Source organism: Phyllostomus hastatus, unplaced genomic scaffold (assembly GCF_019186645.2).
Source record: "Phyllostomus hastatus isolate PE091 unplaced genomic scaffold, TTU_PhHast_1.1 phas_scaffold_345, whole genome shotgun sequence".
NCBI classification, from domain to species: Eukaryota; Metazoa; Chordata; class Mammalia; order Chiroptera; family Phyllostomidae; genus Phyllostomus; species Phyllostomus hastatus.
Window position 1 is genome coordinate 28,892,388 of NW_025334024.1, and position 60,343 is coordinate 28,952,730.

Here is a 60,343-nt window from a genome sequence, read left to right on the forward strand (position 1 = left end):
GCTGGGATAAGCCAGCTCCTCCACCTCTCACAGCCGCTGTCTCTCCCGGCTGCGAACAGAGGTTCTCGACCCAGGGGGACGTTGCCCTGACTTCGCAGCGTGTCGTCTCATTCCTGTGAGAACCGAGCGTGTGGCTTTTCAACGGCAGCTGCACGGGAGGCTCAGCCAGGGTTTCCATCCCCGCTCACGTGGATCGCATTTCAAAAATTAGCCGTGCCAGTCGTTGTGTGGGCCTCCGAACCCCTCAGCAGTTCCGAGAGCGAGGGGGCAAGGTGCCCTCTGGGCTCTGCTGCCTGAGTAACGGGCGGTGGAGACCTGGCAGGGTGGGCAGCGCCCCCCAGTGGCTCCGGCAGCGTTTCTAGTGCTCGTGTGTGTCCGTGCTGACACGTACACCATTCTGATCCCAAGTGGATCTTGATCCACCACCAAATTAGTTTCGATTAAACAGAGATTTGGGCCGACGTCAGCGATTTTTGTATCTGTGGAAGGAACTTAATCTGATAAATGGAAATGAGAATTATCTTCCACCCCGAGGCAAGAGAGCTAAGCTCATCGCCCCGCACGCTGGCTGGCGCTGCACCGTGGGCACAGGTCATGCATAAAACTCTTACACACCCAGAGTGCACACGGACGGACCTAGACGTCTTACACACACACACACACACACACACACACACACACTTGTTTCCCCCCTGAAACACAACTTACACGTCTTGTGTTGCTTTGGGCTCCTCCCAGAAGCAGACACGGAGCCACGGTCTCCATGGGCGGAGGGGAGGTCGGATGGGGGAGGGAGGGCAGCAGCAGAGCATTTGTTTCCAAGCAGGGGCCACCGCGAGTCACTAGAAGCGACTCCTGCGGGAGAACCCTGGCGCCCCCTGGCGACCGCAGAGCTGTGGTCGCCAGGGGGCGAGGGCACCAGGCATTAGTACCCCTCCTCCCCTCCCCATCGCGGATGCAGGGATGGGGGCGGTGCTTCATCCGCTCCTCCTGCTTCTGCCCATCAGCAGGGGCGCAGCAGACGCGCAGGGTGGGCGGCTGGGAGCCAGGCTGGGGTGCACCCCCGCGGTAAGGGTGAGAGGGGAGGTACACAGGACCCAGCTCCGGCCCCATCTCTTCCTGAAACCTCGAAGTTCAACGGTCTCCTCTGCTTCCTCCAGAGTTTATCAGGCTGCCCAAGTTACTACACAGCCTCCCAGGCAAGGACGCGCAAGGCCTCTGGAAGGCGGGGAGGCGTGGTGCCTTGCTCGCCCCCCAGCGGACGGGAAAGAGGGTGGTGCGCCCGCGCTCCCTGACACCCTACCTCGCTGCCCAGCTCCTCCGGAAACCTCCTTAAGGCTCTGAAGCAGCCTCGGACACAGGAGGTTTCTCAGGGTTCTGCTGGTTATTTTTCTTTCCAAAGGTAAAGAGGAGGAATCTAGGCCAATTTACGGAATTAAAAATATAACGTTCTAAATAAGTGTACGGGTCAAAGCGTGATGGGTACTGCAGAAGAAAAATACAGCAAGGCGGGCGGAGCGTGCGTGGGGAGCGCTCCTTTGGAGTGGGGCTGCGGGAGTGCTCTCTGGTATTACACATACGTACACAGCGATCTGCAAGTGTATCTTTGTTACCCTTCAGTAATTCGGGTTCTTGGACCCATCACCACACAGATACATCCACACAAGCACAGGATGAGTCACACAGCCACTCTGCAGCAGCGGCAGCGGACTGGCCACCGTTCAGACGCCCGTCTCCGAAAGATACATTTGCACAGCGTTTGGGCGAGGTGCAGTTTGGGGTTACACAAATACTAGCTCCTTTAACCCTCAACAACAAACCTCCTAAGCGGCTGATGTCAGCATCCCCTCTTTCAGGAGGGAACACTGAGGAAGAGAGAGGAAGTCCCAAGTAACACGGAGAGGGAGAGGGGGAGTCGGGACTTGAACCCAGGCTTCCTGGCCCCGGGGTCTGGGCCCTAGACCTGGATGAAGAGCTGCCTCCCTCTCTCAGGGCAGACGGATTCAATGATGGTTCCAAGCTCCCACCGGGATGGCTGGGTTGTTTGGGCCACAAAGCAAAAGGCCGAGGGTTGGTTCTGGGTCAGGGCCCCTGCTAGGTGGAGGGCTCAGGTGAGAGGCAGCTGATGGATGTTGCTCTCTCCACTGGATGTTTCTATCCCTCTTTCTCCCTCCTTTTCCCTCCCTCTCTTAAAAAGAAATTATGGTCCCAACCCTTCAGTGGAGTTCCATGGAGCTGCTAAAAGCGTGGGACAGGTCTACATACGCTGATAGAGGAGTCTCTCTAGGGTATAAACACACAATGTCAAGGCATCAAACGGTACGAACAGCCCACCGCCATTCGTGCACCAGACAGGAGAGGAAAACAAGTGTGTGGTTTACTGCGCAAACAGCGTCTCTGGGAGGGGCACGCAGAGCTGGTAGGGGCCCTTCTGGGGAGAGGAACTGGGAGACGGAAAAACTTCCAAGGCTCAACTTCTGGCTTTCTTTTTTTTCAAAAATTTTTAAAAAGATTTTATTTATTTTTAGAGAGGGAAGGGAGAAAAAGAGAGAGAAACATCAATGTGTGGTTGCTGGGGGCCGTGACCTACAACCCAGGCATGTGTCCTGACTGGGAATCGAACCTGTGACACTTTGGTTCGCAGCCTGCGCTCAATCTACTGAGCTACGCCAGCCAGGTGGCTTTCTTTTAATTGTGTATCATACACATGTATTATCCGTTTTAGGAAACATAGTTTTATTTCATTATTTTTTTTCTGATTTTATTTATTTTTAGAGGGAAAGGGAGGAAGAAAGAGAAACATCAGTGTGTGGCTGCCCCTCGTGTGCCCCCTGCTGCGGACCTGGCCCACCCCCCAGGCCTGTGCCCTGCCTGGGAGCTGAACCGGGGACCCTCTGGTTCGCAGGCTGGCTGGCGCTCAATCCACTGAGCCACATCAGCCGGGGCTAGTAAACATAACTTTAAACAAAACACGAAGGGAACAGAACTTCTTCCAAGAGAACACTGGAAAATGTCATCTGCACTTTCCAGAACCTTACCACTTGGAGTTCAGGACCACGGTGAGCACCTCCGCCTTTCCTTTTCACCCGCCGATTACGTTATTGAATCAAATCGTGAAAGGCACTCACTCATGTGTAAATTTTAATGAAAACAACTGCAGATGTTTTTAAGACTGTAATAATCTTAAACATTTGCTGCTTTTGGGTAGGAGTCTTTGAACCAGAGCAGGAGGACAGGCAGGCGCCGTTTCGGTCGGCGCAGCGAGACCGCGCCAGCACCAGGTTCCATACGGGGTCCCGCCCCGGGCCCTCCAACCAGACCCCGTTCCTTCACGCCCACAGCAGTCGCTCGGAAACCACTCCACTTCGCCCTCGCTTACCTGAGTCAGTTCAAGTATCTCTCCTTTCAGGAAAGAACTTGTCCTTTTCACGGACGGGCAGACGTCGCTGAAAATGTGAGCATTTCAGGGCGACTGTGTTCTCACAGTTCGACTGCCTGTATGAAACTAGGGAGGCTAAAAATACATTTGAGCAAATACTGGAAACCACTCACGATTTCTCACTGTGCCTAGAAAAAAACAACTTGAGTTAATTCTGTTCATTAAAATAAGGAATTGCGCAATTAAGCAAACCAAAATAGTTTTAATTAAAGATACAAATTTCTCAAACATGGCAACATATGAAAATCTTCCAGTATATAGTTTTTGTTGTTGTTAAACAGTAAAAGCTAAAGTGCCCTTTTTTCTTTTCTTTTTTTTTAAGATTTTATTTATTTTTAGAGAAGGGAGAGAGGGAGAAAAAGAGAGAGAGAAACATCAATGTTCGGTTCCTGCAACCCAGGCATGTGCCCTGACTGGGAATCGAACCTGCGATGCTTTGGTTCGCAGCCCGTGCTCAATCCACGGAGCTACGGCAGCCAGGGCTAAAGTGCACTTTTCACTCCAAGAAGGGAAGAGACAGAAAGAACAGGGAGACCGTCAAACTGGCAGTGTGCACGTCACCCGTGTGCCTGTCACCGCAGACGGGAGGCAGGCTGGAGGCTGGGGCCGGGAGGTTGAGCCAGCTTCCTCTGAAGGAACTGACGATTCCGCAGGTCAGTGCTCCCTCAGCTCAGAGCGCAGGTGCCTTCCGTCTGCCTGGGGTGGGGCCCTGATCCCGTCTCAACGAACAGACCTCCAGCCAGTTCGTTCCGTCAGCCGGAAAGCAGGGGTCACCTTGGAGTTTCCTTCCGCTCTGTGCTCTGCGACCAGCGCATCACCCACTCACTCCTTCACTCACTCACTCTCTCCTTCACAGGAAGCGGACAACAGCGACTCCCTCCTGCAGCCACTGCCTGGTCTCCTTCCCCTCCACGATCTTCTCTGAACCCCGACCTCTCGTCACCAGCTCCGTTGCCTCACCGCTCACACCTGACTCCTCACCTGACCCCGCCACGGAAACAGCTCTTGCGGACGTCACCGGTGACGGCCCTGTCGCTGAATCACGCACGTTTCTCACCGCTCCTTGACCCTCGGACCCCCGCGCTCTCGGCCCCTCCCTGCGGCTGCTCCGATGTCACCTTCCTCTGGTTTCTCTCCTGCCCCCGCCCCGACCCCCAGTTGTGTTTTCTTCGGCTTCCTTCCAGCCTCGCCTTCCCATCAGCCCTTCCAGCACCGCGTTTCTTCAAGGCCTCGCTACGTCCTCTGTTCTCTCCACCCTTCTGAACCAGCCGCTCTCCACGCGTGCTCCGTGGGCCCTTGCACAGGGCTCCCCAAGGTAAAAGCTGTTTTGCAATTTCTTTTTTCTTTTTGCTGAAAGGTTCCTTGCCGCCCCGGCCCTCCAGGCGCATGGGCCGCGGTGGGTAAAACTGCCAGTGCTGGTGTGAGCTGAGATCGGCGCCAAACCCACTGACGGCCCCTGGGTGCGGCCCCTTCGGGTGCTCACGAGCAGCCGTCAGCTGCACCCCCGGGCGTGCTCAGTGGGTGAGCGAAAGCGTCACACGTCACGAAGCCTGGACGCTGGAATACACGGTCTTTCCGCACACAGGTGTTATTTTAGCACCACTTGTTAAAAAGACTATTACTTCTCCCCTGAATTAACCCCACACCTCGGAGGAAGATCATCAACTGACCACACGACCACAGGCGCGTTTCTGGGCTCCCAGCTGCATCCCCTGGGTCCCCTCTCGGCCCTCCCCCGGGGGCTGCCACGCTGCCCCGTGGCCGCAGCGTTCTGCTGAGTTTCTAATCAGGGCGTGGAAGTTCTCCAACTTTGTTCTTTCTGAAAGTTGTTGTAGGTATTTTAAATCCCCTGCTTTTCCACATAATCTGAGAGTCGGCTGGTCAGTTTCTACAGATCACCCCGTGGGGACTGTGCCGGGGATGCCGTGCACCCACAGCCGGGCTTGGGGAGGAACGTCACCTTCCCGTCGCCCGTGAACGTGGTCTACTTCCGTCATCTGTAGGTTCTGTTCCCTTCCCTCGGCCACGGTTTGCGGTTCTCGACGCCTGCAGGTCGCTGCTGAGAGGAACGCCGGGGGTCCCGCTGTCCATCTTGCTTCTAGGATCGCACACGTGGTCAAAGCAACGCCCATCAGCGGGCAAGCGCCCAGGACAGGGACTAGCTGACGTTTTTTTACAGAGGTTTTGTAAGACACAAAGCTTTCAATAAAATAGTTATTTATTTAAGAATATCCCCTCCCAATTCGGATTCCGCATCAAATGCAACAGGAGGGAGCTTACAAAGCAACACGCCGGAGCTGCCCACACAGAGCACGGCCGGGGCTTCGGCAGCCCGTCGTGTATCTCACTCCATAATGAAATACAAATTCATCGCTTTGTAGAAGGTAAACATAATTGACACGTGTTTAATTTTATAAAGTTGTCTTCATCTTTCAGTTAAAAATTCAGCTAATATAAAATGATATTGACCTAAAAGAATATCTAAGCAATAAATACTTTAGACTTCCTTTTTTTTGGGGGGGGGGGGCAAAATTTCAGAAAAATAGGATTGGTTAGAAGTTCCTTCACTGCTCTCGAGAACCCCTGAGATCCCGCTGTGTCTCCGCTCCTCGTGTCTCCGTGACAGGAACGTGCGGGGACCGTGAAATGAGAGAACACCCGAAAGGCACTCGGATCCCAGAGCCTAAGGAAGCATTTCCGACCGGTTCTGAAGTCCTTAGAACTTCAAATCAACACTCAGGGCAGAGACATCAGAAGATGGCTTTCCAAAGCGCACATGCTCAGAGAGAACCCCGGAGCAGCGCCCGCTCGGGGGCAAGGGCCGCGCCCTCCGGCAGCGGCTCGGGGGGCTCGGGGGGCTCGGCGGCCGGTCCCCGCTGAACGGCTTCCTGATAAGCAACGAACCTCCTCAGGTTCGTCTTCACGTTGTCCAGCACGCACAGCTGGTCGGGGCTGTACTGGCCTCTCCCTTCTTTGCGTATCTGCCAAAAGAGGAGTCTTGGGTGAGCTGGTGTGAGTGACCGATTCCCTCAAACGAAGGAAGCATTTACTTTGGGGCGTATCTCTTTCAGAACGAGACAGCTGCCAGAATCCAATGAACCCTTTTCACTGCCAAGGTCAGTGGGACACAGCAGGGGACACAGGATGTGAGCCACGGAGATAAGCTTGTGCGCCTTTTAGTTTAATTACATTTATTGGGGAGATGTGGGTTGACAGCATCAGATAAGCTTTGGGCATATAATTCGAGTATGTCACCTGTCCCCTGCACCAGGTGCTCGCCACCCAGAGCCGGGCCACCTGCCGTCACCATCCTCCGGCCCCTGCACCCTCTCCGTCTCTCCCCCTCCCCCCCCTCCTCCGGCCATCCCCGCACTGCGGCCCGTGTCTATGCACTGGGAAGCTGCTGAGAGAGCGGCTCTGAAAAGCTCCCCTCGCGAGAAAAGCATGTGTCTCCCTGCCAGGCGCCAGGGGTTAACTGCACGCACCGTGCCGATCACGTCACGGTGTGCACGTCACATCAGACCGTTACGTGGCACACCCCACACTGGTCTGACGCCACGTGTCGATTCTACCCCGGTCATCGCCCCAGTACAGTTTCCAGTCACATCCGAGTGAAAACAACCGAAACGGCCCCGGCCGGTGCGGCCCAGTGGACTGAGCGCCGGCCCACGAACTCAAAGGTGGCCGGCCCCCGCCAGGGCACGTGCCTGGGGTGGGGGTGTGCAAAGACGACCAGTCGGTGTTGCTCTCGCTCGCACTCATGGATGTTTCTCTCCCTCCCCTCCCCTCTCTTTGAAAATAAGTAAAATCGCAGAAAAAAAAAACACCCTAGTATATTAAAAAAAAAACACCCAAGAAAAAAAACTCTAGGCTTCAACACCACGCAGTGAAGAGGGAGCTGCCCCGTCTCTCCCCGTCTGGCGTTCAGTCCCCCGTGGGCGAGGCCCAGCCCGGTGGGCGCCGGCCGGCCGCCAGCCCCACGTGCGTCCGGTGCGGCCGTGCCAGCCCACGAAGGCAGTAAAGACAAAGCAGTGTTCGAGTTCCTACACTGGCACCCACTTCGGGGTAAGAATGACAGAACACGTGCCCGGCCCGTGTTTCCGTTTTCTTCTGGGAAGCACAACTGTTTTTTTATGCCTTAAAAGTTTCTCAGAAGGTTTACATTTCTAGGCACGCCAGCAGTTCACCTGAAACCCATCACCGAGTTCCTTCCGTGAGGCCCTCGTTCTGCGTCAGAAGCTTGCCAGGTCAAAGATGCGCATGTTGGAAAACAGCGAAAAGATCGCCTTCCTTCAGAACCTCTATTCCCTCCACAAAGATTAAAAAGCAAACGTTGAATTTCAAGTCTAGAAGCCAGGAAGACAGCTGTTTCATTTCAAGGGAGCTTGCCTTTCCTCCGAGCACCGAAGGGAAACGCTCAGGACAGTGACACCAGCCTGTAGGGTGGCACGTGACACACGATGGGGCTGGAGGCCGACCAGGGAGAGCACCGGGGGCCGCAGACCACCGCCCCCACTCACTCCCGAGGGGCACTGGCGGCACCCCTCAACTTACGGGAGGAGGAGGTGTCGCACCACCAGGCTCAGGTCACAGGGTCCGCCGAGCTCCAGCTCGGCCTGGCAGCACTCGCAGGCGGGGCTGAGGGGCTCCAGGAGGGGGCCCCTCCTCCCACAGGATGGCCCCCCCCACCCCCCCCCCGGGGCACTCCACACCGGGGGGCGGCATACCTTCATCCTGAAGACGGGCTGGAGCTCTCGCAGGGCGGGCAGCAGGCGGATCTGCACGGAGGCCCTCTCGGCCTCTCGGCCGTCGGCGAACACGTCGAACAGGGCGTCCAGGGCCTCTCCAGCGACCACCAGCGAAGGGTCCTTGGTGGCGACCTCCAGCAGGGAGCACCCAATGGTCTGGGGCCAACAAGACGCACGTTACCCCCAGGGTCCCCAGGGCCGTTTCCCGAGCACCGGCTTTAAACGGCAGTGATGCGCGCCTGATACTGTATGCAGAAGTGCCGGAGGAAAATTAAAGCTTTGAGAAGGGTAAAGGTTAAAGACTTAATGTGTATCTATAAATATACCAAGTATAAGGAAGATAAATAAAACACATTAGAAGTTACGTTCCGAAATAAAATGAATTAGATCCATAGATGATATATGAAAGATTGACTTAGGAAATTTAAAAAATTTCCCCTCTGCCTCCCTCAAAAAGGCTTTCCCCATGGTGTCAAAATGGAACAAAAATTATGCTTTTTGAATTATATGAAAAACACCCACAGACAATTTTAAAAATTGAATGCACTCTCATTTTGCTTCACTGTGCCGAATTTTCACAATTGGCTGGCTAACACACAGACCATCCCCACCCTGGCTGGCGTGGCTCAGTGGATTGAGGGCAGGCCTGCTAACCAAAGGGTCGCCGGTTCAGTTCCCAGTCAGGACACAGGCCTCGGTTGTGGGCCAGGTCCCCTGCAGGGGGCGTGCAAGAGGCAACCACGCACTGATGTTTCTCTCCCTTTCTCCCTTCCTTCTCCTCTTTAAAAACAAAATCTTTAAAAGCAAAAAACCAGCCGAACAAAAACCCCAGACCATTCCTAACCTGCAGAGAACAGTTCCAGAGTGAATTATTTTGTCTGGTGGCCCAGCTTCCCCCTTCACGTCTGAAAGACACACGCACAGCTGGTGTCGCACGTGGGAGAGTGGAAACGCTAAGAACCCCAAGTCCAAACCCCGGCTCCCCCGTAACAGGATGGCCGTCGGACAGTCCCTTCACCCCGCCGGGCCGCAGTTTCCTCATCTGAATCTAAGTGTCCAGATGAGAAGACCCTATGCAGTAGGAGGCGCACGGCACCTGTGAAGCAGTCATACTGGGAGTTTAGAATGGAGGTGAGTGTTCCTCTCTATGTTCATTTGCACTTTTCCAAGTGTTCCGCTGTGTGAGCGTGTCATCTTTTCAAGATAGGGGTCTGACAGATGTCACTGTCACTGTGAAGTGCCTGCCAGGGTGAGTGGTGTTCCTCCCGTCAGTGCCCACACCTGAGCAGGCTTTGGCCCCACGCAGGGTACCTGCGCCATCCCTGTCCTCCGCCGGCGGTGACACCGTATCTCTAACAGTGCCGCCGCTGAGCACCGTGCTGAGGGCAAGCCTGGGAGCAAAGTGCCGGGTGAGCTCCCGGGGCACTCGCGGCGGCAGCGGCAGCGGGAGGAACGTGGGGGGGTGGTGCGGCGCACATGTGGCCTGGAGCGGAGCTGCCTCGGGGCAGGACGACCGCACATCTGTGCGGCGGCCGAGGCCGGGGCACCTCACAATTCTAAACTTGCCTTTCATGGGTGACAAGCTCATTTCTGGAGAAAAGAATCCCCGGAGTCAAGTTAAATGGCAAAGTGGGACTCAGCTTCCCGAGTCCCCATCTAATCCGCGCGGTGAAAGCGAGCCCCAGGGGGTATGACGGGAGTCCTTCCGCGAGCACCTTCTCAGCACGGTGTCTCCCCACGACACCCACAGCGGTGCCCCGAAACCCACAGCGACAGCCACGAGCCACGGGACATTTCAGGAGGAAGCAGACGGTTTTACCTTGAGAGTTTCCAGGGTGCCGTCTCCTTTGGCGAGGACGCTGCCCGTGATTCCCAGGATGCTGACCACGTTCACTCTGACGCCCACGCTGGCGCTCTGGAGGCCGGCCCTGCACAGCGCCATCAGCTGGTCCGGGGTCATGCACTGTCGGCGGAGGGGGAGAGGGGCGCCTGTGGCGTGAAGCTCCGCCGGCCGGGGCCAACCAGGCCAACCGCACGGGGCGCACAGCCGGCGGCGGCCTCTCCCGCGGCTGCCCGGCTCCGAGAACCACGCGAGTCCTCGGCAGAGGGGCCACTACATGTTTCTACTCGGCCCCCAGCATGGCGGGCCGTCCCGAAACGAGACGAGGCCCGTCGGTGTCGCTGCCATCGCTGGACACCCCCTCCGTGCCCCCACAGCTGGGAGCCCAGAAAAGGGGGGTCGGCTCCCATCGGTTTCACTTAAAGACTCCGTCCAAATGCACTCAGACCGGAGAGATTCTAGTTTCTTTCCGGCATCGATCATGAACGTGTTTTCAAAATGTAATAGGATCATGTAGCTTTAATAAAAATTGGCTGAATCTACACAAGACCAGAACTCACTCTGAGATGTGCTGTGGTCAATTACTGAAGACTGTAAAAACCACTGAGTTATGTAGCACTCCGCTAGGCAGCGATACTTTCCATTTCAAGCTCGTCTGCACGCATGTGCAGACACGGTATCATGGAGTTCGAGTGTCCTGCTGCATGGGCTTAAGGGCTCAGGACCTGGACTCTGACGTCCTGGGTTCAAATCCCAGCCCCTCCGCTTGCCACCTGGCAACACAGCACAAGCCCCTGAGCCCCAGTGAACCCTCCCCTTCCCCTCACAGGGGGGCTGGGAGGGCTGAGTGTACACATCGAGCACTCACTCCACGTTGGCTGTCGTTTTACAGAAGAGTCCCGAGCAGTTCCAAATCATCTCACTCACTGCTGACTCACCCGCACCACGCTGCCAAATCTAAAGGTAACAGCAAGTATGCCCCAGTTTCTCAGAAAACAGTCTGCTGAAAAAAATCCCACAAACGACAGAGCTGTCGCTCGCCGGGACAGGCTGGGGGAGGGCAGGGAAGGCGTGTGCCGTTACTACCGGGATGACTCACAGCGGGGGCCGCCCAACACGCGAGCGCCGCGGGCACAGCGGCGGCCGGGATGGCGGGACAGCTGTGTCCGGGCCGGCGCGCTCCCTCGGCACGGTGGGCCCTCGGCCTCCTGTCCTCACACAGCATCGGAGAGCCAGGCTCCTCCGAGTCCTAAGACCCACGGCCCGCGCCCGGGGCCCAGCCAGCCCGAGGACGTATGACCCGACTACGTGTGACCAGCCAATTACCAACGGAGCCTGAGCTGCAAATCGGGCTGGCGCAGCCCGTTCCCGCCCGGACACCATGGACACCATCAGTGACGGTGCCTGACATTCCTGCGAGCCCCGCGGTGGAAGGGCTTCTGACCCTCCCGTGGCCGCCCGGCGGGCCAGGCCTTATAATAATCCCATTTCATAGGAACTAAGAGTCACAAGTTATGTTCTTGAAAAAACACATGGAGAATTTTCTGAAGAGTCCACATTAGAGGCCATTGTGCAGCACCCACTTCACAGTGGACACCAGACCCCAACCCCCGCCAGCAGACTCTGCTCCGGGGCATGGGCGTGGCCACGGTGCCAGGGCTCGAGGCAGGCACGGCACTAGGGAGAAGGGGGTCCGAGAACTGCGAAGCCAGGTCGCCAGGAAGAGCAGCTACGTGGACAGGGGTGTCACCCAGGGTGACGCCAGGACAGCGGAGAGCAACGGAGCCCAGCAGGACACTCGGGGCACGAGGAGCACCAAGGGACCGAGCAGGGCCAGCGGACGCAGCCAGCTCGCCCCTGGTGATTGGGGAGTGTCTGCTCACTTGAGGGCGAGGGTCGAGGTGTGGTGGCTACGTTTTTCCCACGCCTACTCGCTGTCACGGACCCGAGGACGCACACAGTAAAGGTCGTAGGGGTGGAACAGCGCTGTGAGCGTCTCGCCACTGTGGAAGCAGACCCAGACGCAGAGGTGTTGGGGGCACAGGAAACTCGAACCCTCACCTGGGCGATGTTCTTGGAGGCCATTGTCTGCAAAAGGGCCCGCAAGGCGCTGCTTATGGCTTCCAGAAAGTCGACGTGCTGAGCAAAATCTGAAAAGAAGAGTGAAACGTGAATTTTGCCTTTCTCCAGACGAGCGGTTTTGTAGGAAAGGAAACAGAACCCAGCCGAAGCGCGTCAGGTGTTAACACACGCCGCCGCTGCCACCGTGCAGACAAGGAGGCCGCTTCCCACCCCGGTCCTCTGCGCCACCCGTTCACATGCAAACCAAAAAAGTGGTTTTATCTTTCAGAAGGAAAATAAAGAACAATTAGCCAAACACACTCATGAGGCCTAAATTTAAGGCACTGGTGATTCGGCCTCACTTGGCCTGAGGTGACCAGATGCAAACAATCTCAGCGAGAAAGAAAACCACACCCAGAGGCCCACCCGTCGGAGTGCCCTTCCGACTCCCCACCACCCACAGCTGCGGGGGCATGACTGGAGGCCTCAGCGAGGGCTCTGCAGGCTGCATGACCCAGCACCCAAACTCCGAGTCCCTGCCCCTTCCAGTCCCGCTCCACCTGAGAGCGGCCTTCCGCGGCAGGCTGACCCACTCACCTGGCTGGGAAAAGAGCAGCGTGGACAGGTGCTGCGCCAGCTCCTGCAGGGCCGGCGCTCCGCCCAGGTGCTCCACCTCCAGGAGGGACACCAGGCTCTGGAGGCACAGGAGGGCTCGGCACTGCACGGTGCTCATTCTGCAAGGGAGGGGGCGGATGGCACCTGTTTCTCCGGCCAGGGCCCGGGACCAGCTGTTCCGGCGGGGAGTGTCGGGGAACAGGTCAGCGGCTGCGAGCAGAGGCCGAAGCTGAACCCTCCTCCAGCCAATCAAACTGCAAGGGTCGCGGCTGGCGCCCTCCCGGCCGACCTCCGCCGCCCCTGCCGGGCCCCACCTCCCCGACCCCGAAGGTCCGGACTTGGACGGGAACGTTTCCTTGCTCTGCTCTCCAGGCTCGCACCCGTGTGCGCGCCCCTGAACGGGAGAGCGTGGTGGTGCCCGCGTCTGAGCTTCGTGAAAGCCGCGCCACTGTGTGCACACTGTGTGGTGCCTAGCTCTCCAGCTCGGCGGTGTTTGATCCGCGTGGCGAGGAGTTCTGGCTCAGACCCCGTTCATGAACGGTCCTCAGACCGTTCACGGCTGAGCGGTCTGCCGTGCGACCGTGCCGGAACGCACCCCTCTGTCCTGCCGCTGTCGGGCAGCGAGGGTGCCTCCAGGCTGGGGCGAGCGTGAGACCCCCTCCCCACGCGCACTCTCAGGCCTCAGTGCACACACACAAGCACACGCTTCTCCGGGGCGTACACGCGGAACAGAACCTCGAACCTGGGGCGTCGGCCCCTTCTATCGAGTGGTCCGCCCTGTCACGCAACGACGACGACAGATGTCTGGAAAACAGGCAGGTCCTTACTTTCTGACCAGAGGTTTCCAAGCGGGGCTCCGGGAACACAGGTCCACCGCAGCGCTGTTCGGGAAGGCCGTTTTCTCAAACACCTGGATGTTAAAGCGTCATGAAGCAGAAATGAAGGAGCAAGTTCATCGTTCGCCAGGCCCCTTCACACTGCCCGAATGCACCCCGCCCAGGGGGAGGGGACTGTCCTTCCGTTTGGCTTCCCGGTCACCCACTGTGGGGGCTTCCCGCCCCTGCGCACAGAACGCGCAGCTCTGCCCGGCCTCCCCTGAGCTGCGCGGCGAGCCCAGACCGAGGACGGCTACCTTCCGGGGCAGGAGGAAGCTGGTGAGGGCGGCGTGGACCTCGTGGGAGAGGCAGAGCGGGGAGAGCAGCTGCCCCGCGCCCTCGCAGAGGGCGTCCTCCACCAACGCCTCACTCTCGTCGCTGCTGGACAGCGCCTCCTCCCACTCGTCCTCCTCGTCCGAGGGACCTGGGGAGGACGGGGCACAGGGCAGTGAGACCACAGGTCCGGCGGGAGCCGCCCGCCCGCCTGCCCAGCCCCGGGAGGGAGGGACCCCGAGGCGGCTCGAACCTTCACTGCAGCACATGTTGACGAGGATCTCCAGCGCCGTCTGCTGGGCCGTCAGCAGCGCTGCGGCCTCCCTCCGCTCCTGGTCGCTGGGCTAGGAGGAGGAATCGAACCACCGACCCTCAACGTGCGGCCCGTGCCTCCACGGGAATCCCCCCTCAGGGGCGTCAAACCCCTCGTCACCGGGGGCCACATCGGCCTCACGGTCGCCTTCAAAGGGCCGAACATAACTTTAAGACTGTACATGTAGCTACTCCTTCACAGTTCAGCCAGAGCTCAGCGCTGCCGCCGGGTAGAAGCCACGGGGAGGGCCAGGTTGGGCCCGCGGGCCTTGTGTTTGCCACCCGTGCCTGAGTTCACGTGCGCTCAATGATTCCAAAGACACGCGGCCGCGGGGGTGGGGTGGGGACAGGAGTCATGAGAAGGAGGAAGCGCTGATTCCTCCCGGCAGTGGGGAGCCAGCAGCCGTCACCGGGGCTCCCGGCTACCTGTGCGGTTCTTACTCCCTACGCGCTGCTCCGTGAGCTGGAGGCGGGGACAGTCAGGAGCTGTGAGCCGCATCCCCCCTGGAACTTAACCTAGCGTACTGAGAAGGAGCTGAGCACACCAAGATTAAACCGAGAGCCCGTCTCAGACGCCAGGCACCGAGGCACAGCACTCCTGCCTTCAGCGGCTGGGCTGTCTCCCTGGAGAAGACCGCACGGGCCAGAACTACGGGCGAGCCCCCCATGGCCCACAGGGCTGGGCTGGGGGCGGACGGGCCCGCTTCCGGGCCTCCTTGGAAGGCTACGGTAAAGCACTTCTTCAACACTGAAGGAGGAGGAGGAGGGGGATTTTCTTCCTCTGGAAATGAATTAGCAGGAACTTATCAATCACCGTTCTTGAGAGGGGTTGTATACATTCCCATGATCTTAACTTGCAAGTCACCTGTGAAAAGTGGAAAAGCTACACTGGGCCCTGGCTGGCGTAGCTCAGTGGGTTGAGCACGGGCTGCAAACCCAAGTGTCGCAGGTTCAATTCCCAGTCAGGGCACATGCCTGGGTTGCAGGCCATGACCCCCAGCAACCGCACATTGATGTTTCTCTCTCTCTCTCTCTCTCCCTTCCCTCTCTAAGAATAAATAAATAAAATCTTAAAAAAAAAAGCTACACTGACATTCCAGAATAGTGCACAAGCCAGAAATAATGTGTGTTTTATTGTCTCAACAATGGATGTAGTGTGATTTATTAAGCATTTCACTGGCATGGGGCATTTCAGATTACTTGGATATCTCATTTCCTCAGACTGACTGGGTCAGAGTTGAAACACACAACCAGAGACCTGTGACGCAGTCCCTACTTCCTGCCCAGAGTGTTTATTCTCACTTACAATCCTCCAGCAACTTCTTGTGCAACAATTTAACTGTAATTCGAACCACGTTCTTGGAAAAAAAAAAAAAAAAAGGGGGCAAATTGCTCATTGAAGAGATGTGGCTCATTTAACGCTTGTGTTCCTTTCGCTGCTGGCGAGAACGAATGCAAAAACCGTCCCGTTCGCCGCGTGGGGGAGACGCGGCTGAACACCCGTCTGCAGGCTGCACAGGGCTCCTCCCCCTCTCAGACGCCGCTGAGGTCAGGCCCCACCTCCCCACACGCCTCCCTGCTCAGAAGCGCACCCGGCTTCCCGCTGCTGTCACCCTGCTGTCACCCTGGCGGGGAGCAGAGCGCCAGCGCAGAGCAAACGTTATGACATCCGAGAGGCACGTGAAGGCGTTCGGCAGCGGAGGGAGGGGAGAGGGGGTGGGGGCGGGGGTGGCACCGAGCAGACGACGGCTTGATAACCGCCACGGCCGTCCCGGATCGAGAATGGAGCCCTCCTGTGACAAGGGAAGAGGTGTCCCCAGGGCTCTTTGCGAGCACCCTCTGGGGAGGACCGGGCACAAGGCTGCACCGCGGTCCGTCCCACGTCACCGACTCTAACCTCCTCAGCCCCGACCCGGACGCACGGGACAGATGGGAGTACACGCAGGGCTCGCACACGCGTCACCTGCACCGGAGCGGGCGCACCAGGCCTGCCTTTTCGGACCCTGTGTGATTCGCGATCATCACCTCCGGGGCAGCATCCGCCCGGCACCTGACCCCGCTCTCCGCACCTGCCAGCCACGCACGGGGTTGGAAAAGTCGCTCTAGCTGTGCTCCTCTCTCTACGACGTCACCACGTCCCGCCTTACGAGACTCCACGGACGCGAAAAAGCAGGACACTGGTTTTCAGGCGCGCTCTCACTCAGAGAACTCTGACGGGGCGTGATAACCTGAGCAGCGTCCGCGGCGCTGACTGAAGGCCGCCCTGTTGCAGGTCACTTCACAGGAGCGAGGACCGGCCTCCGGGGGGGGGGGCTGGTGGGGCTGCAGGGGCCGTGGGCAGCCAGCTTCCCCTCTGACCGCCTCTCGCCGCCGCCCTCCGCCCTTAGGCTGCTGCAGACAAGCGGCTGCCTCAGGAGCCTGAGCCCAGGCCCGCCGCGGTCCTCAGCACAGGCGTTGCGGTAAACCACAACTACGTGTCCCTCCTCCCGAGATGAAGTGGTCCCTGGAGACAGGAAATCTGTCTCAATCACCTTTCGCCCCCCGGCACCTGGCCCTGGGCAGCGGCAGCGGCAGTGTGCACTGGGAAGGTCACGTCCTGGCCCCGCTGACCCCCGACTCCCTGCTCGCCGCCGCGGGCCGCTCTCTCTAAGCACGGCTCCCGCTCTGCGGACCGGCTTGGCCGAAAGGTTCGCTGCGCCCAGGACGAGGCACCCTCGCCCCGACGCCACACCTGGGCATGCGCACGCCCCCATCGCCCAGCCTGCAGGAACGGCCCGCCTCCGTCCCCCCCACAACTGGGCACCCTGGTCCGCGCGGCGGCGGTGGGCAGAGGGACGCCCGGCCTGCCGCTGTCGGGCTGGCACCGATGCAAGAGGGACACGGGTGTCCTGGGCCGGGCAGCCCAAGGGAAGGGACAACCGCTGTCGCCAGGGGACAGTCCGGGAGACGGATGGTGCGTGGGTGACCCGGGGGACACGGCAGCTCCCGAGACGATCGCACGCTTCTGGGGGGCTGCAGAAGTTTGGTGCGCCCCGTCTCTGAACTCTGCTGTACAGAAAAGTCTCATTTTAAAGAGACTTTTTTCCCTTTCAGTGCAGATTTCTAATGTTATAAGTGAGAGTTTATGGGAAAAACGGACCAATCGTTACTGAAATCCACCTGCTAACTGACGTTGCGTGACGCTCTTCTACGAGACCTGGGACACCGACTGGGAGGGGGGCCCCGCCACACTAACCCGCGTCTGGGAGCCCCAAGCTGACCTACCGGGAGGAAATCGGACACGGACGTCGCCCTCCTGCCCCTCCGCTCCCGCGGCGCCTCTCCCATCTCGTCCTCATTGTCGTCCGCGGCCACGCCGGCCCCACCGGCGGCCTCCTCGGCCTCCACCGTCTCCGCGGCCGTCTGCAGCCTTTGCGTTTCGGCCTCCTTCAACCGAATGACGGCCGCCCCCGCGTCCATGTCCAGCGCCTCAGACACGACCCTCAGGACAGCGTGCGTGACTTCTGCTTGGCTCTGGGACGGAATGGCGTCCTTCAGGTTCCACACGGCGCCTGGGGGGAAACGCGCGCGAAGACAAAGGAATCGCCCGTGAAACCTCGGATGAAAGACGGTTTTCACGCGATTGGCTCTTTCAGCTCGGCTGTAATTTCAAGATATCTTGGTCCTGCTGCCTTTGTTCGGTTTTAATTAAATGTCACAGGGCTGTGCACGGAGGCAGCCCCCTCTAGTGCGGCCCCTCCCAGTCCTCCCCCCGACTTGGCACACCCTCCTCCGATACGACACGGAGCCACAGGCCGGGCGCACTGCTCGAGCTTCTATGAAAACAACAAACTGAGTCGCCTCCCTTCCTGTCACCTTCCCCCGAGCGGCTCTCCGAGGCAGCTGCCTCTGTCCCGCGAGCAGGACGGGGTGCACTCAAGCCCCACGGCCTCACGGGCACACCAGGCTGCAGGTGCTTGCTTTTTTTGGATTATCCTAAGACAACGCCAGCTACCGTAACGTTGGGATAATTATGTCAGAAGTGACGGTGAAAATACAAATACTTCCCGGATAGGCACCAGAAGTGAAAGCAGGGCCCCAGACAGATACCCGGACCCCCGTGTCCACAGCGGCGACCGTCAACAGCCGGAAGGAGGGAGCCGCCCAAGTGGCCAGCCGCAGAAGCAAGGATAAACCAAGTGCGGTCCCTACAGACGGTGGCGTATTACTCAGCCTCGAAAAGGAAGGACATTCTGACACACGCTGCCACGAGGAGGAACCCTGAGGACGTTGTGTTACGTGAAACTGGTCACCCCAAACACCCAACAACAACGCAGGGTTCCGCGCACAGGAGGTGCCGCCGGGAGTGGACGGAAAGGAGGAGGTGGCTGCTGGGGCGGTTAGTGGGCGGGGAGCTGTTGCCCGTGTACAGAATTTCAGTTTTGCAAGACGAAGGAAGTTCTGGGGGTCGTTTGCACGGCAACGTGAATTTATTTAACACGACTGAACTGTACACTTAAATGTGGTTAAGACGGAAAACTTCATGTTATATGCATTTTAGCACTAAAAAAACCCCAACAAACGACAATACCTCTCAAGATCAGTTACTTCTGCAAGGCCCAAGGGCAAGAGAAGAATGTCTAGAGAAGCTGAAATATTACCAACTACTCAGCAGATCCCCAGATTACTTCTTGTTTGTATTTGGAAATTCTGGGGGCCCAAAGGCTGGGGGTAAAGATCTGGGGGAACAGGAAGTAGCCACGTCTTCCATGCTCGTGGTCCACTCCTCACCCCGCTGGCTAACAGGGGCCCCGGCTGCAGCGCCCCCACCAGACGACAGTGGGCGTTACTCTGCAAGCACATCGGTTCCAGAAGGCTCCCCGGGGTGCACAACCGCCTGCATTATGGGTCTCCGCTTCCGCGTCACAGTTTTCAGAACAGACGTAAGCACAGGAGGAAACAGAGGAAGTTCGGCCCCCGTCTCCGCCCACGACAAGTCACTAAAAGGCACTCGGTCGCACGTGGCTGGGTTTTACCTGCCACCAGTGTCTTCAGCAGGATATGCTCCATGGAGCTGGCCGGGGCCAGCATCGCCGACTCCAGCACCTGCAAGGCCGAGCCCCTGAAAGACTTCAGCAGCTCTGGGTTGTCCTCCGTGACCGTCTGCAAGCAGTAGGCTGTAAGGACAGAAACCGAATACTTAGAAACAACGAATCCTGCGAGGGTAACTCACACCAGAACAGCTCATCGGAAAACAGTGGAGTCTTTGCTTTACAACTTCTCCCCACACCGCTGGTTTTGCGGGGTGTGTGTCCTCAGGGCACCACGCCTACACGAGGGTCCCCCAACAGTCTGTGCTGTGAGAGATTATTTTCTTTTCTCTTTGCTTAACGTATCCTTCTTTACAGAAGCAGACTTTTATGAACACGATTTTAAAGGCTTTCGAATGCCATGACCATGCCCAGTTACTATAAACATCAGTGAAGGCTTATCCCGGCCACTCATGGGGCCCGGCGCCCGTCCGAGGACGACACCCTCGGAGCAGGTCTGTTGGCGGTCACACGCCCTGGGTTTCGGGCATCCTGGCTCCCTTACGCTCAGCATGACCTTAGAAGTTACAGTAATTTGCCCTGGCTGGCATAGCTCAGTGGATTGAGCGTGGGCTGCGAACCAGGCATCGCAGGTTCGATTCCCAGTCAGGGCACATGCCTGGGTTGCAGGCCACGGCCCCCAGCAACTGCACATTGATGTCTGTCTCTTTCTCTCTCCCTTCCCTTTCTAAAAATAAATGAATAAAATCTTTTAAAAAAAAGTTACAGTAATTTCTGGTGAAATGCTATTTAAGAAAAAAGTGTTTTATACAAAAATATAAGCAAATTCAGGGGTGGGTAAAATATTAAGAGACATATGAGCTATTTAACTCCACCCCTGAATTAAAATAAGGCGAATCAATCTGTAACAAGGCTGAGGAACAGAAATAGGAACCCAGGAATCAAGTTTTTCTTCTCAAAGCTGCGGACTAACTTTCCTGAAATTCTCATCGAAATAGAAACCGTCCTCTGAGGTTAAAAGTCACCTACCAACCGCCTGCCCTGCTGTTTGTAAAATGCACATGGACTCACTGACCACCCCCACTGCCAAAGAGTCCATTCTAACAAAATGATTTTTAAGTTTTCCCCGGTCGTGTTTGGCCCACTGTTTGTTTCTTCTTTCCTGTTCTCTCAAAGGTGCCCACAGGCGCCGAGAGAAACGCCAGGAAGGGGACACTCGGTCAGCGCCAGAGAAAGGCGGAGCCGAATAAAGGTGCTGCCGGTGCGATGGGCAGCACAGAAACACTCTCTATCGGCCACGTCTCCCCTCCCCGCAAGCCCCCCCGCCCTCCGGCGTCTGCCTCCCACCCCTGCCGAGTGAGGACCCGCAAGGGCGTCTAATCCCACGCACGGTGGGGTGGGGGCCAGGCCACTGCAGCCGCCAGACCTTCCTTTCCCGCCCACGGAAGGGAAGCAGGCCCAGGCGATCGGTTAGCTGCCAAAGTGTGAGCCAGGGGTCCGAGATGGAGAAAGAGGCCTGAGTGCCAACGACCTCTGGCTCAGACGCCTGCTGGTGGGCGGTGCCTGTCTCTCAGTACACGGGCGACGAAAGCTCGGGAATTACCAGAGGCTCCTGAGACTGGTAACGCACGAGAAACCACACGGGCCCATGTGATCCCTCCCTCCCTCCCTCCCTCTCAGAGTAAAGAGCTGGAAAACCGTGTGAGTACTAAGCACAGATTTTAAAAGAACTCAGCTGTGCATTCTCACAGGGGAAAAAAACCCACTCTCGTAGAATAAACACACTACGTTGGAATTAAAGTGCTCAAGTAAGGCCGTACATGCTAAATAAATCATCACCTATGCTCCACTTACCTACTGAAACAGCCAGGTCAACGTTGGTGGAAAACCTACTTAAAAACTTGATCACAATCTCCAGACAGCCTTCTTTGTTGAATATAGATACGGCTCTACTACTGCATTCGCTGAAATGAAAAGGGGGGGGGGGAGTTTTAGTATTCGCATTTTAACATTAAGAAATCAAGCACAGACGTTCACGAAGAAATAAACGAGGCTTTTAAAAGAACCAGAGCTGGGGTCCAGGGCCCCCCACTTTCGGAGCTGAGGACGCCCAGGCCGACACACACTCGCACCCACTGTACGTGAGCACAGCTGGTGCCTGGGCTTTCGTTTCCACACCGGTCTCTTGGAGCCAATCTCTTTACCTGCGCCCCAGTTTTCTTACAGGGTGCTAGAGCTGGGAGAGATCCTAGAAACCGTTTACTTGGAGACGGACGAGGAAACCCAGGCCCCAAAAGCAGGAGCGCCCTGCCCTGTCCGAAGACCACACACACGTTGTTAGCGGCGGCTCCTTGGGCCCGGCCCCCTGTGCTTTCCCCCCCACCACGGGGATGAGTCGCGGTGAGGCCTCCGTGCTCCTCACCCCGAAAGTGTTTACATCAGAAGCTATAAACTTGCTAAAAATTCGGACTGTAAAACGAGGCAGAAAAAAGTAAACCCAGGCTGCGTTTCTCGCCATTTCCACTCCTAACGGCAAGTGCCCCCTCCTCACCACTGGCACCGTCAGGACATGGGGCGCGGCCTCTCCCCACGGGGCCACAGGAGCTCCTCTCATGCATCGATGTCCCTGTCACACAGCAACGCCACGAAGGAGGAGTAGGGCGGCCGCCGAGCCCGGCGGTCCCTGTGTCACTCCAGATGCCAGGCCAGAGCAGCAGCCGCCCCGGGGCCTGCTGGTTCTAAGACAGCTGCTGCTGCTTAAGGCGACGGGCCTTGTGGGGAAGGGTGTGCGGCACATGCCCACGGCCAGGGCGCCTCTGACTGTGGTCGGCAGTACGGACCGGAGGGGAGGGCTGTCAAGTAGTGAGGCCAGGAGGGAAGGGCTAAGCCGGTGGGTGGAGGGGTGCTGATCCTAGGTCACGTGACCTGGCCGCCTACCCAGCAGCACCGCCAGGGACCTACAGGCGGGCCCAGGAGCACAGCCGTTCCTCTGGGGCGGGACAGGAAGGGTCTGCCGCGCGCCTTACCACACATTCCACAGCACGTTCACGGCCTCGTTGGCTATGTTCTCCACAGAACTGCCACTCCGGTCTTTGTCCTTCTGTGCCGACATCTCACTGGAATCCAGCCCAGCGCTGCACTGCAACCAAATACAGTGATCAGCATGCTGGTTCGAGAGAATGCTTACACAAAAAGGCTAATGATCACGATGGGTCACCAAAACAGAACGGCAGAAATGACAGTGGTTCGCAAGCCAATCAAATCCTCATACACAGTACTGTGCCCACAGCCCTGGTCCCCTCTGGCAAGAGACACAGACGAGAAACGGTCCCAAGTCGTTGTACCAATTAGACATAAAGCATCTCACATTGAAATTAAACGGTAAAACCAACACCACACATTTCCTCTGATGGGACGGACAGGCAAGGAGGTGGAGAAAGGCAGCACCCGCTAAGAGCGGACACCCACACAGCGCCCTCCACGTGCGAGGCACGCGTCTAAGCCCTGTCCGCACATCACGTCATTCAGTCCCGCCACAGCGCTATGAAGCAGGTGAGCTATTATCCCCAATCTCCCTCTACAAATAGGAGACTTAGGCACAGAAAGCTTGCGGAAGGTGCAGCCTGGTATATGGTGAAGCTGGGAATCCGGTCCAGGCATTCTGGATCCAAAGCGGGTGTTGCGAACCACTCCGCAGTGCTGCCCCGCCGGTGTAATCCACGGCATCCCTAAAGCTGGGCTTCTCATCTCAGCACCACCGACACCCGGGGCCGGATGACGCTGTGTTGTGGGTGGCTGTCACATGCACTGTAGCGTGTTCTGCAGCACCCTCGGTCGCTGCCCACTGCATGCCAACAGCAGCGCCTACCCCCGGCTGTGACAATCAAAAACAGCTCTGGGCTTTGCCAAATGTCTCCTGTTGGGCAAATCACTCCCAGTGGAGCCACTGCTTTAAAAGGGAACAAGAATGGTGCCCCTCATCAAAACCGGATCCTCTTTACTCAGCCGAAAGGGAAAATTACCCATCAGTACAGAATATGGGATCAGGGCCGTGCCAGAGAGAGAGCTCTTTCGTGCCTGAACTACACCATGCAATCGAGTTGGCATGATATGAAATTTGGGAACTCAAGGTCACCTTCAAGGCAAACTCCCAATGGCTGTACTTCAGCTTCCTCATCCGTACAACACGAATAGTTTACAGATGCCAAACGGGCTGCTGTGAGGATGGAATAGTACACGAAACCGCACCAGGCACATAAAGAAGCAATCAATAATACTAATTATTTTTACTGTATGAAGTTTAAAGTCTAAAGGATACTGTTTATAGTTTCAGGAAGGTCTTTTCCAACCGGCATCTAAATCAATGGAGTGGGGACAAACCGAAGACCGCTATCACCAAGGAGAGAGAAGTGTTTCCACAAAAAGAAACAAAACTCCAGCCCCAGCTGGCGTAGCTCAGTGGATTGAGCGTGGGCTGGGAACCAAAGTGTCCCAGGTTCGATTCCCAGCCAGGGTACATTCCTGGGTTGCAGGCCATAACCCCCAGCAACCGCACATTGATGTTTCTCTCTCTCTCTCTCCCCCCCCCTCCCCTCCCTAAAAATAAATAAATAAAATCTTAAAAAAAAAAGAAAAGAAAAGAAACAAAACTCCAATGGACTGCTTTGAGGGAAGACAAAGTAACTAACACCAAAGAACTAAACAGTTGAATGAACCCTCCACCCCCCGACTGAGTTCGCATAGTGAAAGCCACACTGAACACCTGCCACCAGGAGAGTTACAACTGCATACCTCTCTGAGCAGCGCGACCAGAGGCGTCATGATATCCTTAGTCACCATGTCGTCGCACACTTCAAAACCTCCGCAGGCACTGAGGTTTCTACACGAGAAGTGGAAAACACGTGTTACTTTGGGATCATGCATGTCAGAAAGCACTGTGAAGCTCTCATTTGTTTCTAACCACACTTAAGGTGTCTCCCGGATGAAATTCTTATTATTTCCATAAGATGCTGCAGAATCAATCCATGTATCCATCCTGATGCAAACAAATGACTGTGTTATGTGACTGGCAGGTCCATCTGGGATAGTACTGCAGCGTGGGTCCGCAGGCAAGGGAGAGGGGAGAAAACCTTTCCTATTTAATGCAAATAAATCACAGTCTAGTCTTATGTGAAGGGACCTTGTCTCGGAATCCAGACTTCAGGGGCAGCCAGGGTAAGGATGCTGCGAGTGACACCCCCTGAAGCAACCCTCCCCGACTTGCTCGGTCAATGAATGAAACCTAATAGAGCACTAAGGACCACAAATACTAACTTCTACTCTGGCCCCCTCTACAGGCCATTCGCTGCACAGCCACCAGCGGCCTTCTGAAAAGGTCAATCAGATCAAGTCACTCCTGCTGAGAAGGAATAGGTCCTTTAGCCTTGCACCCTGAGCCCTGGTCCATCCTGCCAATCTCATCTCCCCTCCTTTAACCAGGCCAAGCCCTCTGCTGCCTCCCTGCTTTGCTGTTGCTGTCCCCCCGTCAGGTTGCTGCTCTTTCCTGTTTTTCTATATCTGGCTCTCTCCTGCGTCAGCTGTCATCACAGCGCATCCGATTTCAAGGAGCGCCTCACCCCTAACTCATCATCCTCTGGTTTTCTCCACCGCAGGTCTCTCTATTGTCCATTTTATCTGTTTACTGGTCTCGTCTGTCTCACCAGCATCGTCCTGGGAAAGCAAGGATCTCAGCTGTCTTGCTCAATGTGCTGCCTGCTCAAACTCCCCTGCACCTAGACGACCAGCCACATATATACTGGAAGCGTTCCCTGAACCTCAGGACTCTCTGGAAGGTTCTTGGAGAGAGGACAATACGCGATAGGCCTTCAGGGACCGATGCTGGGCAAGTGGCTGCTGCCGATGAGGCGGCCAGGTGGACACACAGAAAGCGAGGCAGCCTCTGGAATCTGAGTTCAGATCCCCTCTATAGGGAGCCCAGGCCATTGGATGGGGTTTGCCAGCTGCCTCGGCCAGGGGCACTAAGGACGAAACACAAAAGGCACTGGCTTATCGCAGCGCCGCTCGGCCCGAAACACCGACCCGGGAGCCCTCCGTGCTCACCTGAGCGCTCCGGCCGCCGTCTCCCTCACCGCCAGGCTGGGGTCCAGCAGCAGCGGCCCGAGGCGGCGCACTGCATCGCGCCGCGCCAGGTCGGGGAGTGCGGGACGCTGCTGCACCAGCCGGGCCAGCCCCGCGCAGGCGCACTCGCGGACCTCGGCGCTCGGGTGCTGGAGCTGGGGACAGGAGCAGTGTCAGAAGGCGAGCAGCACGCAGGCGCGCAGGGGGTCCGCCGCAGGCACGGGGGCCCCTCGCCCCGCCCCGTCCCTCCGGGCATGCGAGGCCCGGTCTCTCACCTTTTCTAGCAGCTCCGCCGCTGGCCCGTCATCGTCTTCCTGTTCAGTCCCGTTCTCCTCCGCTGCCAACTCGGCCTGACTGCCGCCCGTAGGGGAGAATTGAGGTCTCTTGAAGCGCTTCGTCCTGCTCTTGCCCATGGCAACGTGCGCTGGGGGAAGACTGAGCGAGGAGGGCGACAGCAAGACCGTGGTGGCTGCCCAGCCAGCAGCAGAGTCTGGCCGAGGGGGAGCGTCCGTGCGGCTGCTCAGCTGGCCCGGCAGACCGCCGAGCCGCGTGGGAAGCAGTGCGCAGGCGCTAGCGGGGCTTGGAGGGAGGAGCGCGCAGGCGTAGAGAGAGTGGGCGGGGCCAGACCTGGCTGAGGGGCGGAGTCGCGTGGAATTTCCCGAGGAGGAGGAGACTAGATTTGAATAGTAATAGGAATTGCACCTCCCACCAGCGGGTAAAGTTTATCTAGTTACTTAACCTTGCCAGACCTTTACTTTCCATAATAGTCAAATGGGATTAAGGTTACCTAACTTGCAAGGTTATTCTGCGGCTTAAATAAAATTATGTAAAACACCTAACACCAAGCCTGACATAGAGTAGGTGCTCAAAAGTGTTAACCACGATTTTATTTTGGGTCCTTGGTGCTTAGCACGACTCCTGTCATAGACAGAGGCCAGTTAATGTTTCAGAATGGGCTCCCTTAAGAAGTTACATAATCTTGCTTCAGTTTTCTCATCAATGAAATGGGCACATTAATCAAATATACCCAATACCATTGTTAAAGGACTAAACGTTTAAGTGTTTAAGATGCTGAGAACAGAGACTGGCACATAATAAGCACTACATAAATGGTTGAAACTTTTACAGTCAATGAAAAGATTCACCAATACTTACTGAGCACCAGGTGCAGTGCTGGGCATTGGGATAAAATAATAACGAAGACAGATTTGGTCCCTGTCCTTTTTGTCTTTGTCCTCACAGAGTTTATAGTTCAGCGAGGATGTGTTAAATGCACAGTAATTATATGAATAACTGATTAGAGTTGTGGTAGTGCTAAGAATGAAGGAAAGGTACAGGAGAATTTTAGGTAGTCTTTGTAACTGCAGGTATGTATGGAACATTCAATAAATGCTTAGCTATCAGGGCAACACTGGATGGGGAAAAGTTCACCGCAAGTCAACCTGCCATCAAGCAGCTAGCTGACTGCCTAGTACGGGAAATGACATTAATTACTACAGCATATTTTGAAAAACAATCACAGGGGTGTCGCTAAACTTGCACAGAAGCTCAAGCCTACTCAAGACCTACTTTGGGTACAAAACTTGGAGCCCCAAATATATGTTGGCAGGTTTTACTTGCTCGATCTCTTATCTGGCCTGTCATCGGCCACCTCCCTAGCCCGTGTCTTCTCTGGTCCCCAAGTGGCCTTCTGGTCTCTCTTTGTCTACCCTATCCATGGGGCAGCTAGTTATTTTTTTCAAAATGAATGTCCCTCCAATTTCTGCATTGTTTTGATTCCCTTTGCTTAAAACCTTTCAGTGACTTTCCCTTTCCTTAAGATAAAGGTCAGAATCTCAGCAGGCCACAGGGTCTCCTCCAGGCCTGCAGCTTCAGCTCACCTCTGCCTGTCGCCGCCCTCCAGAGGGCGTGTCTGCCTCTGGCTCTAGATAAGCCCCAGTCCCCACCCCTGTCCTGGTGAAGGCGGAGGCTCACTTCTGCAAGCTTCGCTTCTTCATGCCTTTCCTAGATTTTGAAGTCGGATACAGACCTTCCTCCAGAGAGCATGTCCTGTTTCCTTGCTTTGAAGCACAGCTCCCAATGACAGTTACGGCTGGCCTGCATCCATGTAGTTATACACAGTGTTCGTCCCGTCTGTTCGCTCCCTGCGCTGACACTAAGCCCTGTGAGCCTGGACTGTGCCGTTCTCACGTCGCTGTGTTCCCAACCCCGGCCCAAACAGGCCACAGTTTCTCTGGCGACTAGAGATCACATGATGCGGAGAGAGTAGGGCATGGAATCCAGACAGAACAGGATGAAAGAAAAACAGATTCCTGCTCTTTCTCTACCCGTAAGGATGAGGATGAAAAATACCGTTCAAAACCTTAGCTAGGGGAGAATTTTGTGCTTTTCATGAGTTACCCTTTCCTGTAAAAAGTAACATTTCTGCAAAAATGATGAACTTTATTAAGAGCTCTTCCTGGGACCACCTCTTTTTAAAACTTATTACTATTTTTTTCACATTCTTTTACTGTTGTTCAAGTACAGTTGTCTCCATTTCCCCCCACCACTCCCTCCCACCCCAGCCATTAAGATGTCAGTCTTAGGAGGAGCCCAATGACCCCAATGACCTTTTAACAATCTAATAATAATCTTTAACCAGTCATTTTTTAAAATCCTCTCAAGCAATGATTATCTAACCACCCCTTTGTCCTACAAATTGTCTTTATCAAGAGGGAATTTTTGCAGAGCAAACCATCAGTCATATGCTAAAAATTTGGTTTTTAAAAATGTTTGTTCCGTGACCCAGACAAGATGCAGTTCCTATTTTTAGTGGAAAAAGAAGGGGAAAGGTAGAAATTACACTTACTCAAAGTGAAAGCATTCGGAAAGCGTGTCTGAAGGAACGGATGAGACTCCCATTTCTATGGTTTCAACAGGAAGTAAGAGTGGCCTCTGAAGGCAGAGACTGGCTGGGCTCCTCCTTAACCCCAGTCAAGAGTCAGGATACAGAGCCCCTCCGAGCAGCGCACCCGCCCTCGGGCTTTCAGGGAGGGTGTCTGAGAACAGGAAGACACCTAGAACCACTTGAGATCGTTCCTCTTGGCACTTAAACCACTGTTTAAAAGTTTGCTTAGTTCCAAAGATACGCAGAATTTCCTCCTGGTTATTCCAACGAAGAGGTTGACATTGGGTAAGGGTGTAACGGTGAGGTCCATTATTTAACTGTTAGCGTTTGGTTTAATAGATTTACTGAGCAGTGATTCTGTGGCCAAGCACTTTACCTGAATTAACATTTAATACTCAATATAAACCTGGAGCACTGACAAATCCCATACAGGGTGGGGCAAAAGTAGGTTTACAGTTGTTTGCATGGAAAATAACCCAGTAATAAATTGTAATACAAGAATAGTGTTCTGTGTACAATGGTAAACCTCCTTCTGCCCACTCTCTCTCTATATATTATCTACCTAGGAGATTATCCTTATGTCCAATTTACAAATGAGGAACCTAAGGTTATGGACCTGACCTCGTTGCAAGTAGCAGATCTCAGATTCAAAAGCAGTCTGGCGTAGTCTCCATCCCTGACCACATTACAACAGCTCAAGAGTTAAATCCAACACACACACCTTTCCCAGCTGAGCCCAGAGACTGGGGTTCCGGTCTGGTTCGGTCTTTAACCGGTCACGGGGGCCGAAAGTCCCTTTGAAAGCCTGGGACTGGCTGGCCCGCTTGTGAAACTACAGGCCTGGAGTCAGTCAGTCATTTCCTGACAGTGCGTGGGAGTAGGTATGACAGGGCGAGGTGGGTGGGGAGGAGAGGCTACCTTGGCACTGATCCTTGGGCGTATTTCAAACAGAGCAAAGATTTTCTTGGAAAATGGATTGTTCTGCTAAGAGAAAAGGTATGAAAAACCTTTCACAAACATTTTTCTTGGAACCGAGGCACTCCGAATAGTCTGGCACCAGGACATCTGTGAAATCCTTTCCAAGTGTATGCTAAGTATGGGTGTGTTTTTCCAGGGGAGAAGAGCTTTAAAATGCTCCATGTAATTGAGCAGCTGACAACTCCCAAAAGGTCTGGGGCCCATCACATCCACCGTCCGCTTTACACACTTAGAGGAAGCTGGCAATGCAACTTAGTAAAGCACTTCCAGGAAACCTGCATTTCTTCCTTTCTTTTTTTTTAAATATTTTATTTATTTCTAGACAGAGGGGAAGAGAGAAAAGAGGGAAACATCAATGCATGGTTGCCTCTTGCACGCCCCCTACTGGGGACCTGACCTGCAACCCAGGCATGTGCCCTGACTGGGAATCGAACTGGTGACCCTTTGGTTCGCAGCCTGCGCTCAATCCACTGACCCACACCAGCTAGGGCAGAAAACCTGCATTTCTTGATTAGGAGTCGAATGTTATTAAACAGCGAGGAACAAGACGTGGTCCAAGTTAGAGCCTAAGGAACCGGGGATGTGCGGGCGCTGCTAGGAGCGTGCTCTCCTGGGCGGTTAAAGCAGAACATCCTACCTGGAGCTGGCCTGTATCTGAGACACGCTGTGTGTCTGCACATGTTTTCGGAGTTACAGACACCATAAAGCAAGGAGGCCCTGACGGGTGTGGGCCGATGGGTTGGGCGTCACCCTACAAACCAAAAAGTCGCCGGTTTGATTCCCAGTCAGGGCACATGCCTGGGTTGCAGGTCAGGTTCCTGAGAGGCAACCCATCGATGTTTCTCTCTCTTTTTTCTTCCCTTCCCCTCTAAAAATAAATAAATCTTTCTATAAAAATTAAAAAAAAATAGGAAAAGCTCAATCACTAATTATATATAAAGTATTTATTTTATGCACATATTTACCTACAAAATTTACAGAAAATAAAACAACACAGAATATATAGAATACCCTCTTAAGACTTCTTAGGAGCAGAGGGTTTTATTGCTACAGTTCAAAGAATAAAATTTTATACACGTGAAAGCCAAGATGAACATGGTAGCCTAGTTAAAAAGTTTTTGTCCTGTTATTGAATTTTCAGCCTCATGTCAAATGAAATTTAAAAGATCGCTCTTGAAGTAATTTAAACGTTTTCAAAATCTTCTAATAAACAGGTAAAAGGCACCTCCAGTTCTTTAAAATACTCATCGCAATCCCAATAGTTTAAATCTGAGGGCCACTGGCGTGCGCGTGCCTAACACGCACGAGCGGCACGTCAGCCACACGCCCCGAACGGTGAGGGCGGCAGACTGGCTCTCGGCACCACCCCACTCCCCGCGACAGGGCGCAGGGCCGGCACACGGCGCAGCACCAGTGCGACAGCCCACTGGCCACAGCGCAGAATCCAACGGTCTAAAACAGGGACTACCTAATTCCCAGACAGTACGTAATTTATAACTAACCGGTATATTCAGAAGCCTCTGGAGTGTTCTTAAAAGTATTAAAAAAATAGGAAGTCAATTTAGCATTAAATGAGAACAATGAACAGGAAAATATCACAAAGTGGCTGAAGTTCACCGTCTGGTTCAACAGAAACTGTTCCTCACACACCTCTAGCTTCCACAACACCATGAAATGACGGGTGTCCTCAGCCTCGGCTCAGCTCCCGCTGCGGCTCCCGCACCATGACCGTGACCGCAGGCGGGGAGGGCGGGCGGAAGGCACGGCCACCGTGTGCAGCCGGCTGGTGGCGAAGGGCGGGGGGGTGGCGAGCCGGATCGCTCGCAACACTGGTGCAGGAGGACCGAGTCCACACGCGCGTTCCTCTTTGACACGGGCACTGGTCTGCTATTGACAGTAGTTTGCAAAAATACATTATAAAACTGCTGAGGTTCTGGTTCTAGGTTTCACTGAGTAACACACACACACGCACTTCATCCCCGACAGGCTCTGCGGGGTCTGAAGCACTAAAGTGACACTAACACTGACATTCGGGCGACCCGAGGCCCCGACGCACGGGCACTGCGGCGTCAGCACCAGGCCACCTGGGGGATATTGCACGCTTCTTGTCAGCTGCTGCGGTGCCCGCCACGCGCCGCTCCAAGCTCAGGCCGCCGCGCGCCCGCGACGACCGCCGCCGACTGTCACTGGACGTGAGGCCGAGGCTTCAGGATCAGCTTTCCCGTCTGAAAGTAAAAAATGAGAGTTTTTAAACACGGTTCGATGAGCAACACCACCATTTATCTATGACCTTAGAGGGCACGCACAGGGGGTCAGAACGCCTCTCGCGTTTACTCCAAGTCAAGCACTCAGCAGTTACATTTTCGGAGTTTTCCCTGTGTGGGGTGTTCTTCCGGAGCCTCTTCACGTCGACACCACACCGGCTGCCTCACGGTCGGCCAGCCGGCCCACTGGGCCGTAAACCCAGCCTGCAGACACTAACTCCGGCTCCTTGGCAGACGACGAGCATAAGACAAGAGTAAAACTGTGTATCTGGCAAAAACGTTTCTGCTTCTCCAACAGCAGTTTCAGCTTCCTCGAGTGCAGTGTTAGCCGGGGGCCGCAACCCCAGACCCGTCGCTGCCGGTGCTCGGTGGGCGCGGGCGCAACTCTCCCGCAGCGCCGGCCGTCATGTTCGTTAGAAAAAAACACACCACACAAGCCACACAATTCCACTTGCAGGACTTTATCTCAAGAAAACTAAATGTGAGTGTAAAGACATACATGGAAGGCTCGGGTGTCTAATTTTAGGACTGTGTAAAGGAGCTGAAGTTACATTCGGCCCTTTGAAGGCAAGCTTGAGGCCGATGTGGTCCCTGGTGACACTGCGTGTGACACCTGGGTGTGTTACTGATGCCTACCGTGTGCCGGGCCTTGTGCGAATGCCGGAGACCCAGTGAGGAACCCGGTCCCTCGCCCCGTGGAGTTAGGTTCTGGCAGAGGACACACGGCTCACGTTTACACGGAACGTGCGAAACCGCGTGCCCAACAGGGTCTAAACTGTGACGCAGCCACGACATGGGACACTATGTAACTGACAAATGGAGGGCCCACCTGAGACACTGCAGGTGAAAAGGTGTAAGTCTCAGACCTTGCACGTGATTAATAAGTGGTGGCTCTTGCATCATAATGTTGTCAAAACTCCGAAACACATTTTCTGTTGTAGAAAGATGGAATACATAACAAAATATAAAGCCCGGTGATTATCTTTGGTTGATAAAGTTCTAGGTGGTTTTAATGAACAAATTTTATTACTACCCTCAGGTCAAAAGTGTTGTCAGGATTCCAGTTATCTCTGGATTCTCACTTCCACTTAATTTTTGGCCATTTAGTTTCTGGTAATCCCTTGGCATCCGGATAAAACACTGGCGCTGACTCCCGCGCTGCCTCACCGCAGTGAATTTACAGACAGCGAGATGCCCCAGTCCCGGTGCAGGGCCCCGGGCTCTGACGCCTGTGCGCGCCGTGCAGCCGCCACGCACACCCAGGCCGCTTCCCCACGCGCCCCCCCGCCCGCCCGCCCTGCGGTGCACCCTGCGGGGCCCTGTGCCTCAGTGGCCTCGGGCCGCACTCTCCTGCACCCACGGCCTCTGGAGCGTCGCCGGTGCCGCTGGGCCCCCGATGTCCTGCCTTTCACAGGACACACTTGGTGCTCCGCTGCACGAACACACCCCCAGGTCTGTTCGTCCACGGGTGTGATCTGTTCTACCTCCATCAGAAGCGACACGAGCCAGGCGCTTCTGTGACCTCATCACAGCACACCCAAACAGCGGCCTGGCACCTGCCGCACACTGCAGCCCTCTCACAGAACCAGCCAGTTTCCGCACGAACTGCCCCAGACTGTTGTTTATGGGGCACACCCACACGTGTAAAGGGTAAGGATGCTGTTTCGAACACGCTGAAATGTCTGACGGTAACATACATCACTCGGAAAGTTTCAGAGCTGCCCACCGCGGGGAGGCGGGCAGGGGCACAAAGCACACAATGGCCATGCACTAACTGTTGGCGCTGGTCCGGGCTATTGGAGTTCACTATTGGGGGTTCACTATACTCTCTCTGCTGTTTTACGTTTGGGAATTTTCGTAATTAAGTTTTTGAAACACGGTACCACACTGGGCATGCTATCTGGGGATTCACTGTTCACACCCAACGCCCACACCCCCAGGGAGAACCCGCGGGCTCCCGCAGTGGAACCAGGGCACAGCCCCTTCTGCCAGGGCCCGGTGGGGAGACACAGCGTGCTTTTGGGAGGCCACTCCCACGAAAGACGCTGCAGTAACGACTCTGCACTCACCTCCTGTACATTCCCGGACTGGGCACCGAACCCACAACCCGGGTATGTGTCCTGACTGGGAATCGAACCTGCAACCTTTTGGGGGGGGGGGGGGTGAAGGCAGGGGAGGGGCGAAGGTGGGGGAGGGGCAACCACAACGCTCCCACCAACTGAGCCACCTGGCAAGGGTGTGGATGTCTTTCTAAATATTTTTAAGACTTTAGTTGGAATTTCATGTTTTTAACTGATGTGAGGCAGAGATAAAAACTCTTCTTCCAAATCTGGCCCTGACCAGCGTGGCTCACTTGGTTGGGTATCCTCCCATAAAGCAAAAGGTTGCTGGTTCAAGTCTCAGTCAGGGCACGTGCCTGGGTTTCGGGTTCAGTCCTCAGTTGGGGCGTGTATGAGAGGCAGCCAATCGCATCGATGTTTCTCTCCTTCTCTTTCTCCCTCCTGCCCCTCCTCTCTGAAAAATAAGTACTTTTTAAAAATTTATTTTTTCCAAAGAGCCAACTGTCGCAACACTACTAAGTAGCTTATTTCTTTCCTTTTGGCCGAAACACCATCCTTATCCTCTGCTTTTTAAAAGATCAAACTGCTTTGTCTTTACTCTCTTCCACTGACCCAGCTGTCTTTCTGCCCTGATACTTTTTCCCTCTTCATTCTGATTTCCTATACTGGGTAGGTTTTACTTGAGTAACAGTTTCTTAAACTGAAAGCAGAAACACTTTTAGAATACATTGATACAGCAGGTTCACGTGTCCATAGTCCGACAATTAATCTGGGACTCTCTTTAAGACCCTACATACAGAACACCACCAGGAAAATCATGGCAGTTGACAAAACCAACCACCGCCGAGCCGCCAGTAATGCCCACGGCGTCTCCTGAACCTCAGATGGCTTCCACCGTGAGGCGCGCCATGATTCTGTGGCGTGGAGAAAAATTAAACTGCCACGCTACCGATTTAGTTGGGAGACACCACTGATTGTGAGATGCACCTCTAGTTCGGAGACGTTAAAACACAGACAGAAGTGTGTCTCAGAATCAGCGTGATGAGGAACACCCCCTGTCGGCTCCGTGGAGACGATCACTGTCAATAAAACGCCCGTCTCACGGAGGCCACGGCCGCTCAGTGCGTTCCCGCGCGCGCCCGCGGCTCCCCAAGGAAGAGGACACTCACGTCGTCACAGGACATGTTGTACTCCGCCAGCACGGTCCGGCACCGGGCGGCTATGCTGGGCGCACGCGGTCAAGGAAACCTGCCGTTTCAGGAGCGCGCGCTCGGCCCCGCCCAGCTCGCTGAGCCGGCGCCTCCACCGCGCCCAGAGAGCACCCCGTGTGAAGGATACATCGACGGGGCCACGACCCTCTTGTGTATGCCGGCGAAGAACAGGCCTATCAGGGTGATGCAGCTGATGGTGAAGAACGGGTGGTTCCACAGCGACGTGAGGAAGGACACCTGCGAGAGAGAGCGCAGCGCAGAGACGTCAGACCCTCGGGGCGACACGAACCCCTACCTCCCACTCCCACACACGCGTCTGTAGCGTGTTACCCACCCACGACACGAGCATTTGAAGACTTCATACTCCTATCTCTCTGCTCTGCAGTATGTTATGTTCGTTCTGTATCTTCCGAGTAGCAAAACCACGCAGCAGTGTTGCCTCCATTCATCCCAAACACCTGACCCACTACTAATTCATCCCCGTAGTCAAAACCCACCCTTCCGAAGACACTCTCGGGGCCCCTCCCAGAGGGCCGCAGTTCGGAAGCACGAGGCTCAGGCTCCCCGACAGCAGGGACACTGTCCCATGCACGGCCTTCCCCAGCCCCCGAAAGAGCACGCGGCAAACTCGGGTGCTCCTAAGCACTGCTAATGACCACGAGGCCTCTGCTCTCCACGAAAACGCAGGTCAAACGTGGCCTGGTTGCCTTCTGTTGAAAAGCTCCCGAGCGAGAGCTGGGCCAGCCCTGCCATGCACAGCCCGGCCCCACTGTCATTCCCTGCCACACCGGCACATGCGCTGTCACAGTCCTCCTCCCCCCACCCCCACCCCCGGCTACTCCCCGCACATCCTTGCGAGGCTCAACTCCAGCATCGCCCTCCCTCTCGCAGAAGCAATGATGATTCTGGTGCGGGAGCTGCTGAGACTTAGAGGGCCACAGGGCACGAGAGCAGGGAGAAAAGACTAGGAGCTGTCCGTACAGAAGTGGGGTTCAGGGGGAAGGGCGAATCCAGTCCGAGACAGCCGGGTGCCGGCAGGGAACAGGGGAGCACAGAACTAACACCGAGAGTCGGCAGAGGGACCGGCGTCCCGGGTCCAGCACGAGGGTCGGAACGAGAGTGGCACTGAGGCCAGACTGCCGGGGCACAGGAAGGCAGACGGGGGTCCAGAAGACACGTATCTGGAGTCTGGAGAAGAGTCCCAGCGGACTAGCAAGCAGGAGCGACAGACTCCGGCGGCCAAGGGCCCCCGCAGCCCCGTCGAGTTGGCACCCGTCTCAGGGCAGAGGGTGGCGGACGACAAGCACCTGCCGGACGGCCCAGCGTGGGCCCGGTCAGGTCAAGGAAACGTGTGCGGTGCAGCAGCCGGAGGCCAGGAGGGAGGAGCTCCCAGGGGGAGGAGGAGCTCCGGAGGAAAGATGAAGAATCTGGAGGCCCGGCTCCCGGAAACCTTTGAGGACAGCGTCACCGCCAAGGGCCGGCTCTCTCAGGTGGCCTGCCCAGCGCCAGCACGGACAGCCTCACGCTCTGATGCTCATCAGGCCGGCCGGCTGGCCGGCACCAGCCCGCTGTCCTCCATGGCACCCGCCGACGTCTGCCTGCCCCTGGCCCAGCGTCCAGGTGCTGGCCGTAGGCCGTCCCCCATCTCCTGGGGCGTTTCCAGCGAGCCACCTGCTCTGGAGCTCGCCTCTCCTGCTACAGACACGACTGCTACTTAAAACTCCCGTCAGGTTGGAGGTTATTAAATACTAAGACACAGAGCCAACCCTTAGGCTAACCGTTCCACTCTCACCTAATTTAGAAAACCACATTAACTACAGAGTTTTGAGCCTGTTTCAAATTACATTTAATTCTGTGTTTTATTAAGATCTCAACCAGCTGAAATCAGCTTCTATTTTTCCCAATTAGAAGTCAGGTTCATTTCCCCAGACAGGCCTTTTCCAGTCTCTGCGCCGGGCTCCTCCCCTCCCCGCGAAGACCAGCGCCCGCACTCAGGCTCTGACAAACGAGCACGCGGGAGAGCTTCCTACCCACTGGCCGCCAAACCCCTCTGCGAACGTGGGACCCCACCCCGACCTCCGCCACCACCGACAGGAGTCCTCCTCCCGGGGTCTCCTGCTGTGTGACCGGGAAGGTCATAGGGAAAGCCGCCGAGGGTGGTCTCACCCAACTGTGGCTCACAAGGGGGCGTGAGTGGGGTTCAGATCATGATGAAAACAGCATCACGATGACCCACATAAGCCTGCACTGTGGGAAGAGCTCCTCGGAGAAGCGGGGGACCGCGGCCTCCCCGATGAAGCAGCCCGGCTGCAGAGCGAAGGCCCAGCCAGCAGGCGGGGCGGGGGCAGGGGCAGGGGCAGGGGCAGCGGCAGCCCGCCTCGGAGGCTGCTCCGGGAAACAACACGAGCCCCACCCGTTACTGCGTTCGGCGCGGGGATACTCCGGACCGTGCCCAGTGGGAGATCTCTCACTGTTTCCTATATTAAACTGCAGGCAGGAAGGTTTTTTTAGAGGTTAACGCTGAGGAAATAAAAGCTTCTGAGCTTGAGAAACTCACACATATGTTCTCTTCAGAGACCACGCACACTGTGAGGCTGGCTGCGGCTTTACCGATCGGGCGGCTCAGACCTGAGCTGCAACTCAGTCCTGGTGACTATGCTGGCCCACGTGGCCGGCACCCTCAGGGACCCGGGTCCCTTCCCGGCTTTGACCCGCCAGGCGGATTGGTGTTCTCCTAGTCCTGACTTTTTATGACGTTTATATTTTGCTACTTTATCATACATGTTTCGTGCAAAGTCACCTCAAACACTTTGTGGGATGGGAAAGGCATCAACAACGAGAGCGCCCGGGAGAAAGTGTCGCTCGCTGATTTTTCTTTTCCCTTTTTTTTTTAAAGATTTTATTTATTTATTTATTTATTTAGAGAGGGAAGGGAGGGAGAAAGAGAGAGAGAGAAACATCAATGTGCGGTTGCTGGGGGCCGTGGCCTGCAACCCAGGCATGTGCCCTGACTGGGAATCGAACCTGCCATGCTTTGGTTCGCAGCCCGCGCTCAATCCACTGAGCTACACCAGCCGGGGCTGATTTTTCAAAGCAGACACCGAGGACACTAAGTGAACAAAGCGGATCCAGGACGACGCTCGCCCTGAAATGCACAGACAGGGACACGGGAGACGTGGAGGCGCTGCACACGAGTGCAGGCGTGAGAGACCAGTGGTGTGGGTGGAGCAGTGTTTCTTAGGCCTTTTCCCCTGTGAAGACACTTGTAATTCACAATAGCCAGCCCAAGTTTTTCTTGAGCAAATTAATGTAAGGCATACTTTTAACACAAGGAGTAATATCACTATTAGCAGTAACAGGTAGCAGCATCTGAATGGTGTTTTCCAGCGAACAAAGCATTGCTATAGCCAGTATCTCATTTAATCTATCAAAGACTTGAAATCAAAATCTCTACCTTTTGCGTCTCGGGGTCTATTAACCAGTTCCAGGCACCAGTAGCCGTACACACAGATACCACTATAAGAAGCACTGATGAAAGATAAACACAAAATTAGTAAGGAATAAGCTCTTAACATTTAACACTGCTACCAACAGTTACTAATAAATGACAGCCAAAAGAAGCGGTGCTTTATTAAACGGAAGACACACTCGGCCCGGGAGTTAGGGGACTTGCTGTGAACCTTGAGGAATTCTCCTAAAACTTGTGAGCCTCGGTAAGCGAGGGTAATACTGGTCCCTGCATTACTCAGTCAGAGCTTAGAAAGTTAGTGAAAGTAAAAGCAGTAAGAACCACGATGGTAAAACTTGAACAGTCTGTGTTAGCAACTTTCAGCGTGCTCTGTGCTGATTTTGCATTTTGTAAATTCAGATGTAAAAACCCCCCCAGCCTTCCGTTTTCTAACGTAAACAACTCAAACAAAGACCCCTTTATGAATGCCCTGAGCACTCTGACAGAAGGGTCTGCCTCGAAGACAGCAGACAGCTGCCGCGGTTCACCGAGACAGAGGTCAGTGCTGGGGGGAGGGCCTCAACGAAGGCCAGGAAGACATTACTGATAGTAAATCTCAGATACGGTTTCTCTCCTCCCCACTGAGCTAGAATTACTTTTAAAAGTTTTGAACACATTGGAAGTGAAACTTAAGAACAAATGGCTTTACTAAAAAATAATAAAAAGGCACCAGGACCAAGCTAACACTCTGATAAAGATGGCTGCTGTCTTTCGGTCGGGGCGCACACAGTTTTAAAACGCAGAGATCAAGCTTCAAAGAGCAACAGAATTATAGTAAAACCTTAATTATCTAGAATTCCTGGTGGTTTACCTTTAGAAGAGGCAAGTCACAGGCAAAAACAATCTCATTTTAGGAAGTTAATTTTAGGTATTTAAAATTTCAAAATTAAGTTCTCAGCTCAGAACAGATTAAATGCAACTTGCTGTAATTCTATATTTCCAGTAAGGAAAAAATACTATAGTACAAGTTTTTTTTTTTAAGTAAAGCAAAAGCTGAGACACTAGAGGGACCTCACACACCTACTTTTACACACACGCATGAGCCGTGCTGATGCCATTTACACGGAAGCCTGAGGCCACCAACCAGGAAAAGTGAAGAAGGATCAATACACATCACACTTTATATGATGGGACAGCAACATACACATTTTAAAAGATTCTCAAGTAGCAGTGAAACAAGTGGAGTCATTCTGGGTAAACCAGAGAGCCTGAGAAAATCACTACTCGGGAACTCTGGCCAATCAGAGTGCTCATAGCATATGATTCAAACTTTGCAGACAGATCTAATAAAACTACAGGAGAAATCTCAACATAAAAAGACCCCTAACTTCCCTAACAGTCTTTTGGCCCCACAAGCTGAGTTGCACTTGAAATAAAGTCTGTCCCTGGTACGTGCTGCTGTACTTTTCTCGGCAAGATTTAGTTTCAATAAACATCCAAGAAATTAAGACTGGGCTCAATAAAAGTTATCAAAGCATTCTGTTTGCTGATGTCATACTTTAAATCAACTAAGAGCCTTCATAACCTTTGAAAGTATAGGGTGGAGCCAAAGGAAGTGTACAGTTGTTCGTACGAAAGGTAATACAATATTAACAAACAGTGACACCAGGACAAACTGTTTCTTGCACTCACCAGTGTAAACCTACTTTGGCCCCACCCTGTATATTACATGTGATTTTTCTGAACAAACTTGACTTCAACAGGTTGCAGGCAAATTGTAAAACTAAACAGGCTATTGAAAACTTGACCATGTTAACAAATTTGTTAATAAATTTAACAAAGAATAAAAAGTGTAATAAAGAAATAAAGAAATAAATAGTGTATCTATTAAGAAATAGATAAAGAAATAAATAGTGTATCTATTTAAGAAATAAAGAAATAAATAAATAAAGAAATAAATAAAGAAATAAAGAAATAAAAAGTGTATCTATTTTAATGGAAAAATAAAAATTCAACCACAAAGATTGTTCTTTCGGGTCGCCAGCTTTTTCTGTAAAACTTCTTTATAATGCACTGCTCACAAAGTTAAATAAATTTAAAAACTGTCGAAACCAAAGGAAATCTATGGTTTAGTAAAGCAAGTATTCAAGTATTTGTTACATAAAAGCAAAGCATTATCATCGCTACACAGGGATAAAAGTATCAACTGGCCGTTCACTGCCCCTTAAGACACAGCCAGGCACTTACTTCTCCAGCGTCCGGTGGCAGGTTGCAAACAGTGAATGTACTCGGTGAGTCTCCTCTCGAAAGCCTTGAGATCTAGGTAGAAAGATTTCAATTCCTCATTAGCGACTGCTACTCGTGTACATCTATGAAGATGAAACGTGAGATACTCTAACTGCACCAGGTCGTACACACCAACTTCCATGGCTCACTGCACTGCTTACTTTGTTTACTATGACAGCTTTAAGCACTTGACAAAAACATTAGGTTTCTTTGATTCCAATTTCACATATAAAGGAAACTGGCTGGTTCACTTTTAGAAGCTTTCCGTAAAATGGTTTGTGGAAAATCAGCAGCAGCAGCAGCAGCAGCAGCAGCAGCAGCAGCAGCCTCAAGCCGGAGCCAAAGGCTAGAAATTGGGGGGTTGCAAATAAAAGGACCAAAATCAGGTCGAGTTTTAATTCTGTTAGAACGAAGAACTTCCTATTAGAACAACGTATCACCTAACATCCAGGTCTTCGAGGTCTCCTGGAATGCAGTTACCCGATTCCGGTAAGATTAATACTTAATTAATGGCTACGCTCTCCGCCTGGTCTTCCTGGCCATCTGACCTGCTAACGCGCCTTAGGGAAAAGCCGGTCCTCCCCCACCTCCTCCCTCCGAGGGGGCGAGAGGGGATTCTCGGCTCTACCCACGCCCCGACGCCTTCGGAAACTCAGCGGCGTCCGAGGCGCCCGTGCGAACGAGCGCTTTTTAAACTTTAAAAAAGCAGATCGAGAGGCAATCCCTTGCCCCGGTAGTTCCCAGAAACCACGGCAGGAATTAGGGAAACAGCCCACGGGGTGATCGGAATAAGGCGAATTAACGTGCTACCGCGCACGAAGTGCGGACGCCTACGAAAGAGTGAAAAACAGCCCCGAAGTAGAGCTCCAAGGTAGAAACTGTGCGGATTGGGGCAGCGGACGCAACGCCCCGCAGGGTCCGCAGAGGCCACGCGAGCCGCCACTAGCGTCCGGCTCGGTCCGCCTGCCCCTCGGCTCCTGGGGCGGACCCCGCGCCCCCCGAGATCGGGACCACGTCCGTCCACCCACCCAGCGCGGCCTCCAGTCCCCCGGACGGGGTCTCCGCGACTCCCGCCCCTCCGGCTTCCGGGGTGAGCCCGGGACACGCCCGGGCGGCGCACCTACCTTCCGCCTGCTCCAGCGAGTTCATGTCGGCCGGCAGCTCCGGTCACGGACGCGCTCCGGTCCGCATCGCAGCTCCGCGGCCTCCGCCCCGCCCGCAGCGCCAACTCCCGCCCCTAACCGCTCCTCCCGGCCCCTCTCCGTCGCACCGCCCCCTTGTCTAGGTCCGCTACGCTCATAGGGCACCTTTGTCGGACCTCACAACTAAAGCGGTTTCCTATTGGCTAACTTCCGCACTGGCCTCGGGGCCCAGCGTTGGACGGTCAGCCGGAGGCGCCAAGAACCGCCGGCGTCCTGGCTGGTAAGGCGCTAGCGCCGCCGCCTGCGCCGGGGAGGAACTGCAGCCTATCCGACCCAGTTGGCTCATTCCGACGCTCCTAGTTTCCGGCTTGATTCTTTCACTCCTCAAATATTTACCGAGCGCCCACTACCTTCCAAAGGGCAGCGCTCTGATCGCTGGCAACGGATACCGTAATCATCGAGCTCGCCCTCCCTCTAGGACTCAAGGGGAAATATGTGCAAAACCAGCTAGAACCCCAAATAATGGAATCCCTTACTCATAGTACCTCTCTCCTGGATAGCCAACCCTTTAAGCAAGCTTGTCTCCCTTGATCATTTCTTTCTCACGACAACTTTCATAAATCATAAAGGAGGCAAACAAAGCACTCCAATACCTAAACTCTCAAAAAGGCTGTAAGGCATCGACTACATTTATATTCGATTAACACACTCTCTTGCTTATCTCCTTGTGGTCCATTCATTCATGCAACAACTATTTACTGCCTGACGTGGTCGGCGCTGAGTCAGGGATTAGGTACGAGCAAGCCGGGCAACATTCCTGTCCTCAGAGTGGAAGGGTCAAAGTGGAAGGGTTAACAGCAGGCTGTAAGCACGGAACTAGCGGTTCCGATAAGGGCAGTGGTTCTAGGAATTTGGGAACAGGGTAACAGGACAGCGAGATAAAGGGGGGTGGCTCGAGCCAGAGCTCAGAGGGGTGGGGCAGTTTAGTTGAGAACCCCAAGATGTATGAGAAGAAACCAGCCATGCCCAGGTGAGGGCTAAGAAAGTTCCAAGCAACACTTCGGAAAGTTCCCATTTAGGAAGTCTTCCTCGCTCAGGATCCAAAAAACCCTTTTACAGACGGTTATTATCCCATTGAATCCTCTGTGGAGATACATTTTAAACCGTGGGTCAATACCCCCTGAGAGGATTGTGAAATCTATCTAACAAACCATGACTGTTATTTTTTTTTTCATGAACGAAAGCAAAGTAAAAAATATCGGCATCACGGAGAGTCAGCATAAGTACTGTTTCATGATCTTTTCTATCGGTCGCGTGCGTGTCCTTTCTGGTCGTAATGTAAAGCGTACACCTAACTGAGGGTCCTGGAAAAAAAAAAGACAGTTCAAAAGTTTGAAAGCTATCAAGGTAGCTATTAGTAGGCTCGTTGTACAACTGAGAAAAGTAAAAATGAGTTTGCCCAAGTCTTGCAGTGATTGGCGTAGCCTGGGTTTAAGGGGCAAGTAAAGTATCCCCCTGACTTCTTGCTCAGCGTGCCCCGTTCCCGCCGCTCCAAGTCTCCTGCCCCGCGTTTCCCTTTGGCACCCAGCGGGGCTCAGAGAGAGGCTGGCGCACATCTGTGATAGGACGGGCTCTCCCGGGCTCTCTCCTGGGGAGGTGAGGAAGGAGACAGACGGATGAATAGCACACGGCCGAGCACTGTGATATGTGGGAGCTTTGTTAACTTGCCTTCAAAGGAGACAGTTCCGCTTAGGGCTGGGCTTCTGTTTGTCTGATGCAACAACAACAAAAAAAGGGTGGGTGCAAGTTTTAGCAAGAGCCTTGGACAGCAGACGGAAGAATAAGAACCACCACCTGGTTCTCGCTTTCCTTCTTTCCCTTTCAACCATGAGCACATCAGTGTCGAGCAGCCCGTTGAACGGGTGCTTGTAGTTCACCGGGCACCGGCGTCTATGCGTGTGGGTCCTGGGGGCTGGGGGGCGGCAAGGGAGGAGGACAGGGAAATACGGCTGTATGGTCAGAAGAAATGTGGAACCCGAAGACATGGGGAGACCAACGGAGACAGATTTGTGGAAATGTCCTATGAAGGAGGTTTGGCAAGGACAAGGCAGTCAACAAGTATTGCAGGAGTGCATGTTCCAGGCATGGGGATAGGAGCTGAGAATGCAAAAAAAAAAAAAAAATCTTTCACTCTCGTCCTCTGCAAGGGTAGAGTCTGGTGTAAACACAGGAGATTCTTAAAACACCGTGGCGTGATGAAGACCGACTTCAAAGAGGGGTATCCAGAGTGGTGGCTACCGGCCCCAAACCCTGTAGCTGAGGTTGTCACTGTTCCTCTCTCTCTCCAAACTGTGTATCAGGTTAGTTAGCGAGTCCTCCTGCCTCTGCCTCAATGTAGACGGAAAACATTATCACCCCTCGGCACTTCCACTGCTACCGCCCTGGTCCAAGCCACCCTCTAAGCTGGACTTCCTGCAGCTGCCCCCACCCGTCTGCGTCCACCCTTGTCCCAAACAAGGCTTGTGAACACCGAAAGATCGCATTCCTCTTGTGCCCGGAACTTTCCCATGGCTCCTTAAAGTGACGACCACAGTGATGCTCCGTACCATGTTCATCACAGTCATACCTCCCGAAATAATGTTTACTGGTGCTAGGCCTCCCTTCATGCTTTTAAAAGTTACATCTGAAATTTTCATCATGGGTTTGAATACTTGTAGAAGATGGCATTCCTGGCATAGTGCAGATATTGACACTTGGAAAGAAGCGGTTCTATCAACTCTTTTAAATGTATTCAATGGAACCCAAGCACCCTGCCAATTTGACACCCACCATCATCCATTAAAAAAATACATGAATATCTCTATGAACATACACACAAAACCCTAAAAAATATTAGCACATTAAATCCAGCAACATATAAAAAGGATTATACAACATGATGGAGTGTGATGTATCCCAGGAAGGCAAAGTTGGCTTGGCATCAAAAAAAATGAATCAGTGGACTATAGCGGATCCATAGAATAAGAACAAAACCACGTGCTTTGAGGAGGATGTAGCGCAATTGGAACACTTGTCATTGTTAGTGGGGGTGGTGCGGGTCCTGTGGGGCACACTATGACAGTCCCCCCAAATTAAAAATAGAGTTGTCATATGATCTGGCAATTCCACTCCTGGGGATATGCCCCAAATAATCAAAAGCAGGGCCCTGAAGAGACATTTATACACCCATGTTCCTTGCAGCATTATTCACGGTAGCCGAAAGGCAGGTGTCTATCGATGGGTGAGTGGATAAACAGAATGTGATTCACATATACATCATTCAGCCTTGAAAAGGGAGGAAATTCTGACACGCGCCGCCACACGGCTGAGCCTCGAGGACAACATGCTAAATGAAATAAGCCAGAGACGAAAGGACACGCACTGCATGATTACACTCACAGGAGGCACCCGGACCGGTCAAATCATAGAAACAGAAAGTGGAATCGCGGCTGCCAGGGCCAGGGGTGGGGCTGGGTGTGACCGTTTCCCGGGGACAGTTTCGTTTTGCTGAGAGACGACAAGAGCTGTGGAGGCGCGTGGTCAGCACCCGACTGCCACTGAACTGTGCGCTTAACAGCGGCTGAGGTGGTAACATCGTGTGTATCTCATCGAGATTTTTAAATGTTTTAAACATTGCATGATAATCCCTGGCCAGTGTGGCTCACATGGTTGGAGTGTCTTTCTGTAAACCAAAAGGTCACGGTTTTGAATTCCGGTCAGGGTACATGGCTAGGCTGCAGGTTCGATCCCCAGGTCGGGCGCATACGAGAAACAACCGATGGATGATGGATATTTCTCTCCTTCTCACTCTCCCTCTCTTCCTTCTCTCTAAAATCAGTAAGAACGCCCTCGGGTGAGGGTAAGAAAAATTGTATGATAACCTCTCATTAAAAATATCTTTACTGCTCTCCCACTAGATGAGGTCCTCCTCAGTTCTGTGGGCATGTCCCCTCTGCCACAAGGGTTCTCGCTCGGTCCTGAGATCCTGAGACCCTCGCCTTGGCAGCTCCTGAAAAATACATCAGAAAGGCTTTATCGAGACTTATCAGTATGAACTAATGTGACCTGGTCCTCCTCCACTCAGAGATAATTTCTTTAGCCCAGCATGCTCAGAAACAATTGGGGAAATCGAAATGTTGGTAATTAAATGAACCTTTCCCAATACTTTTTGAAAAATAAAAACGCCTTTTATCTTATGATGTACCTCAAATATACAGTATTTTCACCAAAAGCCAGAAGGAGCTGATTCAGTTCATTTGGTCTGTAGACACTTCTCCGCCTACTTTCACCCGCAGAGCCGGTCTTTGTTTTCAAACTACAGTGAGCACTTCTGTTAGAGACCTTGTGTCGACGCAATTCCCCTTGAAAGCCAACTGGTGCCCAAATTGCGTGTATCCAAAGCAGTGCTACACTTTTTTTTTTTTTTTTGTAAATTGATGTGAGAGAGAGAGAGAGAGAGAGAGAGAGAGACATCGATTTGTTGTTCCACTATTTAAGCACTCATTGGCTGATTCTTGGATGTGCTCTGATCGGGGATCGAACCGGCACCGCTGGCCTAGGCGGACGACGCTCTAACCGGCTGAGCCGGTCAGCCATTCTTACGAAAACTCTGGACGAGAGGAGACAATCAAGGGTGCAGAGTGGGTTTAAAGTGACTCCGCGTCTCCTTTCCACGCCTGCCCCGGCTCACAGCGTCACGGGGGTGTTGTCCACCCCTGCAGCCGGCCTCACGAAGCCAGCTTTGCGGGATCGCGGGTTTTCGTTCTGCTTTCGAGGAGCCGGCAGCCTGAAGGTGAGCGTCGTTTCTGAAACTTGAGGCTCCGTGTTACATCTGGGTGTGTTTATGTGTGTGTGTACCGGGAAGCGATCTAAAACATATTGCAACTGTGGGTGGTAGTAGAAAAAAAATTCAAAAGCCTTGGATTTGCTGTTGCCTTCCTCTCCTAGAACTTAAGCTGGCGGGCACAGAATTTTTTTGTCTTTGCTTTATCCCCAGTGTTTAACCAGTTTCTGGCACACACGTATTTGTTGCATGAAAGAATGAATAATTGAAAAAATGACAAGGAAAAGGAGGCGGGAGGGAGAGGCGTGAGTGAGTAAAAAAGGGAAAGGAAAAAAGGAAAAAAAAAAAGCAGCAGTGAGCAAAGTGGTGCGCGGGCCTGCGCCTGCCCGCCCATAGGGGGCGCTGCGGACCGCCGGTGCTGCCCGGGGCGCGGTGGGCGGGGCTTCCTGGGAGCCGGGGCTCCATGGGGCGGGGCCGCAGGCAGGTGAGAACCGAAAGGCTGAAGGAAAGGCACATTCTCAGGTGCATCCACCCAGCGGTCAGCCGAGTATCTTCCCAAAGACCGGTGGACCCGGCCCAGCCTCCCTGCAGCCCCTGTGTCCCTAACGACCTCACGAAGGGGAGCTCAGGGAGGCTGGGCCGGGTCAGAACCTCGGTTTTCCAGCTCCTTGAGGCCTCAGTTTCCCCAGCTGTACAGTGGGCAGACGATGGGCTGGTCGCGTTGCCCCAGAATGAACTTGGGGAGCTCCAGCAGCAACCCAGGGCCCTCCCCGCCTCGGCATGTGCCCACACCGTGCAGGTGGGTTGCGCTCTGGATCAGCCCTCCCTGGCCAGTAGCCCCTTCACCGCCTTGGAATCTCCATTCTGTCCTTCATCCAGTATTCACTGAGGCAGCAAACTTGGCCATTACTCCAGGCTTCTGGACTCACACCTGCTTGTGCATCTGGGTGGACGACCCCCTGCGGGACTCTGGGCAAGTCACTCCACTCTTCTGGGCCTGCGTTTTCTCCTCCTGAAAATGGGATGATAACAGAACTTAACTTGCAGGATCTTTTGATAGTGAAAACGAGTCAATACGGGTCAGCGTTTCGCCCCGTGCCTCCGCTTCCTTGCCCCTTACCACACAGCCATGATTCTGCGTCTGTGACGATCTAATGACTACTTTGCCTGCTTCACGTGTGATGAGCAGCTTCCCCCAGGAGGGCAGGACTGCGCCTTTGTCTCTGCTCACCTGTATCACCTACGCCCGGCTCTGGGTCCGGGTGGAGCGGTCTGAAGCCAGTCCTGGCTACGCTGGGGGGACAAGGGGGACCCAGGTCTGAAAGAGCCATTTGAACAAGGAAGGCCAGCAGGGTTGGGCACGGCTTGGGGGCTTGGTGTCAGTTAGGTCCCTGTTACCCTCAAAAGAATTGGATCTTGAAAGCACCAAACTGACGTTTACGTTTTTTTCGTGGTCACCTTTGTATGTCATCTTTGTGCCAGGCCCAGGGGCCATGGAGGCCAGGACTGCTAGCTGCCTGCTGATGGACATTTGAATGGTTCCCAGTTCTGGCTGTTGCGACTAATGCTTCCATGAACGTTCCAGACGAGTCTTTGTTCATGCAGAGACGATTTCCTTTCTGTTGGGTAGCTGGGCTGAAGTGCTGAGTCATGTGGTAAATTTACGTTTAACTTTTAAGAATCAGCCCAGCTACTTTCCAGAGTGGTTGTACCCCGTCCCCCCCCCCCCCATAATGTATGAGAGTTCCGGTTTCTTCATGCTCCCCCACTCTGACACCTGTCCTTCTGGTTGGACCCATCCTGGGAGGTGTGAAGCGGTGGCTCATGGTTGGTAGCACCCATGTAACAAAATTTACCATCTTAACCACCTTGAAGTGTTCCGCTCAGTAGTGTTAACCCAGAGTGCAGCCGGTCTCCAGGGCGTTGTCTCTTGCAGAGCTGAGACTCCTCACTCATCAGACCACTCCCCGTTTCTCCCTCCGCTCAGCCTCCGGCCGTCGCCATTCAGCTTCCTGTTTCTATGACCTTGACAACTCTGGGTACCTCACCTCGGTGCAGCCGTACAGTATTTGCCCTTTTGCGACTGGCTCGTTTCCCTTAGGAGAGCATCCTCCAGATTCACCCATATTGGAGCATGTATCAGAATTGCCTTCCTTTCGAAGGCTGAATAATATTCCACTGTGTGTGTGTGTGTGTGTGTGTGTGTGTAGCATTTGGTTGATCCATTCTTCCACTGATAGACACATGGGTATTTTTAAACTGAGGTCACTTAATAGACTACAGCATAGTGTAAACATATATTTTTTTAAATTATTTATTTATTTTGGCCCTGGCTGGTGTGGCTCAGTGGATTGAGTGCCTGCCTGTGAACCCAGGGGGTGCCATTTAGATTCCCAGGCAGGGCACACGCCTGGGCTGTAGGCCGGGTCCCCCACTGGGGGCACGCGAGAGGCAACCACACATTGAGGGTTCTCTCCCCCTCTCCCTCCCTCCCTCCCTCCCCCTCTCTCTCTACATAACTTTTCTATGCCCTGGGAAACCAAACAAGAGTTGTGTGACTCGCTTTATCACAGTGTTTTATGGTGGTAGTCTGGAGCCAAACTGGTAATATCTCCACGGTATGCCTACATATAATTCACAAATAGTTTCTTTCTAAAAGAAATTTTATTTAACTTATCATGGTAACTGATTAGTAAGATTGCATAAGTTTCAAGCACCCCATGTGATAGCATATCATCTATACATTACATTATGTGTTCGCCACCATAGTCGTCTCCTTCCGTTCCCATATATTTGACCCCTGCAAACATTTTCTTTCCTTTTTTTTAAGATTTTATTTATTTATTTTTTAGAGAGGGAAGGGAGGGAGAAAGAGAAAGAGAGAGAAACATCAATGTGCGGTTGCTGGGGGCCATGGCCTGCAACCCAGGCATGTGCCCTGGCTGGGAATCGAACCTGCGATGCTTTGGTTCGCAGCCCGCGTTCAATCCACTGAGCTACGCCAGCCAGGGCTTATTACTGCAAACATTTTCTTAATGGTGTCTTTTGAAGCACAAAATTTAAAAATGTTGTTGAAGTCCAACTTGTCAGTAAGTGAAAGTTGAGAATATTTACTCCTGTGTTTTCTTCTAAGAGTTTGATGCTTTGGGCTCTTTCACTGCAGTCTGTGGTCCCTTTTTTGTTGATTTTTGCACCTGGTGGGATGACTTTATTTTTAATCAGATAGACCTGTTAGCAGGCCTCCCTCCAACGAACGTCCCTCCCACTCTTCTAAGACAGACAGGGCCCAGAGGTGTGCTGGGAATTGGATGAAATAGGCTCTGTTCCCTTCAGCCTCTCAGGTTGAAATTCTTCCCTTTGTTCTCCCTTCCCCGCTTTCTTTAATCTTGTTCTGAAGCCTCCGCGTTGGGATAACTCGCTGGAGGGAGGCTCTGGGCGTTGAGAGCGGGTCTTTGGGGCAGTGGGACAAGGTGACTGCGCAGAGGGAAGGCGAGGAAGGTCACAGCCCTTTCCTCAGTCTGTTAGATCAGGTCCATCTGGGAAGGGGTGCTCATGGAAGCCAGGGTCTGAAACGGGCCGTCTTCAGAGTGTCCACCCTCACGCACGTGAACTCCACGGTCTCCCGGTGCCGCAGTCCGTGTCCCCGGCTGGAAGACCGGTGCCTGAGGTTCAGCTCAGGCGTCCCCTCCTCCAGGAAGCATTCTCTGATTTCCCTCATTCGCCTTTGTGTTCCTTCCTCTCTCCCCAAGAGGTCCTTGCCCGTGACCCTCTGTTTCACTCCTTTCGCCCATGTTTACTCATGTATTCGGCCAGCAGACGCATCAGTGAGTGCCTGCCGCGTGCCGGGTGCTGTGTTGGGCACCGGAGACAACACGGTCAGCGGAGACGTACTCAGGCACGTCTCTGTCTTCGTGGGGCACTCAGTTCAGCGGGGGAGACGTCATTTAAATAGCCGCACAAATAAATGTGGAATCCCAAGCATGATCAGCACAGGGAACAGGCACGCGAACTTGGTATAGTGTGAGCTGCCCTCGGGAAGTGTCCTGACTTGTGGGGTGGTCAGGCAGGCTTCTCTGCAGAAACGAGATGTGACCCAGTAGAAGGGGGGCGCATGGCGGGTGGGGAGCGGGGAGCATTCCCGGCGGAGGTCACAGCCTGTGTGCTGAGGCCCCGTGGGCTGGCTCCAAAGTTCCTAGGAACTCCTGGGTACAAGACCACGGGAAGGTGGGCGTTGTACTCAGCAGCAAGGACCTTCAAAAGGCCTTCTACTGATATTCTGCATTATAGATCTTTAAGCCTCGGAGCAAAATGTGAGTAAAGGACACGTACGAGTAAATTGTAGCGACCTTGGATCGGTAGATAGTCATTTCTTAGATGTAGCGCCTAAAGCCCAAGCAGCCAGAGAAAAGTACATGAACCTGACTTCATCAAAATTCAACACTTCTGTCCTCCTGTCCTGGTGCTGTCCAGGAAGTGGAAAGCGATCCCAGAGAAGGGGAAACAAGGTTTACAAAGCATGCACCTGAAGAAGGTCCAGTGTCCTTAGTATCCAGAGAAGTCTCGCCACTCAATGACCAAAAGACACGTCACCCAGTTGAAAAGCGGGCAAAGGCCCGGATACACGTTTCTTCAGAGCAGGTATGCGAGTGGCCACGAAGCACGTGAAAAGACGCTCAGCATCCTTAGTCATCAGGGAGATGCAAGTCAACGCCACATCGAGACCCCACCTCACGCCCTCCTGGATGGTGGCGATGACGGTACATGGGCACGGACAGGGGTTGATGAGGGCGGGCAGACACCGAGACCCTCATACACGGCCCGTGGGAAACCAGTCTGGCCCCCAAAGAGTTAAACACGCAGCTGACACAGGACCCAGCACGTTCAACTTCTCAGTGTCTGCCGGAGAGAACTGAAAACATATGCGGACCCCAAAGCGTGCACACAAATGGTTATAGCAACAGTATTCAGGATAGCCAAAAGGTGGGAACAACCCACATGACCACCAGCTGGCAGATGGTCGAACAAAAGTGGGATGTCCTCACAGTGGAATATTACTCGACCATGAAAAAGGAACACGGTACCGATACATCCCACGGCATGCAGAGTCCTTAAAGACACGCTACGTGAAAGGAGCCAGCGCAGGCGCAGAAGCGGGCATCCTGTAAATAGGAGATGCCCACAATAGACCAGCCCACAGAAACAGAAAGCGCAGTGGTGGCTGTTGGGGGCTGGGAGGAAGGGAGACTAGAGGGTGATTGCTTCTGGGTTACTTTTGGGGGAGGTGACAAAAATGTTCTGGAATTAGATAAGTGGTGATGTTTGCACGACTTTGTGAATGTCCTAAAAAACACATGCCATTCCATTTACTTTTTAAAAAAAAAAGATTTTATTTATTTTATTTTTAGAGAGAGGGGGAGGGAGGGAGAAAGAGAAGGAGGGAAATATCAATGTGCGGTTGCCTCTCACAGGTCCCCCACTGGGGACCTGGCCTGCAACCCAGGCCTGTGCCCTGACTGGGAATCGAACCGGCAACCCTTTGGTTTGCAGGCTGGCACTCAATCCACTGAACCTCACCAGCCAAGGCTGTATTTCTTTAAAAATTACTGTGGTTTTCATTCCTCCTTACTTCTTCTCCTTTTCTCCTCACTGTGAGACATTCTGCCAGCCTCCCTGGGTCTTCCCTTGGTGTGATATTGACTTAAACTTGTTCATTGGCAGAGAAGTCGAGTTGGGAGGGTATCTCTGAGTGGTACTTAGCTGGTCTTCGGGGTGGGGTTTGCTCGGCAGTGGGCAGGACGGGGTGTGGGGGCGGAGGTTAGAAGGAAGCATTTCTACTTGTTAAAGTTTCACTCGCTATCGATATTGTGGAAGTGGTGTTTCAATTTCATGTTAGAAAACAATTTGTGTTCCTGGGACTTAGATGTCTTCATGGGTCAGACTTCCTGGAGGACAGCAGGGAAGACCTTCAGCAGTGACAAGGGAAAGTGAACTATTCTTTAAATTCGTGGCTTGGTGTTTAGGCGATCCCAGAGTAAACCGCAGAATTAGATGAGGACGTAAATGCGCGTGCCTAGATTTGGTTCTGGCCATTGTTGCTGATTTTACTTTCCTTTTAGTTTATGGCACTGAAAGAACAGCATCCCTTTTCATCTTTTTTGATAGCAAAAGTAACATATTACTTTTTTTTTTCATTTTGGAAGTTATTATAGATTCACAGGAGGTTACAGTGTTTTGTTTTGTTTTTTAACGATTCCAACAACACTGAGGTGCGTAGACAAAAAGCACAAACCCTTTGTGAGTGCGTATTCCCAGTGTGACCAGTCTGGTCTGCGTTCTCGTTTGTTGTTGTTGTTTTTTAATGTGCTTCTCTGTTGCTTTTTTTTTTTTTCCCTAAGATTTGCTTTGTTTATTTTTAGAGAGAGGGAAAGGGAAGGAGAAAGAGAGGTGGAGAAACATCCATGTGTGGTTGCCTCTTGCACGCCCCCTACTGGGGACCTGGCCCACAACCCAGGCATGTGCCCTGACTGGGAATCGAACTGGCAACTTTTTGGTTCTCAAGCCCTCGCTCAGTCCACTGATCTATGCCAGCCAGGGCTGGTCAGCATTCTTCAGGCTGTTTGTTGTATTGCTGGAGGAATCTGCAAACAAAGCAACCTCCATGCTCACCTATTGGGGGGTAGTCTGCAGACGTAATTGCTTGTGCACGCTCGTTCGCACGTCATCTGTGCAAGCGCCAGATAGACCCTGGCAGGCCTTTGCCCTGCGTTCTTCCTCACGGTCGCTTCACACATGGCTTCTCAGCTCTGCGGCCCTTCCTCGGAGCCTAGTTACTCAGAGCCAGAGCTGGAGCTGGGGCCCTTGCACCCCCTGCTCCGCCTTGCTCCTGCTACTTTGAGAGCTTGTTAAAATGTTCTCATCTTTTTAGGGTCTGGGGTCCAGGGAGGCAGGGAGGCAGGCAGCCCGGGCGACGTGCGCTCTGGGTGTTGGAACCCAGCAAGCTGACGCTACCAGTTGTCTAGGAAACCGCCGAGTCCGGCTGCAGCCAGCCCTGGACACGCGACCCGTGGCTGTTGGTCAGAGTCGGGGTCCCTGTGAATAAGGCTGGTGCAGGTGCCGCTGTGGATCCGGGGGCTACACCAGGCTCTTCGCAGCCCTCGTATCTAGCGGAGCGGGCCTCCGCTGGCGGTGTTCACCGAATGAACAAGCAAACAGACGCAGGAATGCTCTGCCCTCTCACGGCGGCCACGGAGGCCGGATTGTTCGTCCGGGTTTGACTCACTTCACTCCTCCTCTCTAACGGGTTTAAAAAAGAACTCTTGCGTCAGTTTCTACCACGTGTGCTTTTCGGGAGTTGCGTTGCTTCCCGCTGAGAACACCTCTCGCATGCGATATTGGGTCTAATTGAGGCCAGGTTCTGGGTCGGCTTCGTAAATGTGATTGTTTTCTCCATCGTGTGGTTTTCTGAAGGCTAGAATTCTCGGATAACGTGTAGACTCGTCTCCAGGCCCATGCAGTCAGCATCGATGGGGCTTTACCCTCGTACGCGAGGCGTGGACACCTCTCCACGAGTTCTGGGAGTGTTCAGACCACGCCGTGCGCTGGGCTCCGGGGGAGTGAGAAAGGACATGTTTTGAAGGGCCTGCTCGGTGCTTAGCAGATCTTCTCCGCTCAGCAGTGACCGGGGAGTGAACGGACCTGGATTCCCGACTCAGCTGTGTGTCCCCACAGCGCAGAGAGAGAGGCTGCCGTGAGCAGGGGACCCCTGCTATCTCTTCCTGAAAAGGGACCAAAGGACAGTGGGTAAGAAGGAGACGGCTCCGTCTAACAGGGCGGGTGCTCACGGCCTCCGCTCCCTTGCGGCCTCGGCTGGGGGTTCCAGCCCGGGCGCCTGTCCAGGTGACCGGCAGAGACTCCCAGGGTGCGATTTGACCTGAGACATTCCCCCTCCTGTCCATCACTGTGAGCCGGCGTCTCCCGGTGGCCCCTGTCGGAGTTTCCTTTCTCCTATTTTCTCCCACGTATGTTTATTTAAAAAAATAATAAGGGAAACATGCAATAACATATTCAAGTCGTTGACCCAAATAAGCCCCGTTCCCCGGAGAAGGCTGTCCAGGTTGCAGAGAATGAGGTCCGGCCCCCGAGTTTTCGGGGGGGGGGGCAATGTCCTGGGCGCGAACTGGGAAGGGCGGGGCTCTGCGAAACCTCCAGCTGACAAAGCTGTCACCTTAGCGAAGTCTGGACGACTAAAGGAAATGTGTCCTGAAGGGGATCCTGGGCCGGAGAAAGGACATGAGGTGAAAACGGAGGAAATCAAACAAAGTGGTTAGCAGTGTACCAGTATGGCACATCAGTATGAGATGTTAAAAATAGGGAAATGGGTTATTTGGGAATGACATTACATGGGTACCGCCTTTATGATTTTTCTGAAAATGTAAAACTGCTCTAAAAAGTAAGGTTCACCTTTTAAACGTGCCTGTGTGCGGGCAGCGCGTCAGAGGGCGACGAGGGAAGTCGGGTCGGATGGGAGGGGCAGGAGCGTGGCTGGTGGGGGCAGGCAACCCTGCAGAGACGGTGGGTGGTCTCCTTCCGCGTGGGCAGAGCCCTGGGTGGAAGCGAGGGAGCCGCCGTGGCGGTGTGGGGGGCGGGGAGTGGGGGGCAGTGTGTACAAGACCAAGGGAGCCGCCGGAGGCCAGACCCCGGGGAGGGAACAACGAAGAGGTGCCCTGGTCGTCGCGGAGGGAGTGCTGGGACAGTAGGTGGCGGTAGGGAGTTATGTCCGACGGGGATTGGGGGAGTTCTGGGGGTGAGGGCGGGCAGCCTGCCTGCTGGCCAGGACTTGGGCGTAGACTCTGGGCCAGACGCGGGCGAAGCCGTGGGGGCCTCGTTACGCTTTAGATCGGGGATCCAAGACCACAGTCAAGTCTGGCTGCACCTTTTCCCGCCTCCCTTTGCTGAGCTCCCGCCCTCATAGTACCATTTGCCGTGGTTTGCCACGTTCCGTATTCCATCCTGGGATCCTCTCGGCTTCCTGCATCCATTAGGGGGCGCTCTTTACGCACCGCGTCCTGTGCCCACCACTGCTGTATCCTACAGAGTAATTCCACTGCCTGCAAAAGCCCCTGTCCTCCGCGTGGTCACCTCCTCCCCTTCCCCTCAAACCTCTGGCCGCTGCTGGTCCTCCCTGCCTCTCTCCAGCTCTGCCTTTTCCGCAGCAGGCGGCCTGTTCAGACGGGCTTCCTTCACGCACCAACATGCTTTGAAGACTCCTCCGTGTCTCTCTGCGGCGTGCGAGCTCATTTCTGTTCATCGCTTACTAAGACTCGTTGTATGGACGTACCACAGTGTGTTTATCTGTTCACCGCTGGAAGGGCATCTTGGTTGTCCCCAGATTCGGGCGATTATGAATAAAGCCACTGTAAACGTTTGTGGGGTTCTTTTTTTTTTCTTTTGGTGTGTGCCTGGATATACGTTTTCCAATCACTTGGGCGTGTTTGCTCAGTGGCGCAGTCACACGGTGTGCTGGTCCAGTTTCGTGGCAGAACCGCAGACCGGTTTCGGCGGCGGTCCCCGGGCCGGCGCCGGGTCTCCGCCCTCCGCCTATTTCTGCAGGCTGGATTGGAATTTCTCTAGAGGAGTGTTAACATTCAAATTGTTTTCAGGGAAATTTGAAATTATGATGGAACTTCTAAGAGTCGACTCTTAAAAATCTTTTTAATTTTAAAATTGATCCCCACTGGGTCCTATCCTGAGAACTTAATAGATCAGCTGTCTAATAAGTTGGAGGTAATTGAGATACAACAGTAAAAAGTTAAAAATAATCGCTCCAGCGTTCCTGGAGGCTTTGCGAGTGACAGGTACGTTTAATTTGAAACGGTGGGGAAAGTGAGAGGACTCTCTCCCCGTCGACGAGAGCGGTGCTCTGTGGGTGAGGACACCCAGCATCTACGTGACTTCTGAACGGCCCCAGGTCTCAAACACACGGAAGCCTGTTGATGTTAAAGAGGAAGAGAATGACGCAGGGAAGAGGCCTGGGTTTTTTTCAGCTTTATCCATGTATCATTAGTGAGGTGTGACATTGATGTCTGATAATACACTACACGTGTTTAATGAATTTTTTCAAAAGGGTTTTATTTATGTACTTTTTAGAGGGAGGGGAAGGGAGGGAGGAAGAGAGGGAGAGAAAAATCAGTGTGCGAGAGATACATTGATCGATGGCCTCTTACACGCCCCCTGCTGGGGATCTGGCCCGCAACCCAGGCGTGTGCCCTGACTGGGAACTGAACCGGCGACCTTCTGGTTTGCAAGCCGGCTCTTGATCCACGGAGCTGCACCAGCCAGGGCATAGGTTTCAAACGTACAACCTGAGTTTTCACGAATGAATGTGAGACCCGCACGACAGTCAGAGTGATGAGGCCAGCTCTCACTTCCCAATGTTTCCACGGTTTGTAATCCCCCTTCCCCAGGCGATGATGGATCTGCTACTTCTTTTTTAATCCTCACCTGGGGATACATTTATTGATTTGAGACAGAGAGAGAGAGGAACACTGATGTGAAAGAGGAACATTGATTGGTCGTCTCCTGTATGTAACCCGACAGGGGATTGAACCCACAACCCAGGTGTGTGCCCTGCCTGGGAATCGAACCTGCAACACTTTTGGTGCACGGGACGGCACTCCAATCAACAGAGCCACCCGGCCAGGGTGCATCTGTTGCTTTTATCACTGTAGATAAATTTACATTTTCTAGAGCTTTACACAAATGTATATATTCTGTATAATTCTATGTGAATTATAAAAACGGAATCATACACTGTACTGTTTTTGGAGGGGGAATGCGTCTGGTTTCTTTCAGCACAATTATTTTTTGAGATCCGCGGGTTTCGTTGGGAGGGTCAGTGCTGCACCTCTTTGCTGCTGAGTAACGTTCTGTTATACGGACTGAACCAGGTTCCCCTGAGATTCGTGCACGGGAGCGTTAACCCCAGTGAGCCCGGACTTGGGGACAGGGCTTCGAAGCGGTAACTGAGATGCGCTGAAGTGGTGAAGGCGGGACCCCAGTCCCGTCGGGATGGCACGCCGAGGAGAAGCCCGGGAGGACCCAGCAGGACGGCGGCCGTCCGCCGGCCAGGAGCAGAGCCCTCGTCATCCTGGTCCCAGACTCCAGCCCCTGGGACTCCAGGGAAACTCACTTCTGTTCACGTCCCGAGCCACCCACTTACTCCATGGCATTTTGTGACAGTGGCCTGAGCAGACGAAGACGTACGGACATACCACCCTTCGCTCTTCACGCACCTGCGGAGGGGTGCTGCCAGCTGCGGCCCGCGCCAGCTGAAGCCGCCGTGAACATGCGTGTCCAGGTCTTCGGGCGGACACGTGCTTTCACTCTCTCTGGGCCAGCACCTAGGAGTGGACTGGCTGGTCTCTGCATGCTGCACTCTTTTAGAAACGGCCACACCGTTTTCCGAGGGGATTCTACCACTTGCGTCCCCTCCAGCAGCAGGGAGAGCTCCGGTGCCTCCGCAGGAGTCCTGGGGCTCCGGTCTTGAGTTGCTCTGCCCTGGGTGCCCCCCCACCCCCCACCCCGGCCGGGTGGGCTGGCGAAGGCTCCTGCCCTGCTGTGGCCCAGCCCCGAGAGGAGCAGGCAGGCAGCTCCTTCACGCCGGAGCCCCTCCTCTGACGCTCCGTGTTGTCCAACGAGAATTTCTCATGCCTGTGTTGATTCCCGAGAAAAGGTGGAATGGCTCAGTATCTGTACCCCGGTCACTTGCCCTTTGCTTGCTTTCCCTGCATTGTTTTACCTGCGACTTCCCGGGGTAAGCCCCGAGTTTCTGGGCTGTGAGGTGTGGGGGAAGAGCCTGGGTTTCAGAGCCAGACACACTTGGTCCTGAATTTGGGCTTTGCAGCCTCGTCGCGTGGCCCGAGCCTCGGTGTCCTCATGTGTTCGTGGAAAGTGTGTGGGGAGGCTGACGTTACCCAGCTCGTGCGGTTGTTAATGGGTCTTAAATAGAATGCCTTCTAAACATCTTCGCCGAGCACCTGGGAAACTGCATGCATTTCACGAGGTGTATTTGTAATTGCGAATTCCATTTCCCGTCTGACCGTGGCTGACCCACCGCCCACTCAGTGAGAAGGGGAGGCCCCGAGGGTTTCACGGGCACCACTGGTCAGAGGGGTCCCTCAGGGGACGTGGCAAAACGCAGTGGCATTGCCAGGGCTCAGGGTGACCTTGCACCGTTTAATAATGCCAAGGCTTCCTGAGGCCATTAGCACTGCACTGGGGATGTGTTTCCTGGGCATGTTTTCATAACTTCCATAACAGCAACTCCTGCCCCAGCCTAACTCCTCTTCGCCGCCCGTCAGGAACCTCCAGGTTATGCAGGGGCTGTTTTGAGGCCCATGCGCACACCTGCCTTTCTCGGCATGTGGGCCTTTTGTCCAGCTGCTCGAGGTGCATTAGGGGTGCCTGGGCCCTGCCCACCGCGGAGAAGGGGGAAGCAACTCCCTGGTGGCTGGGCTGGGCTGCTCGCCTGAGGCCGCTGCCCTGGGAAAGACCCCGAGTGGTCAGGCGGTTGGCAGCAGGGCCAGGGAGGCTGGAGCTGGACCTGCCGGGGAAACCAAGGTCCCCATGGGGTGGGCAGTGTGGGCGTCCAAAGGCACGGGAGCTGTCTTGCCGGCGGGGTGCTGTCTGGAGCCCTCCCCTCCTCTGGCGGCCACTGGGCTCCGAACCCCCCTGCGGCGTCTCTCCTCGGAGCCGGCTGGCTTTCTTGGCATGGCCAGCCCCGTTGCTAGGAAGCCCCACAGGGCAAATGCAGCTTCCTTTTGACTTGCGCCCATCGAGCCACCTGCTTGTTCCGTCTCGTGGCCCGGAGGCTCGGCCGGGAGCCGCGGGAAGAGGGTGGAGCCCGGCCTCTGTGCTCTGCCCGGGGAAGGGGGTGCTTTCCAAGAACCTCTCCCCCTCGCGGGCCCCACGCGGGACAGCTCGTCATGCCCTACCCTCGTCCGACCAGTCGGACCCCGCCTTTCCTCCTTCGCTTCTGCCCCTCATTTTCGTTTTAGGTGCGGGTCCACGCCGCCACACCTCGACCACACGACTCTCCAGTGAGGCGTCTGCGAGTGTCCACCTGCGTTGGGCACGTGAATAGTTGTAACCGTGGTCTTCAGCATGGCTGTTTAATGCTTGGTACTGACACACACCAGGTCCTTCGGGCGTCTTCTGGAACCACGTGGCGGGGTTCTCGTCAGACACAGAGAAAGTGGCAGGTAGCCGTGGAAATCTGTGGCAATGGCAGTGCAGTGTCTGGCAAAGAGAAGCTTTAAAAAATCGGCAGGAGGCAACTGCTCGCACTCTCTCTCTCTCTCTCTCTCTCTCCCCCAGTGTATCCTCAGGTGAGGGTTTAAAAAACAACGCCCACACAGCGATGTTTCAGAATAACGTACTGAACACCGTCAGCTTTATCTACTTACTTGCAGGTTTAGTTTGTCCAGTGGGCAAGTCAGAGTCATCAGCCTGGAGGTCCTTTCTGTTGTGACTTCGTGCGGCCCCTTCTTGTGACAGAGCTGGGCTTTCAGGCGTCAACTCTGCACCCCCAGCTGAGCAAAGACACTCGACCAAAATAGAAGTAGGCCTCACAAAATAGGGTTCTGAAAATTAAAAAGAAAAAGTCTTGCGAAAAGCCATTGTTTGCGTTTTTCAAATCCAGTTGAACAGAAGACTTAATCACCTTTGAGTGTACCAGAACTGTGGAAAGTAATGTATGGACTCTGGGAAATAATTCCTTCTTAAGGGTAATTTTGTCTTTGTTGGTTTTTTAGCAGTAAGCCATATAAACCTTTTCTGCCAACTTCTTATTCTCCCCAAGAGGGCTACTTAAAGGGGGGCGAAGACATGCTAAGGTAACATTTTATTGTTGTGGCTCAATTTGCTAAAAGCTTTCGT

General features: G+C 54.1%; 2 protein-coding genes across 2 annotated transcripts; both read right to left on the reverse strand.

Moving 5' to 3' along the window:
• Window positions 1-5,639: 5,639 nt before the first annotated feature.
• Window positions 5,640-25,879, reverse strand: HEATR3 (HEAT repeat containing 3). Its single transcript, XM_045819047.1, has 15 exons — window positions 25,586-25,879; window positions 25,293-25,465; window positions 23,985-24,072; window positions 22,220-22,332; window positions 21,048-21,157; window positions 19,179-19,319; window positions 17,428-17,714; window positions 14,105-14,195; window positions 13,836-14,002; window positions 13,531-13,613; window positions 12,686-12,822; window positions 12,089-12,177; window positions 10,007-10,150; window positions 8,167-8,343; window positions 5,640-6,420 (listed from the first exon to the last, which is right to left on the reverse strand). The coding sequence occupies exons 1-15, from the start codon at window positions 25,721-25,723 to the stop codon at window positions 6,220-6,222; spliced, it is 2,139 nt and encodes a 712-aa protein (XP_045675003.1). The 5' UTR covers window positions 25,724-25,879; the 3' UTR covers window positions 5,640-6,219.
• A 4,218-nt stretch (window positions 25,880-30,097) lies between these two features.
• Window positions 30,098-41,697, reverse strand: CNEP1R1 (CTD nuclear envelope phosphatase 1 regulatory subunit 1). Its single transcript, XM_045819145.1, has 6 exons — window positions 41,569-41,697; window positions 40,406-40,477; window positions 38,165-38,238; window positions 34,838-34,947; window positions 34,669-34,723; window positions 30,098-31,400 (listed from the first exon to the last, which is right to left on the reverse strand). The coding sequence occupies exons 1-6, from the start codon at window positions 41,591-41,593 to the stop codon at window positions 31,359-31,361; spliced, it is 378 nt and encodes a 125-aa protein (XP_045675101.1). The 5' UTR covers window positions 41,594-41,697; the 3' UTR covers window positions 30,098-31,358.
• Window positions 41,698-60,343: the final 18,646 nt, after the last annotated feature.

Excerpts from the sequence above, each read along its gene's own strand:
- HEATR3 (XM_045819047.1), bottom strand. The coding sequence starts at position 25,723 with ATGGGCAAGAGCAGGACGAAGCGCTTCAAGAGACCTCAATTCTCCCCT. Across the intron at positions 25,466-25,585 it reads CGGCGGAGCTGCTAGAAAAG|CTCCAGCACCCGAGCGCCGA; the intron begins GTGAGAGACCGG and ends TCCTGTCCCCAG. Across the intron at positions 21,158-22,219 it reads AACGTGCTGTGGAATGTGTG|CGAATGCAGTAGTAGAGCCG; the intron begins GTAAGGCGCGCG and ends TTTTCATTTCAG.
- CNEP1R1 (XM_045819145.1), bottom strand. The coding sequence starts at position 41,593 with ATGAACTCGCTGGAGCAGGCGGAAG. Across the intron at positions 40,478-41,568 it reads CTCGCTGGAGCAGGCGGAAG|ATCTCAAGGCTTTCGAGAGG; the intron begins GTAGGTGCGCCG and ends CTTTCTACCTAG. Across the intron at positions 34,948-38,164 it reads TAGACCCCGAGACGCAAAAG|GTGTCCTTCCTCACGTCGCT; the intron begins GTAGAGATTTTG and ends TCTCTCTCGCAG.